Genomic DNA, 61621 nt, shown 5'->3' with positions numbered 1-61621 from the left:
ACCATTGATGACATTGCTCCTTTGTTCATGTCTTTTTTTCATAGACTAATGATAAGTGACCTAAATACCCTTTTCTTCAACTTCTAACAAAAACCACTAAATTTTCTCCTCAAGTTCATGTTCTTCAACCTTATCGAACAACTATAATTTGCTTCCTCAACAAAAAAATCTTGGCTTTGCCCTTGAATACTGGGATGAACCATCTCAATATTGAACAATTTTCAAAAGGGAAAATTAGTTAGAACGTACATTAGGGACACGCTTCTAAATGCACCTAGAGTTGTTTTTTTTTTTTTTTGTTTTTTAAAATAATATCATAATGTCACGGTTAGTAAAAAATCTTTCTTTCTTAAAGCCTCCTCACCCTTATAAATGGTCAACTCGAATTGTATCATTCTCTACAATTCATGTTCAAACATCGAGATCAACGATTTATAATCATTGATCACGATGGTTGTAAAGTATAGACCATGGCTAGATCCCGACGATTGGTGCCCGATGATTTGATTTGTCGATCTTCACAATTTGAATCATCCCTCAATCCAGGTTTGTTAAGTAATATTCCCATTTTGATTCTACAGTTACTTCCAGTTTTTTGTTCTCACTCTAAAGAACCCATTTAGGTCTTGTATGGTACTACTTTCCAAAAGAAAAGCATGGTCCACGTAGGGTTGACAACGGGTTGGGTAAGACTTCTACTGTCTCCATACCCAAATTGAAACATACACACTCATACCCGATTTCTTATCCGAATTTTAGGATAACATCCAAACCCAAAATTTTACCCAAGTTTTAAGTGGATAACCATATTTGATTTCTTAACTAATTCTTGAGTCACCCAAAATTTTAACCTCTCATCTATATATATATATATTTTTTTTTACTTTAATAACAAAAATTAAAAATTAAAAATAATATTTACATATATTTATAAATAGAATATGAAATTATACTTTTTGTTGTCAAGTAAACGGGAAAGATATGACATATATTCATATTTGACGCTACAAAAGTTTTGGGTAAATGGGTATCGGGTAATATTGCCCGAATTCTTAATCGGGTAGAAAAACCTTGTCCATATCTAATTTATTCAAGTAAGATAAGTTGGGTATTATTCGATCCATTGCCAGTCCTAAGTTCACAATCCACATGTCAGTATAGATGGGGTAGATGTGTGTCGCCCAATACCATACTTAAAGTAAGAATAATGATGAATGCACGTGGTTTTGGTACATGAATGGGCACGCGGCTGCACAGAACCGCACATTATTTTCTTGTGTACCCTGATGAAAAAGATCCTTGGTTATGTGCCCTTGCTACGTCAACTACGTACCAAAATCGCATGCATTCACCACTACTCGATAAGTAATAGATAACTATCATAGTTAAGACACTCAATAATGACAAATTACAATGGCTTTGACTTCTTAATTAGCCGATCCTTCTATGATTGAAACTACAATGATTAAATTAAGGAAAATGTTGAAGTAACTTTGAAATTGACATTTTTTCAGATGTTGCTAATGTGGATGTGTCTATATAACTATATATACTTTTCATTAAGATACGAGTGAGAAGCATATATGGTTCTGTGCACACCAATGTCTCAAATGATGTCAATTTCAATGTATTCCACCATGACTTTTAAATTAATTCAAGACCATATATATGGGGAATGTTAATGTCCAAGACTTTATGGGGACTTTAGCATATTCTCTAACATATTTTTTTTTTTAAAATATCCATACCCCTTTTGTTACTTAGTGAAAGAGACAAGAGTATATTAATTTTTTTTTTACATAATAAATACTTATTTATGTAATTATTACCTACCTCTTTCATAATAAATGTTAAGGGTATTTAATCTTTAAAATTAAATGTCTTGTTACAATAAATAATTTGGCAATCAATGTGAATAAGTATTTATTATATAAAAAACAAAATGAATAAAGGTATTATTGGAAAAATTAAGTATTGGACAATGCTAACGTCCCATGAAGTATATATAATATATATATATATATATATATATATATATATATATATATATATATATATAGATATATATATATATATATATATATATATATATATATATATATATATGCAAAAAAGTTGAAGGCAAGGGCATTCCAGGCAATTTCGGTTAGTCCCCGTGGAAGACCAATGTCAAGGGATGTATCATAACTTTGAAAAATATAGAGATGTCTCTAAGTTTCATGAAAATGTGGGGGGGCTTTTTTTTTTTTTTTTACAATTACGCCCAATGAAAAAGGATGACAAATTATTGAACCCTAATAACACCTTTTCTTCCCAAGACCCAAACCCATTTATTTGCCTTGGAACGGTCTAGTCGTCCATCGATCTCTCAGTCTCAGACAAAGGGCGCAAGGTTTTAGCTTCCTTCTTCTGTGAAAGGACCCAAGGTAACTTCTTTTTTCCTCAAATCTGTTTGTCTCATCTGGTGGTGTAGGCATTTTTTTTTAATTTTTTTTGGTTGTGTTTATAACTTGTAGTCTTCTCATGAGTATTACTGACAAAAATGTTCCTTTTTTTTTTTTTTTTCAATCTGATTTTGCAACTTTTAATCTCTTTCTTCTCTTTAATGAAATTCTACACTAATAAAAAAAAAAAAAAATTAATTCCCTTCTACACCAAACAGAACATATCTAAGTTGACAAGGTTCTCAATCCTTCCTTGTAATTGATTTTTAAATAATTGAGTTTGGTTAAGAGATTGGCTACAAATATAACATGTTTGGCTTCTTTTTCACTTGGAATTAAGTAGGCTAAAGTCATTTTGGAAGGTTTTGTGATTACTGCTTCTTTTATGGATGGAAATTAAGTTATTTGGAAGATAAATATGTTGATATAAAGAGTGCATATTTTGTTCTTAGGTTTATGGTTGACCCTATATCACACATACCTCCTTTTACTGATATAATATTCTTAAGCCAATTGCTTCAATACACTTGTAACTTGGTCTAATTTAGTATGATTATTATTGCATGGAGGTATTTTGACATAGATGGAGGATGATGCTGCCCCTCCTAGATCTCGAGTTAAGGCGACAATCTGTCTTGGTTCAGAAATTTATAATGTCAATGCGACCCATGGTGTACTTTCTGAACAGCTGGTTTTGATGAAAGAGAAGAGTATGAGTGTATTAAAGGAATACATCACCAAACACAACGTTCCTAATGATGTCCCTGATGAAGTTGGGGAATGTTCTTCCGAAGACGATGATGATGATGAAACCCCAGAGAAGCCTCCCAAGAAACGAAAATGACTTGTTTTCCTTTTTCCCGAGATGCTTTGGAACTTAAATGGGAAGATTGGTTGCCTTGTTATTAGTAATGGTTAAGTGATTAGTTTCCTGTAAGGACTTGTAAGGAAAACCTTCCTTCCAAGATAGTAACTTGTACTATGACTCAAATCGACTATTGCTAATCAAGATTTAAGGGAAAGTCATAGATCCTTATTAGTTTAATCATTTTATTTTATTATTATTATTATTTGTTTTTTTAGCAAGGGAAGCTGAAGCAACATTACTTTACTATGCTTATAACTTAGAAAAACAACTACTGCTTATCTCATAGGTCCCAACTAGGTTAATCATTATAGTTTATTATGGTTTGATTAAACACATTCCTTTTTTCAGTCCATGTGAAAGTTTTTGGACACTGAGATTCGTTTATATCAATGATTATGTTTCTCATGTTTTATTCATTGTCTTAAATTTCTAAGTAGTTTCATAGTATTTTCATCCAAGGTGAGCCTAGTATTTGTGTGTTGTGGATTGAAGATCATAATATACTCATGTTTTATGCATCCACATCCAAAATTAGAAAAAAAAAAATCCAAAATATTAAGTTCAGTGAGGCATATGAGATGGATTGTAGCTCACATGGAAGTTGTGTTGTTTCTGCTTGCTTTTTTTCTTTAAAAAAAACCATAAAATTCTTTTGTTAGTAAGTATGAGATAGATTGTAGCTATGTATTTATGATTAAATTAGTTGGTAGCCATGGTTGGGGTTGGTTTGGGTCATTTGGAACATCACATTTTTTTTTCTCTCTTTACAAACTAATTTTGGTTGTCTATAAACCTGAGCACTAATATAGGAACTTCTTGGAAGTTTGCTATCCTCATCTTTGCATATAACTATTTTCCTTTTATACAAGAAATCTAAGGCATGCATCTAGTAGAATGTGGCCATGTAGTGCACCAGGAACACGTGGTGGATATGGATTATATCTCCCCATGAATGTTTGTTGTTTTTTTAACTTTTAAAAAAAAAAAAAAAAAATCTACATTCCTAACTGGAAGTCTCCTATTTCTTCAAAATTAGCATTTTTGGTCTGTCTTGTATTATGTTATGTTTGTGTCTTGGTAGTATTTTATGGGGCAGACTACTATCTTGAGCAACTTTGTGGGGTTATTTTTTACTATTTCATAACTTTTGCTATAGGGACAATTTCAAATAAACTCATTTTAGGGTTTTGTGAGAAAGTTTCAGTTTTGGCTGGTGTAGGTGAGATAGAGTGATGGTAACCTTGTGAAAAAGGATACCATCTTCCTGTGGACATAGGGAATTTAGCCAAACCATGTAAAATTTGTGTTACTTATACCATTGTCATTATTTCTTTTGGCTAAATTTCTACATTTTGGACTATATAAAGCTAGATAAGATCCTAATCAATAGTCATCAATTTTTTGGTCATGCTTCCTTTGCCTCAACAGATGCATCTTGTGTTAAATCTATTGAAGATTCAATGGACCAAATTTTTTGTTCACTGTTTATTTTCTTGAATAGTATGGGAAGAGTTCTTTTAGAATTTTAGCATTCAATGGACTCTCCCCAGATCGATATGACATGATAGCATTTGCTCCTAGAGAGAGTGGGTTTACTTTCCAATTTCATCCAGAAGACCAAAATCTCTTTTTTTATAGTGATGCACGATATTGAAAGAGTTCAAGGGGGGTGTTGGCATACCCATTGACTAAGATATTACTTTTTATGATATAAAAGAATTGAACCCAATCCCAGTTTGGTAAAGAAAGGATATTAGCTTAGTAGAGTAGAAAGTTGGTAATATTCTTGAGGTTGCTTTGTTCTCTTTTCTCTTGGAATACCAGTTTCTGTTGGTGATTCTTTCCTCTCCACCACCTACTATGTAGTTTTACATTTTTCAATTTTTCTAGAATTTAGGTTACTTTGGCCCAAGTGAAGCCTAGTTGTATCAGTCTTATCAAGTTTTTTGGAACAAATCAGCGCTGGTGATTTCTCTCCTATTGGTGGAGATCCTCGTAAGTACGTGCTTTGACTGTGATGACACAAATTCCTCTTAGCCATGTTCTCAACCAATGACATGCATTTTTTATATTAATATTTTCAGCTTAAGAGTAAGATTAGGCATCTCACTTATATGATTGGTTTATAATGTTTCTATTCAATATTGAATGTCTTATTATTATTCATTGTTAAGTATATGAAGAACAAAGTAGTCTTGGTAAAATAAATATAAAAAAAAACTATTGGTGAAAAATGTGTTCTTCCATGTCAATTGTTCCAAGACTCTCTTTCTAAGTAAAATTGTCAATTACACTTTTTTACCAACCTATGATGACATATCTAACTGGATACATAATGGGGATTTTGAATAGTTGATGATACACATAAGTGTAACTAAGCATCCAATTAGATATGGACCACCTTAATTATACAAGAGATCATAGTTTTACCAAATTCTTGAAAATACCTACTATTGTATTCAAATATTTTTTTTTATTTTTCAAAAAGGAAAAAAAAAAATTATTTTTTACATCAGCTGACATTTATTAGAAAATGCATCTTAGAAGTTGGTATGAGTTTGGATGGTGAAGGATTTGTGTACCATAACATTGTGTAAAAGACTACATAAAGGTAATAATAGAGTACTATAAAGTCTTTGAATTCAGAGCACTACTATACTTCCAACCAACAAAGGCAAGTCCAACAACACCACATCAATTTTGAAATTTCATGACAGTTTGAATGAGGAACTTTTAACTTGGAGGTCTATATTTTATAGAATGATCAAAATGACTTTATAGATAAGAGGGGAAAAAAGGCATATTTATGTAGTATGCTTCCATGTAATATATGCAAGACCTTTCCTAATTATCAACTTCCAGTCAGTCTGGTTATCTTAAGAGGACTACTTAAGAGAGTGATATTATACCAGACTGTCATACTTGCCTCCATTTAACTATCACCAAGTTTTCAATTTTGTTCAAAATTTCCCTTTTGGAAAAGCCATACCCCATATCACCTTGTATATTTCTTCTCTCTATTCTGATTAATAAATGATCTATCATTTTCATTGGTATAAAACTTTGTCAAAAACATATCTTATTTCTCTCTTTGTTTTTTTTTTTACTAGAAGACATCATTTTCATTGGTATAAAACCTTGTCAAAAACATATCTTATTTCTCTCCCTTTCTTTTTAAAATAGAAGACCTTAGTAGTTGGTATAAATCCCTACAATGAGGTACAATCCCTAAAATTCATTTTCTATGAGCGATCAACCAACCATATATATTAATCACTCGAGCGAAACTGAAATAACTATTAATGTGAACTACTAGTAATAGAAGATTCAAGAGAAGATATTAATAATAGTCTTGCTTAAATTATTCATATCATCCACACCCAATTTTTCAACCGTCCAAATCCCATGATTATTCAAACCAACAACATAAAAGGATCATTCAAAGGCCCACTGATTCTCCCTCCGCACTTCTTCCTCTTCCTCTGGGGTGAAGTCATTCCTGATGTTAAATGTGCTGCGAATCTCCTCTGGTGTCTTACCCTTAATCATGTCAGCCACCGTTTGGCAGGTCAGGTCCAACAAACTCTTGATGTTCAAATAGTTTGCAGCCTGATAAAAATAATCCACCAAACCAATCAGTAATACGATAGAAGTAAAACTTGGATGTAGGAATACTAAATCCACAATAATAACAAGCATCTGCATAGAAACCTCGGAAACAAGACCACAAGAAAATTGTTCTTTTTTCCTCATATTTTGATAGAATTCAGCACTTGGATCCAATTAAAGGACTGCAACAGTTGCAAAAGAAAATATTTATTGGTTCATACAGTTGAAGAATGTTTAACATTACAACACTAAAAGTATGACTACATAGAGTCCAAGCCTTTAGTGAAATATGAACACCTAGTGCTCCAGATCGTTGTTGTTGTTGTTCAAGAATTATTCTTTTTTTTTTATTATTTTATCAGGGTTAATTGAAGATGGGGATACCAAGTAGTAGATTAACTGACAAATCATTTAATTTAAATCAACACCAGTGCAGTTCCACAAAAGAAAATTGCAATAATATCACACTGAGAAGTGCAAACTCTACCCTACACCCCCACCACCCAACCACAACCAACTTGCTGTATCATAGTAACCATCAAATGGTATACTTACATTCTATTTAAAGCATGCAAAAAACCTTTAGACAGCAGGGCAAGCCAAAGGCAGAGAATCTTTCTAACTGCAACATATGCTGATGCCTACCAAAATGGTGTGTTACCATCCCTCTAGAATTACAAAAGCCGGAAAGAGCTTTTTTTGTAAAAAAAAGTAAAAAAAAACCCCTAATGGATTCAACTTCCGACCTCCTGATGCATGAGATTTCTAAATTTTACCAAATTAGCAAATTCAAGAACCAAAATATATATATAAAACACATCTTTATGCCCACATAAACATATAAAACACATCTTTATGCCCACATAAACATATAAAACACATCTTTATCCCCACATAAACATATTTACCAGTCTAAGATCTATTTGGGAAGATCCAACAGTGGAAAATGCTTCCACTAAAAACCAACCTAACTACCTAAAACTACCCACTTTTTTAATCTAAAACTATCTATACTCTCTCTCAAGAAAGAAATCAGAGTCAAATGCCAAGCAACCCATCACTCTCTTTATGGAAGAGAGAGGTAAATGTTTCCATAAATCTATTATCTTTCCATTCTTCTAAAATAGATTAATGCAGTTTTTTTCTCTTAAATTTTAGTAATGTTTGGGTATGCTTTGATTGGAGAATGCCTGAACATTTATGGTATGGTTGGAGAGTGTCGGATCTTCGAGATTTTTCATGATTTCAACATTGAAAGTTTGGGGGAAAAAAAATGAATAAAATATCAGTCAATATTGAATCCAAAAAATAGTAAACTTTAAAAGAAAAAAAATACAGAACATACATAATCTCAATAAGCACTTCCAGCAACAAATTGAAGTTATAAAGACATCTTGGTTCGATGACTTTCATATGAAAAAAGCTCTAAAAATCATCCCCTTACAACATCAACAAGTAACCCTCGCTAACAATCACAATCTTCTTAAAAAGAAGATTAGATCATCTTAGATTATAATTCATGGTGTTTAACAAAATATTGTAGAAAAGAGAGAAGATTTACATTCTCTTCAAATTACAAGGACAAAAGAGTCAAGAGTATCATCGATCAAAATTAACAAATCCGTGCATGCAAAAGATGACCACCCTGGATTACAAAATTGACATCTTTAAAAAAAATTATGGTAAATTTCAACCTAAAAACCCCCCTAACTCAATTAGAACACCGACTCCAAAAGATCGGAGCACAATAATAGAAGAACCAAACCCAAACTATATATTGGAAAGAAACCCTAAAATAATCTCTCACTCAACATAAATAAATAAATAAATAAATAAATAAAAATAATTCATGAGCAAAGAAATAATACCCTTGCAATCAAGATTGAACAATTAGAGAAAAATTAACTAAACAACATGAAACCCTAAAAACAAAAATCGAAAAGAAAGGAGTCTCGTCTCACCAAGATTAGGTCAAAGAGGGTGGCTTGATCAACCTTGACAAAGTCAGCATCCCAGATCTTGAGTGGATCATCTAGGGCAAGGTTTGGAGTACGATCATCAGTCTTGGTGGTGGTGGTGGGGGTTTCAACATGTTTTTTGCAGTATTCGATGATCTTGGACAAGATCTTAGCACTTACGTTAGGTAAGGGAATCCCATCATCTGCGCAATCGTCTTCGATCATATGTTTGATGGTCTGAGATTGAAGAGCCACATTTTCCTCCACATCGAACACATCTCCTTCACAACTCCTCAAACTCACCATCTTCAACTTCTGCGACGCCATGATTGATTTCTCTCTCAAACAAAACAACTCAGCTTTTTCAAACTATCTTTTTAATCTCATCTCACTATTACTTATAATAATAATAGAATTATTACTTTCTAGAAACATCTTTTCGGAACCTGATGTGGGACTTTCCTTTTCTGTTTCTGTATTTATGATTCTTTTAAAATATATTTTTTTCTATAAATGCTTAAGTTTTTCAAACCGCCAGTGCCATCATTTACGACATTTTTTTTATTTTATATACTTATAATTTTGAATATTTAGATTTATTTCAATAATTTATAAAAAGAATAAAAAACCGAAGCTGACTTTCTAAATTTTTTGACGATTAAGTTCTAATTTTTTATTCTAATATCTTTTTTGCAATTATGATATATGCATTTTGCATATTTCATGAAGATTCATCCATTATCAAAGTTGTAAAAGCAAATAAATAAATCTGGATTGCATTTACGATATCGAGTTCATTACTTTTTTTTGATAACCGGGTATCACCACTTTTTGTCGTAGAGTTCAACATGTTTATTATCTGAGTTCAAAATGTTTATTGTTGAGTTCAATAATATTACTTTTTTTTTTTATAATCAGGTATCACCACTTTTTGCCGTAGAGTTCAACATGTTTATTGTTTGAGTTCAAAATGTTTATTGTTAAGTTCAATAATTTTTATTATTAAGTTCGACAAATTTTTAAAATTTTGAATTAAAGTTATCACAACGGATATATCCACTTGCTATCACTTTAGTTGATATAACCGCTATAACAACTCTTACAAATGTCCCCGTCAACCACTTTAGATAATTGATGAATTCAACAAGAAGAGCTATTTCAATGGATATATCAACTATATATTTGCTCTGATAACTTGAATTTGAAAATTTTAAAAATTGTCAAACTCAACATTAAAAAGTGGTGAGATCGATAATAAAAATGTTGAATTCAACAATAAAAATTGGTGAACTTGACATAGTAAATGTGATCTAGATTGTTTATTATTTTTTTGTTTTTACGACTTCATTATTGGATAAATCTTCTTGAAATAACCAATGCATATATCATAGTAGTGAAACGAATACTCAAATCGAAAGCTATGACGTAAACTTTACAAAGATTTAAAATCTCAACTTTGTTATTCATTTTTTATATATAAATCATTGGAATAAATCAATAAATGAATCTAAGTATTCATAATTGGGAGCATATCATTCTCCATTCGCTATTCATGGTAAAAAATCGTCGAAAATTATCATATTCATCATTGAAAAACCTAAGTATGTAAAAAAGACGAGAAAAATGGTAGTTTGGGTATTTCAAAAACATAATCACGAGAAATGATGTTGAGGGACCATTATGGAAAAAAAAAAAAGTTACTTCATGGACTATCAAACTATCGTCCAAACGTTAGGGATTATTTAGAATGAACAAAACCCCTTCCACAAGGTCTATTAAGAAATTTATCCATAATTGCAATTTGCGATACATTTTTATTAACAACTTTTAAGAATATTCAATTAAAAAAAAAAAAGAGAAATAATTTCTTTACTAACTCGATCTCAAATTTTACTAAGGGTCGTTGAGCTCAAATAGATTATCAAATTGGCAATCCAACACCGCAACCCTCTAGATCTGGTGGAAAAACTCAAAACAAAAAAATAAAAAATAATAAAAATTGGACTTGATCCAAGGTTTTTGAAATGGATGGCTATTGAACTCCCACCGAACTCACAAATTTAAAATTAACATTTAATGATGAAAAATTGCCCTTTTTAAGTACATAGAATTTTGTCCTTTATATCCTTGTGGCATCAGATCATGTTTTTTAAATACCCTTGATATAATTTGAAATCTTACTAAGTTTGTAAGGTTAAAGTTAATAAAAAAAGAAACCTATATAACTCAATTTATATGAAGGAGTACAAAGAGATTTTCCACTTATGTACTTAAACATATCAGTTTATCAGGAATAACAAATCAGGGCAAGCTCTTGGCAACAGGTTGAGATAAGTATAGGTACTTCGTGAGGTGATATGCACCATTGTACGTCCATAATAAACTTCATCGAAACACTTGTAGGCATTCATATAAGTTAAAGCGTTCGAATGGCAAAATAGTGATGGAGTTATTCTTTTCATGACATAGTCCCTATTGGTCAATGGACCATAGTAATCTCCATATTGGGAGAACACATTATGCATCAATGTACATAGGAAAGTAAGAGCCCAAGAGAGACATGAGATGGCCAAAATGGGAACATTGTAGTTAATGTTTGTCACATACACTAAATTTTACATGTTTACAAATTTTTATTTTTATTTTTTATAAGTGTAACATTTATTAGAGAGAGAGAGAAAGTACAAAACTGACCTAGATGACCCACCAAAGAGAAAAAAAAGTTAATTACAAAGAGACCCCATCTAAAAACAAACTCCTCAAAAAAAACACTCTTGAAATTGGGGCTCACTTTACAAAAAAAAAAAAAAACAACAATCCAATAATCTTTAACATCACTTCTTTAAAAATTCTCTCATCTCGTTTCAACCGAAGGCCCCAAGTAATGGAAAAGGAGAGAAGTCTCCACAAGGTGATACACCCTGAGAAAATTGTTAGACCCCAACTTAGGAAAAGAGACAATAAGGAATACGACATCACACAACTGATCTTAAAAAGGTTAAAAAAGTGTTGCCAACTAACACGGAGAATTTGCAATGAATGGGGATGTGATCAACTGACTTATTACTTGAGTAGCACAGGAAACAATAGTTTGAGGTTACAAAACCCCTACTAATAAAAAGATCAAGAGTGGAGATTTTACCTAGAACAGCCAACCAAGAGAAGAAACTTACCGTAGAGGGGACCCTCAAACCCCAAATAAGCGTGGAAGGAAAATTACTGAATGAATGCAAGGGGTGTGCTAGACCTGTAGCAAATGAGCGAACAATGAAGACATTTAGCATACTCATGCATTATCAATCACATTATTGGTCATAAACATGGGGTATCCTATAATCATTGGGACAACCTAAACCATAGCCCAAACATAAAAAATGTCTCAAACTATGAACCTCACTGGATTTCAAAAACCACTTGCACTTGGTCAAGTTCTAGGTAACCACAACAACCTAGTCCAGTGTTCCCTACGTATCAACCTCTTAATGCATTATTACTTGTTTTAGTTATGAAGAGAATGACAAGAAAATCATATAAATGGAAAGATTTATATGAATAAGACATGTCATTTTCCAGAAACAGAAATAAATTTTTGTATGTTTAATATTTTTTTTATATATTACAAAAATATGACCATTATAAATGTCACTTCAACAACACAAGTACCACTCACAATACATTCTAACTGACTTTTTGTACAATTCAAATGAAAGAATAAACAATGGCAAAAATACAGAACAAGATACCATATAAACTGATAGGATCCATTGACTAATAAAAAAGAAACTTTGAACCAAACAAACAATCCCTACTATTAAAATACAAAATCCAATGGTCGAGATAAAACATGTAGCTTGAGGATATATCACATATCCCAAAAATAGAACCCAAGTGTTGGATTTGGCGTTTTAATTGTCGGGATTGCATATTTGTTTATAATAGTAATATATATAGATAGATATGAATATTTTAAGAAATTTTGGTTTTTTTATTTATTTTAGCTCTAATGGTATAAAGGTAATTTAAGTATACAATCCAAGACATGAATGTTATTTAGATAGGATATTTCATAATTTTTTTAAAAAACAAATTTCGTACATACATGCTTTTAGAAAACTAATGCATTGCACATGCATGGGAGATTTTTTGTAGAGAATTTATGGCATGACCTTCACACTCTACCAAATGAGAGCATTTTTATCGATAATTTATTGCCAACGCCTATTGGGAGGCAGTCTTTGCAACAATCTATTGCAAGCATATAATGAAAAAATAATCATTTGCAATAGGATTAAAGAGGAATGTCATTTTAAACTATGCATGTAATTCAATCCATAAAACTTCCCTTATGTGGGTCTCATCTAAAAGTTACCTCATAATAAGATGTTCCCATCAATATTGTATATTCTATGAATATTACACTATCTAAGAGGTAAGATTAGAGATCTGCCCTACATATTGAATATCATATGACTTTAGAAAATAATTAGCAAAAAAGATGTGATCATGAAAAGTTCAAAATGGGAATAACAAAAGTTACAAATTAATAGAAAGAATAAAAGTATTTTGCATTGTGGGTCATCAAGCCGAGCATAACACTTCAAATAAGTTTCTAATGCTTATGCCAATCTCTAGTGAATCTCATGTTAAAAATCTACTTAATAGGAGATCTCTAGCCTGATTTTCGATTTGATATGGAGATACATCAAAATATAAGACAAAAATTTATTTGAAAATGTACCAAAAGAATGCCTTGCACACAAAATAAAAAGCTGATATGCAAATAGTCCATGAAGAAATACGTCAGTAATGGTTAAGATTACCATATTAACACATTTGACATTGCTCGAGTTCACATAAGAGATAGCCCACCATTTTTCTAAGTTAATCTCATTTGGTATTCCCTTAGGAGAGAAGGATGAGATACAAAAGCATAACTATTGGATGTGAATGCCATACAAACAAAATTCCATAACTAAAAATAGAAGAAAAGCAAAGATATGTTGAAGCAGTTGATGATTCATATGATGATGGCAATGCAAGCGAAAATGATAATAATTATAGAGGTATATACAATCAATTAGAGATGAATGTGTAGAATAGATAGCAAGTACACAAAACCAATTCTAATGAGGCAATGACTTGAAATTTTCTAAGGTTTAAATTTTAAATTTGTATTTGTGCGTAACTATATGTAAAAAAAAATCTGCCCAAATCACGAGTAAATTAACAAAAATAAGTTAGATTTTCAAATTTTTGAGTTTATATGTTCTTAAATAATTAAAAAAATAATTTCTAAGAAAATTAACCATTGCAAACGAAATAGGTTTGTTTATTAACATATGAATTTGTGCATCAAATGATTATACAAAAGATTACACTTATTATAGGTGGATATGTTGATTTATCGATGAGCGCATACACACAATTTATTATAAGCAAGTTAAAAACTAATTAATCATTATGTTCCAATTTTAATTTTTTTTCATTAGGAAATACTTATCTTTTAGTTTGTTACTTGCAATTAATAAATATTTTGTTCTAAATAGCTTTGTTTTATTTACAACGTTTGTAAATTATTATAGAAAAGTGTGAATGAAATAGCTAAACAATTTTGTTTACCTACAACAAAACAATTCCCATTAATTAAAGCTAGTTGTTACAAACCAAACGAAGTTTCTTTTAATAACTCATTTTCGCATAATATCTCCTTTCTTTTAATGAAATCCAGACAAATGATATGCAATACTTAAAAAAAATCCTAAGAGTTAGATCAAACCATCACCCTAATAAAAATTTGACAAAGGCAAAAGAGACAGTAAAGCCAACAATGAATGTTTTAAATTAAATTCAATAAATAATTGAGATAGTCAATTTTACCGATCATCCGTTACAAGAATTTTCAACGTTGGTTATCATTGAGTGAAATGGTGAACTGAACTATTCTAGATTAGGTGTAGATATTAGGCCAATATGCATGTTAGATCATTATGGAAACTAAATACAACCTAATGAAAGATCAAACCTAGCTAATGTCCAAGGGAGATGCCTTTTTTTTTTTCTCATTTTTTTGGGCGTCTTTTGTTTTATTTGATAGGGAGTCCCTGACCTCTTTGAAAATGGGACTAGTACCTACAGATACGTCATGCCACCACAAACAGGTGTATCTAGTAAAATCACAGGTGGAGATACCTGTTCAACCACTACTCTACCACTCAGGATGTTCATTTTTAATTTATAGAGTAAAATTGCAGATGAGGATACTCAATGTCATGATCCTGGAGAGCAAACCCAGGTCGCTCAACCATTGCTCCACCACTCGGGTGATTCCTTTTTATGTTATCAAGTAAAATTACAGGCATGGAATCTCATTCTCACGATCTTGGGGAGCAAAAACAGGCCGATCAACCACTGCTCCACCACACGTGTGATTTTTTTTTTTTTTTTCATCTCTTTTTCTTATTCCATTTTTATGATTTTGTATTAAGAATTTTAGAAGATATGCTTTTTTAGCCCTTATGCTTTCACACGTTTGAATTTCATGGTATCATCATTTTTCAACCCAGAGTTTACTATTAGGCAACCTTTTTCCAATGGCATATGCCAACGAAGACTTTCATATTAATGTATCAATTTGTTTTCTTTTATTTTTGAGCTTCTTTTTTTTTTTTTTTTTTTTTGAACTTGAGCTATGAATATTTTTCAATCCAAATTTGATAATTAAGCATCATTTGCAAAGGGCACATACCAATGGTGACTTTCACATTAATTATAAATAATCATTTTCACTTGATCTCCAACCGTAAGGAAATAACTGAGGAAGTTTAGTCCAAGGATACACACATAGTCACAAAGTGATGAAAACTACAACATGGCCACAATCTAATCCTTACTAGCAATAGACAAGGGTGTACTGTGATCATCAAAGACTAACTAGTTGAATCACCCTCTAATTGAAAAGTAGTAAAGAGACTAGCAATTGATATTCAAAATATCTAACTCATACTATAGTCTCAACTATTCTAGATTCTCAAAACATAAGTTCGATGAAAGGATGATTAATACATATAGGAATCCTAAAATGTTAGTCACATAAAAAAGACTTCAATTTGTATTTATTATTATTATGAAAAGAATCAATAAAACCATATTTCAAAATCTATAAGTAAACAAAAAAAATATGTATGATGAGAGAACTATATGACGAGTGAAATGAATGCAGAAAAAAAAAAAATAGAAGAGTAGATAATTTTAGTCCACCTAGGATATATAAAAAAGTTATTGATCATCATTTGATTAACAAATAGTAATTTACAACATAAATGATAGTATCAATACTATCTATAAAAAGTAAGCCAATTTTCAACCAAAATTCAATAAGCTTCTTTTTAATAAAATCCCATTTAATAAAGCTCTATCTAAATTAAGGAAAAATAAAAAAGAAGTCCACATAAAAAAATATTTATTAAATGAAGGACTACACCATAGTCTCAGTAAAAAAAAATGGGATTCCCTGGACTATTCTAAAAATTTGCACTAAGTTAGATAAAACCAATCTAGGAAGACCCAACAACTTACAAAATATGTATAAATAACACCTAAAGTGATAATCACAGATTATATCCATAAATTAAAAACACTCAAAATCATAGGTAACAAATCACAGACTGTAATTCAATGTTTTTTTTATAGATGGACATGATCAAACGGAAACAACAATATAGAGCAAAAAATCCAAATGAAATCTAAAACTAGAATTTAGGGTTTCTTGAGGAAAGTGAAACCTCCATGAAATTCAATAGAAAATTCTCAAGTGTGAATGTCACACCCCCAAATCTGAATACTCAATATTTTTTATTTATTTATTTTTTTTTTTTTTGGGCATAGATTTTGAAGGATAACACTGAGAACATATCTCAAACATAGAGTACAACAAGAGCTGCAAAATTTATGCAATTGAAATAAAAGAACAACTAGCTAAATGTTTCTCAATAAACAAATCTTCTAAGCTATTTCATCACCTCCGTCATCTCCATATATTACACCTAAAAATATATAGAAAACAATAGTGAACCAACAACTTGCAAGCTACTAACTACTCAACCTACACCAATGATGCAAAACATGATAGTACAAAGTCATTGTACAAATTATTAATAAATAAATTATTTATGTGGGTACATTAGTTAAGTTTAATTTATCATCATTGATCTAAAACTTCCTATGTGACTTGACTACACGATTAGATACACAAGATCATAGAGTCATAGAAGACGCATGATCTTCTATAACAAATAAATTACTAACATTATCTATTTAACTCTACAATTACTTAGTCCATCGAGTCAACTCAAACCGAATATTTAATCTAATCATTCTATTATTCGAGTTTCATGAATCATTAAATTCCTTGTGTGTTTATGTGTTTCACGTAAAAGAGTTACACATTAAGATTAGTATGAAATAATACTCGAAATCATATACTTACCATGATTCATAATCATTAGAATGAATAGTAATAATGTAATAAAATCACTATTTAAAGTTCTACAACATAAACATAATCCTAATTAATAAAATAAAATAAGGATTTATGTACATACAAAACAACCCCTTAATTTATTGGTAATTATACATGCAAAATAGCCACTTAATCGATTAGTACCTAACATACAAAATAACCCTTATACAATTGGGATCTAAATAAGATTAAAGAAATAAAATTAATTATAATTAATATAAGATAGTGATAATAACAAATTATGGGACTTTACAACAAACATTGAATCAAAGCCAGAATAGTGTTTGAGAGAAAACAAAACTTACCAATCAAATTTTATCAGGTTGATCATAAATTATGTTTGTTTTGTCTGGAATGAGCATTAGGAGTCCATCGAATATGATTTTATCAGATCAGCCATAAATTTATCAGTCAACAATCCAAATAGAAGAGAAAAAAATAAGAAAATCATAGTGAAATAGGAATGGATAGATTTTGAAAATTTTGATCAGAAATTTTGGGGAAAAAATTCATACCTTGTGATGTCTTCAACTAACAGACAAAGTTTTGATTTCAATTAAAAAATTCTTGAGAGGGAAAGAGAGAGGAAGAGATTCGTGGGTTTGAAATTTCTAGAGAGGGAGAGATGTCTTGAGAGGGAATGGGAGAGGAAGAGACTTGTGGATTTGTGGTTGTTATGATCTTCAGGTTAAGATTTAAAACTTCCCACTCTATTAACGCCTAGGTATTTTGTATTGGTTTAGGTCTTAACATTTGGTATCAGAGCCAACCCATATCTAGGGTTTGAGTCATGGGGAGGAGATTGTGGAGATTTAAAGAAAATGTTCCTCTATAGTATGGGATATGAAAGGGGTTCTTAAAAAATGGGGAAAAATAGGAACTCTTCTATAGTATGGGATATGGAAGGGGTTCGGAAAAAAATAAAAATAAAAAAGGACTCACTATAGTATGAGATATGGAAGGGATCCGCCATAGTAGGCCACCGTGATTAATCTGGGAAGGGACGACTTATGGAAAAAAAAGAGAATGGGATACCTGGTACGTGTAAAGAAGGCCAAGGGGCTGGGGAGCTCACATAAAGTGAGCACACGAGGGCATCGGCGGGGGTATGTTACTATCCTTAGGTTAAAACTTAAAACTTTTCACTCTATTAATGGAGCATTGGTTTGGATCTTAACAATGGTTTTAAAAGGGAAACGAAAGGTTTGAGAGCTTTGAGAGAAGGGGAAAGGGAAAAACAAAATGAGAAGCAAACTAGTTAGGGTTAAAACACATGATAATGTTCATATCGATCTATTATGCGCCTTTGCATCTAGCATTGGGTAGACCTCATAGAATAACTGTCTTAGTTCTACCGTAACTTTTGTTTCATTTCTTCTGAACAATCACAAACATTTTTTTGATTATGGATCCACTACTAGAAATTCAATGTGTAATCTCAGCATTCAATGTGTATTCCTAAATAATCTGATTTTTCAATTATTCAACCATTTCATTTTACCAAGTTCAACATTAATCAGATTAGTCAACCTTTATATGTTTCGATGCAACAACAAGATGTTATTTGAGAACTCTTGATCCGACAATTTTCACGCATAAAAGTGTTTCAACGGCTAAGATCTATCATAAAAAGAATCACCTCATACTCATCATTCATACTAGACTAATATTAAGCAAAATATGTTGTAGTTAAGGTAAAAATGGCAGTTTTAGAACTTCTCAATTAACGACAGCTTTTAACAGTCGTTTTTACAGCAATACACATGTAGTTTTTAGCCCAATTTGACGTAGTGTCCAATAAGTGATAAACTAAGAAAAAGTTGATAAAGATGGTTTGGAAACATTCAACGAAAGATAATTTTAACCTAGGAATATGTGACTTGAAGGTTCTAAATGAGCGTGTAGAAGATCAAAATGAATGTGGATATGAACACACCATCAAGAGAAGAAATTGCTTTGGATGTTGGGAAGAGAGGAACAAGACTCACTCACCCAATATAGAATCAGTGGAGTAAGGCTTTGACCATGATTTTGATGATGATGATGATAAAGGGCTATATTACTTTCAAATTCAACTATGAAAAAGCCACGTAAGATCTCAAAATCTTTTGTACATCCCAAACATATATATTCCAAAATAATGTAGGACTTTGCCTAGAAGCTAATTCTTTGCATTTCGAGTACAAGTAGTTTTACATTTCCACTCTTGATTGAGACTCCCAACTTGTTCCATCTTTTTTGACTAGCATGAAAATTTTTCATTCAAATTCGTCTAATCACATGTTTGTAAGAGACATTAGGCCATCTTTCCCCTTTTCTTTTTTTTTTTATCAATTCGCCCGATCACATGTTTGCATGGGATGAATTCTTCATAATCTCCACTAAAATGTTTATGTTTAGGATAGGTTAGGTCATCTTTCACTTTTTTTTTATCAATTAGGACAACATCATCTAAAACAATTGGAATTTGACCAGGGTCAATAGCAAATTTTAATAAATAACTAATTCAATGTAACTTTGTAACCACTCCTAACAGACAAAACCTTTGTTTCCCATAAAGGATTGCATGACATGAATTCTTCATAATCTCCAATAAATTTTTTAATCAACTATTCATCCCCAAGTTCAGTTTTTACAATGCTACTTAAGCACTTATTCCAGTTTTCGGGGCTCTTAATCACTCTCACAAAAGTGTGAATACCAACATCATTACCCCTGCACTTATTAACAAATTCTCTTTATATATCATGTTTCCTTTGCATTCCATATAATCATTAAGCAATTGTCAATTAACAAACTTCATATAAGATATGAACTTCTCAATAATTACTATACATCTTTCAACCAACCAGTCATCACCAAAAAAATTCCTTTATTACATTAAATTTCTCTTGCAAAAATGGGAATACTACAACTATTATCCATACAATCCTCCATGCACTTTTTAGGAATTTTTTTTATAAGTGTAATTTTATTGCAACTAGAAAGATTCGTCAAGGTGACCATCCTAAAAGGAAATAGCAAAAAACATGCAACTCACACGCAAAGAGTCCCATCTAACACAAGCACCACAAAATGAAACTATATTGGATCAATTCGGATTAACAAGCACCACAAACAAAAAAAAACAAAAAACAAAAATTTAAGAGAGATCAAATAATCTCACATAAGAAATCAGTATATTTAAAAATATTGGGTAAGGACTTGAAATAATGGTAGTTGAAATTAATGCAAAATCTCAAAGAAAAGAGCTAAAAGTTGGCATAATTCATCAAATAATAATCATTCGAAGGCCCATTGATTCTCCCTCTGGACTTCCATCTCTTCCTCTGGGGTGAAGTCATTCTTGATGTTAAATTTCTTGCGAATCTCCTCTGGCGTCTTTCCCTTGATCATATCAGCCACTGTCTGGCACGTCAGGTCCAACAAACTCTTAATGTCCATATAGTTTGCAGCCTGATAGAAATAAAAAAACAAACCAATCAGTAATATGATCATGTGATAATTGATAGAACTTAGACATTGTAAATTTGTAATGGGAGGAAAGAATTTTAAATCCACAACACATCACATCGTATATACTACTACCATCATGGTTTTAAAACTCGTTTTCACGTCTCAGACAAGTTTTCTGATACATTTGAGTCATCTCGTTAAACAATGAGACAAATGAACCATGGTTAATTTTAAATCTCTTCTGATACATTTAACTTGTCTATCTGTCTTGTTGGTGGATGATACCAAGACCGTATCGGAGGAGTCATCTTGGTCTCGGACGAGGTTTAAAACCATGACTACAATACATTCTTTTTAAGTAAAAAAAAAAAAACCTTTAGACAAACAACTGACTCCAAAAGGTCCAAGCACAATAATAGAAGAACCAAACCGAAACTGTATATTGGAAACCCCAATAATCTCTCACTCACCATAAATAAAAATATCATGAGTGAAGAAATTAATAAAGATTGAATCCTTCTAACAAACAAGAATATGATGAAACCTTAGAGTAGAAAGAAAAAAAAAAAAAAAAAAAGAGAGTAAGGAATCTCACTCACCAAAATTAGGTCAAAGAGAGTAGCTTGATCAACCTTGAGAAAGTCAGCATCCCAGTCCTTGAGGTCAGTCTTGATGATGGTGGGGGTTTCAACGTGTTTCTTGCAGAATTCGATCGTCTTAGCCAAGATCTTACCAGTTACGTTGGGCAATGGAATCACATCATCTGCGCAGTCATCTTCGATCATATGTTTGATAGTCTGAGATTGAAGAGCCACGTCTTGCTCCACATCGAACACCTCTCCATCACAACTCCTCAAACGCACCATCTTCTTCGACATTATCTTATCCTCCTCTCTTCAACTTCAACTTCAACTTCAACTTCAAACAACCTAATAATTTCTTCTCTCCAATCTATCTAATCGAATGAGATAATTTCTTCAGCAATACCAACTAGCACCAAATCGACGATTTTTTTTCTTTTTCAATTTCAATAATAAAGACCCTTATTTATAGAGTATAAATAAAGCAGATCTCTACTATAATAATGTCTAATTTAGTGGCTGTTTATAATACGTTTCCATATACAATTGTCCAATTTAGTGGTTGTTTATAATACGTTTCCTCATAATTCTAACTTTCTAATCGCACCCTGCCAACCGCGGGCTTTCCTTATCTTTACTTTAATATAAAAGATGAGTTCCTTTCTAAATCATCCCCAATTTTTTAGGCGTTGGCTTGATAGTACATTTTTTTTTTTGCGATTCTCACAATTCTGACGTGGAGATGCATGCATATATAACCGTAGATGATTTTTACTCGTATCGCGAGGAAACACATTTATGTGCACATCCCACGTCAGACTTGTGAGAATCGCAGTAAATATTTTTTTTTGTCATTTCAGCATTTTCCTTTTAGTAAGAGTCGTGCTGGGGTGATATAATGGACTTTCCTCTTTCTTTTTCGTTTTTTTTTTCTTTTTTTTTTTTCTTTTTTTAACAATTTAAAAATAAAAATAAAGAACAAAGTTGAGATTCTAAATTTTTTTAAGATTACAACTTAACTTTTGATTCGAGTGTCTCTTTGCAACTATGATTTATTCATTTCAGATATTTCGAAAAGATTTATTCAATATCAAAGTCGAAAAAATGAATAAATTAGATCACATTTTTTTTTTGGGGGGGGGGGGGAGTTCACCATTTTTTCCCCCCCAAAAGTGATGAATTCAATTTTTTTTTTTTTGGGAGGGAGTTTAAATAACGATATTGAATTCAAATCTTAATCATATATGTATGGTTGAAATTAGAGGACTATCATAATTTAACAATTTTTATCGTATATGGGATAAAAGGTTTGGAATAGGCTGAGTTTTTTGTGAGGATGATCTATATATGATGAGGACATCATCCTCACAAAAAATCAACCCGTTATAAAATTTCTAACCCCATTAAAAGTGGTTAGTAAATTAATGGTAAAATTTGATGGTCCATGATTCTTCAAGTTGTAAATCTCTTTTGATGAGATTAGAAGTTTTAGAATGGACTGAATTTTTTAGAAGATGATCTTCTCACCATAAAACATCCTCACAAAAAACAGCACATTCCAAATGGGGTCCTTTTTGGGGTTAAAGAGCTAGAAAAGGAAAGGCAATAAAATTGGAGGGATAGTCTTAGAAAGAAAAGAAGAAAAAAGATAATAAAGTTGAAAGTTGTCCTTAAATACATGTACGTGTGAAATTGATCTTAATCCTTTCTTGAAGATAAACATTGGGAAGACAACCATTGTGTTTTAATATACAGATATAAACTTATATATATATAAAAAAAAATACATCAAGAGTTGGGCATAAATCTTTGAAATGATGGGAGATAAACATTGGGAAGACAATCTTTAATTTTTTTTTTTTTTTGGATTGTTCGAATTCATTTTTTTTCAGAACATGTGCAAGTTTTTGGACAGTGAGGATTGTTCAAATATAATTTGTTTACATCAATAATTGGGTATCTTATGTTTTATGCATGGTTTTAAAATTTTAAGTAGTTTCATATTATTTTCATCCAAGGGGAGCCTAGCATTTGTATTTTGTACATTTGCACATTGAATGGTCGAACGAAAGGTTTTATATGGATGTGGATGCATAAAATGTGAGTACTCTACTAAAAGGTTTTATATGAGCTATATGTCCCATATACACTACCTGCATCTAGTAGAAAGTGGTCATGTACGCATTGTTGGCTAAATGGCATTGCAGTGCACATGGAACACATGCGGTAGATAGGGGCTGTATGTCCCCATGAGAGTTTTGTCACTCTCCACTGCACGTGTACCACTCCATAGTAGTAAAGTAGCATACCATGCTTCTAGTCTAGCTAACAGTTTATAGGGAAATGTTCAACACCCTACACTTTACCCTATGCTTTACCAAACGTGTTTTGTCTTACATGGGTTAGAAGTTTTGGAATGGGCTGATTTTTGGTGAGAATGATCTCTACGATTAGAAGATCATCCTCACCAAAAATCATCTCATTCCGAAATTTCTAGCCCCATGTTTACAAGTTGAAAAATCGTGGACCGTCCATTTTTTGTAAATCATTTTTGATGAAGTTATAAGTTTTGGAATGGGCTGATTTTTAGTGAGGATGATCTCCTCATGATAGAGATCATCCTCACCAAAAATCAGCCTATTCCAAAACTTTTAACCCATGTAGGACAAACACGTTTGGTAAAACATAGGGTAAAATGTAGGGTGTTGAATGGGACCTCAGTTTATATTCCCAGTTGGAATTCTCCCATTCCTTAAAATTTAGTATTTTTGGTCTGTGTTGTGTCCGTGCCTTGTATTCAGTTGGTATATGGGGCAAGACTATCATCTTGAGCAACTTTAACTTCTGCTATAGGGCCAATTTCCAATATAAATTCATAATAAAATCATTTTGTAAATTTCAATTTTGACTCATGTAGGTGAGATAGTGATGGTAATTAGTAACCCTGTTTGTCACATAAATAGTGAAAAGGATCCCATCTTCCTGTGGAAGTACGCAATTTTGCCGAACCATTTAAATTTTATGTCTTGCTCCGTTTAAATTTTAATACTTATTTGGTTGTTATCATTGTTCCTTGCGGCTAACATTCTACATTTTGGACTACAATGCTAATCTAGATCATTAATCCTTTGATTACCCTTCCTTCGGTCTATGCTCTCTTTTAGACATGATAGCATTTGCTCCTCGAGGTAGATTACTTTGGAAGGTTCTTACGATTTACAAATTTTTGTCACTGAAAATGAATCAATAGGAAAGTTTTTGACAATAAGTAGCTCAGGGACGCAATCATCCAAAAAACAACTCTTTTTTTTTCTTGATGATCCGTATAGAAGAAATAGTTCAAGGGATGTTGTTGCATTCCCATCGACAAAAATATTGCTTTTATGCTAAAGATGGATTTTCGCTTATTAGAGTAGAAAGTTAAGTAAGGGTAAATGGCCAGGAAAAATATTCTTGAGGTTGCTTTGTTCTTGGAATACAAGTTTCCATTGTTGCTTCTTTCCTCTCCACCTATTATGTAGTTTTATTTATATGTTCCAATTTTACTATAATCTAGTTTAGTGAATCAGTGCATGTAATTTCTCTCATGTTTGTGGGGATCCTCGTATGAGCCTGAGTGTGATGACACCAATTCCTCTTGCCGCATGTTTCACAACCAATGGAATGTATTTTATTTTTATTTTTTTATTATAATATTTACAGCTTAAGAGTAAGTAAGATTAGGCATCTCACTTATACGATTGGTTTATAAAGTTTATAATCGATACAGAAGTAGTTTTTTTTTAAAAAAAACTTGCCTATGAAGGTCATACCATACCATACATTTGATAAGTATATATGAAGAGAATAGATTTCGGATATAAATTGTTCCAAGACTAACTAACTAATTAAAGTTGTCAATTACTTTTTTTACCAACCTATGATGATGACATATATCTTAGTGGATACATAATGGGTATTTTGAATAGTTGGCATTATTATACTTAAGTGTAACTATAAATATCCTATAAGATATCTACCACCTTATTCATGAGATGATAGTTTTACTAAATTGTTGAAATTCCAATATTTTTTCAATTTTCAAGAAGGAAAAATCATTTTACATCCAAAATAAAATGACCTGCAATTAAATTTATAGTACATTTTAGAAGTTGGGTGGATAACAATTTTGTACAATAAAGAAGCAACATACAATATCTCTCTTGACAATGTACTAGGATTTGGGCACCACCATTCTTCCAAGTTCCAGTTGTAGGCATCAAAATTTAAACGGGTCCCATCGCTTTTTTAATTAACGAAAGTCTCTTTAATCAAAATTGGGCCCACAAATATGAATTAGGATCCATTAATTGGGATGGGTTGCATATGGTTCGGGTTTGGATTTTCGTAGACAAAACTCATGATCTAACTAAATTCAAGTAATCCACATTAAATATTGGGCCTTATACCCATAACAATAATCTATAGAATCCTTAAAATTGGATTTAGACGAATTTACCCTTTAAACAAACCAATCAAAACTCTTTAAGTTAGGGCATAATTAGAAAGTGAAATTATCTTAAATCTATAAATACCAAAGCCTCCCTCATTTGAAAGGGAATCTGGATCACTTTCTTTCAGAAAATAGAACCTCTCCCTCTATAGAAGAAGAAGCTCTCAAACCCTCCACTAGAGATAAAGCAAAGTTCTTAAAAAAAATCGAATTCTGATTAAAGAGAAAATCAAGCCTAAAACATTTTTCTAGGAGTCAAGAATCATTTTCAGTCAATAAAGCGCAAAGTCCGAAGAGAAGAAAATCTACAGAAAATCAAGCACAAACAAAGCTACCGTTAAGCCAAAAAAACTTTCTTAACCGATCAAGCACGAAGTTCGGAGAGAAGAAAGTTACAAGTCATATTTGCTTTTGTATTTGACTATTAATCAGAAGAAAACACTAAGATTTGTACTTTCATTTCATCAAAATCAATAAAATCATTTGCGATCTTATTTTATTAATCTCAAAGTAGATCTGTGAAATTTGTTATTGACACCAACTAAGATTGAGTCTCACTCACTCACCAAGACTAGGTTAAAGAGGGTGGCTTGATTAACTTTTACAAAGCCAGCATCCCAAATCTTGAGGTCATCATCATCATGAGTCTAAGTTGCAACAGTATTCGATGATCTTGGCCAAGATGTTATCGGTTATGTTGGGCAATGGGATTGGGATCTCATCGTCCTCGTCCTCAATTATATGTTTAATGGTTCCAAATTGAAAAGCCATATCCACATCAAAGAACACCATTCTGCCACTTCTCCTCAAACTCACCTTCTTCGACGACATTGATGTCTATCGTAACAACTCATTTTTTTTATTTGAAAATAAAAATACCCTTTATTTATTATTTATTAAGTACAAGTAAAGGTTTCTTTGAAGAATTCTAAGACCACCATTGTTATTTAATTTAAGGAAAAAACCATAGAACAGAAAGAGAATTCATGTAAATCCTAGTGAGAGATTTCCTAAGATTCTAATTATAGTTATATTTCCAGATAAGATAGAAAGAAAATAATCTAACAAAATAATTCTAATTCAACATGTAATCAAAGAGATAAGAAGGGAAAGAGCAAAATTCTGGTTACATAAGACAACAAATATTAGCACGATTTTAGTGAAAGAGCTTACTTATTAAATGAAGACTTTTGAAACCTATAAATAAGAAATTCCTTACATAGTAAAAGACTTTTTGACCCACTCTCTAATTCCGTCCTTTGGATTTTTTCAAACTTAATTGTTGCAATTAGGGGAGTCAATGGGTCGATTCCAATTTAGTTCCGATTCTTAAGAATCGAATGAGAAAAAAATATTTCAAATCATTATAATGAAAAAAAAAATCCTTTAAAAAAATTAACATATTATTAACTTAGTTATAATTTGTTATACTAAAGATACAAATTAAATGAATTTTTTTTCAAAAGAAAATTTAATCTTAATAAAAGTAATAAATTTTTAGAAGAGTAACTCATTTTAAGCTCCAATCGATAATTTATATGAAAATTTGAAGAATTTTATACAACATGCATTTATTTTGAAATAAAAAAAAATACCTTAAATCATCTACAATATGGAAGAAATGACAAAATAAATTGGTTTCAGGTATCCCGCGAGTACCCATTGGATAGAACCTAACGGTTCCAATTCCTATCAGTTCAGTTCCATTTTAGACTAATCAGTTCATATAAAAAGGGAATCGGAACCGAAGTTTTCAGGTCTGGTTCCGATTCAGTTTTGGATAAGTAGGTACCCATTCCCAGTCGCACTAGGTGAAAACTAAAAATTTGACAGGCTTAGAGCCATCAAAATTTTCCTATCATCCATTAATATGACAATTTCACTCTGTCGAAAAAAAAAATAACAATGAAAATTTTGACGCCTTAGTCCGTCGGATTTTATGAAATTCAACGCCTTGGTTGGTCGGATTTTATGAAATTTGCGGCCTTGGGCTATCAAATATAGGCTTTTTCACATTGTGTCAGAGGGTATTGATTTAGGAAACCTACCCAAATTTTAGACATTTTTTAGGAATCTAAAGAGATTTCTTCATCGAGATACGAGTTTGGGTGAGAGAATTTTTTTTTTTTTTGCCTACAATAGGATGATATAAGGTTTTCTTTCTAAATTCTCTTGCGAGATTACAAATTAATTAATAAAACTTTTTAAGTTCTCAAAGTACCCAAATTATTCTCTATATCACCTCTTTCACCTTATAATAAGAGATGTTGTTATATATTCCACTAATTTTTTATGATCAACGACGAACAAAAAATAATGTAGTACTCATCATTTTGAAAATTTAGGCATCTAATTATAAATTGTATATGCATTTTTTGTGAGGTATATACAATGGTGAATTCATCACTTTTTAAAATCACAAATTCAACACTTTATTTATTTAACGGCGTCTTTAATTACACACAAACTCTACGAAAAATAGTTTGTCTTGGAAAATTGAAGATTACCGGTGTTTGAGTGCAAAAAAAAAATAAATAAAACAAAACAAACAAAACAAATTAAGGGTATGTTTGGTAACACTTCCTAAAGTCTGAAGTCTGTTTTATGAAATTTGGAATCTGAAATCTAAATTCTTATTCTGAAAAAAAATTATTTGTTTATCATTTTTAAAAGCTTCTGGTTACAAATAGAATTTTAAAACATGATGGCCATTTTGACAATATTACCTTTTTGTAATTCTAAGAAATTGTTAACCGAAAAACATAACATGTTATACATAATGAAATCATCCACACATTTAATTTCAATTTCTAACAAATCAAATACCCCAAAAGTATTTTTTTTTTAAATTGAATTCATAATTGAGAAATTATATTCCAACAAGGTAATACTCAAACAATAAACAATCATTCATTTTCTAGTTCAAAAATTTAGGGTTTTAGGGTTCGTCTAAAAATATAGGATTTTCGAACACGAAACGAGAGAAAGGAGAGAGACTTTGATAACACAGTTGTAGAAGAAGAAGATGTATAGAAGTTAAAAATAAGGATTTTAGGATTCGTATAAAGAAATGATAAGTGATAGAAATTAGGATTTTGATGAGGGTATTTTAGAAATAAAAAAATCAGATTTCAGAAGTTTCATCTAGCATCCCTCCATCACTAGTTCAAAACTTCTGAATTTCGACTTTGAAGTCTGAAATCTGAACCAAAACAAACTGAAATAAAACTTCTAAAGTCTGAATTTTAAAGGTGGACCATCTCCATTCAGACTTCAAAAGTGTTACCAAACACACATTAAGAAAAACGGGAAAATTGATTTACCGCACCCACAACATTGAAATATACATTGATTCTCACATTGCTGATGTGGAGGTGCACACATAACCATAAATGGTTTTTACTCCTATCTCAATGAAAATCATCTATAGTTTCATAGATTCATTCACATCAGCGAACGATGTAAGAATGGATGTACATTTCAATGTTACTTCAACATCATCTTATATATATATAAATTGTCTAACATTTTTTTTTAAAGAAAAATTACTTAAAAGGTATAATGTTGACCAATTTGGTAAAAGCATTTAACTCAGTAATTTGAGTAATTGGTGTAATGTGGATCGAAATTGAAACATATATCAAACTGAATTGAGTTTGAACCGTGATGAACTATTATTCCTATAATGCTAGGGTCATCGGTAGGTATATTCAATAAATTTGACCAACACTATCTAAGTTGTGATCCTTTTATCTTGGATAAATAGTCGTCAACTTAAGTTAAATTGCAATCAAGAAACTTAGGCCCTGTGTGAATACACCTCTCCGCACAAGAGCAAAAGTTCAATCTCTCCCTGCAAGAGCAAAAAATCACTCTGCGGAAGAGTAGGTTCTTGAAGCTTCTTAACAAAGAGAAAAAAACCTCTTTCCGCAAGAGCAAAAACCTATCCAAATATTTGTCAGCTTCCTGAAGGTGTAGAAGTTGTCAAGAAGCTCTATCCAAACGCAGTGTTAGTTTCCTTACTTATACATCAACATAATAAAATGAAACTATATAGATATATATATAATAAAAAAACCCACAAAAATTAAGAGAGATGAAATATACTAACAAATCAGTATATTTATATGTAGATAGGGTAAGGAGTTGAAAATAATGGTATTTGAAACCCAAAATAGCAAAGAAAAAGTGGTAAAATTAATTCATCAACGGAAGGCCCATTCATTCTCTTTCCGAACTTCCTCCTCTTCCTCTGGTGTGAAGTCATTCTTGATGTTAATATCTTGCGAACCTCCTCTGGCATCATATCCTTGATCATATCAGCCACCTTCTGACACGTCAGCTCCAACAAACTCTTGATGTTCAAATAGTTTGCAGCCTGATCATCATCATCATCATACAAATTAATTAATTAATATAACTTAATTAAGACATATTATATTAGTAGTAGAAATCGAAAAGAAAGTAAAGTACTGACCGAGATTAAGTCAGAGAGGGTTGATCGATCAACGTTGACAAAGTCAACATCCCAGGACTTGAGGTTAAAATCATGATCATCATTATCTAGGTGTAGGGAAAGATCATCATGAGTCTTGTTGTTGGAGTTGGAGGAGGGGGTTTGAACGTGTTTGTTGCAGTATTCGATGATCATGGCCAAGATCTTACCGTTAACGTTGGGCAATGGAATCACATCGTTTGTACAATCATCTTCGATCATATGTTTGATGGTCTGAGATTGAAGAGCCACGTTTTCCTCCACATCGAACACCTTTCCATCACAGCTCCTCAAACTGATCATCTTCTTCGACATTACCTCTTCAACTTCAACCTAATAATTTCTTCTCTTCTCTTCTCTTCTCTTCTCCAGTCTATCTAATAAGATTATATAATTTCTTTCTTCACTACTTAAGGACCCTTTTATAAAGATCAATTCTCTAATTATGTTTCCTTGTTGAATTCTAACTTTCCAATCTCACATATCGGAACGTGTCTACGTGGCATATTTTCGTTGGACAATAAATACATTGGGCTACCTCAACGGCTTAATTAATTAATTAGGAGCCTAGGTGACTTAAACTCCAACTCAAACGTGTCACGTAGACACTATTCCTATGTTATCCTAATTAAAACTTAAATTTGATGGTCCATTATTATTATTATTTTGATAACTGGGTTAGGGGTATCAATGGGTACCCATTTAACCGAAACTGAACCAAAATCAAAATCGAAAACCCTGGTTTCGATTCACTTTTTATTGGAACCGATTAGAGCCAAGTCTAAAATAGAACCAAACTAATAGGGGCAAGAACCGATGGGTTCTATCCAAAGGGTACCCACGGATACCCATAATCGATTTATTTTGTCATTTCTTTCCATATGATAAATGATTTTAAGGTTTTTTTTTTTTTTTTTTTTCAAAATAAATGCATATTATATAAAGTTCTTCAATTATTCATATAAATTATCAATTGTAGCTTAAAATGAGTTACTCTTCTAAAAAATTATTACTTTTAGCAAAGATAAATTTTTATTTTTGAAAAAAATCATTAATTTGTATCTTTAGTATAACAGATTATACCTAAGTTAATAATTTTGTTGATAATATGTTAATTTTTTGAAAGAACATTTTTTTATAATGTTTGAAATACTTTTTTTTTTTTTCATTCGATTATTGAGAATCAGAACCAATGGGTACCCATGATTTTTGATAGTTCCGGTTTCATTTATTTTGTAACTGACCCGAAACCAATAAGAACCAGAACCCACCCATTGACACCACTAAGCCGGGTATTCTTGTAGAAAACATACCAGGCCCGTATATGAGCCTTGCCCATTTCATAGACCATGGTCTTGTCTAAGAACTAGTCTAGGGGCACGTGCAACACCTACACATCACACGCACCATGTAAGTGAGGGTGTGTCTTCACGGGTGGCCCCTAAGGAATTAATGTTTATACTAGGTATTGAACTCCCGACTTATGGACTTTTACTGCTTATCAATGCAAAATTGCCATTGAGCCAACCCATCGGTTTTGATGGTCCATTATTCTTCAACTTGTAAACCTCTTTTGATGCTGTTAGAACTTTGAAGTTCCAGAATTAACTAATTTTTCATGTGAAGGATTTTCTTAGCGCGAAAAACATCCTCACAAAAAATCACCCTGTTCTAAAACTTCTAATCCCATCAAAAGTGGTTAGAAAATTAACAGTAAAATCTGATAGTCCATGAATCTTCAACTTGTAAATCTCTTTTGATAAAATTAGAAGATTTAGAATGGGCTGAACTTTTTAAAGGATGATTTCCTCACCATAGAACATCCTCACAAAAAATTAGCACATTTCAAACGGATTCTTCTTTGAAGTTAAAAAACTAGAAAAGAAAAGACAATACAATTGAAGGGTATTGTTAGAAGAAAAACAAGAGAAATTGGAAGAATATTCTTGGAAAGGGAAGAAGAGAAAAGAATATAAAATTAAAAATTGTCCTTGAATACATGTCCAAGTAAAATTAAACTAAAACCTTTACAGAAGATAAACATTGGGAAGACAACCATTGTATTTTATTATATAAATATAAAAATTAAAAGATTAGACATTTTGAACAAGAGTTTCTCTTAAATCTTTGAAATGACGGGTCAAAATCTTAGGCGTGGTAAAAGAATTGAGAGAAAGGGCATTTTAGATACTTGAAAACTTTCTTATGCGTGTGGGCAGAGGATACTGTTCCGAAAATAAATTGCATTTAGAAAGAAAACCCTATATTAGAGTCCATGATGTAATCTTCCCAAAGATATCTCACCAAGTCCCCATCACTAACAAAATAGAGAAATGAATGAATCATCCACTCCCACTTGTATCCATAATATTCATCAATGAAAAAAGATGAAGAAAATAAAGCTCTGGAAAGGTTCATAATTCTTTGAGTAATCTTCTAATGGGAGAGACATTGTATGGTCAAAAAGACCAACTTGAACGAAACATTAGAGCTGGGATGTGGGTTGTCCCATCAATCACATACACCAGACCAGGTTGCAAGCTGAATCTCTTACCCATACTCAACTTAAGGAACGCTTCTACCTGGAAATGATCCCAAGTTAATGGACCTCCTTGGATCATCCCACCCAACCTCAAACCCCATCCTACCTCATCTTCTGGTGTATCAGAGAAAGAAACAGCCCACTGCAAACATCTGGGGCTTGAATTTTGCATCTCAATCCAACCTCCAACTCTGGTACTCTCATCAAGCTCTGAGTTCAGTATCAGAGCGATGGACCCCTCCACTACATTGTCTTCTGCATTCCCTGTGATGGGTGAAGGAGTTGTGTCTGCATATCCATTGGGGATTTTGTGACGTTTCAAACTGCCAACTGGAATCGCAAATTTACGTAGTCTTATACGTTGAGATGGTTCGTTAAGTTTTTTGTGAAGTCCCAATAGAGTGAATTCCGTTCCCTTTGATAGTTGATAGATAACTTGACCAAACGTGCTCAAGCAACGCCTTATTCCAATAGAATCAGGCTGCATTTCTACCTCAGATACAAACTTGGACAAAGAAGCAGTAATGTTTGATCTTGTCACTACTAACCCAGCGGCAGCAGCACCATGACATTGGCCCAAAATTGGTGGGCCAAAGGAACAAAATTCAGTAAGGCTTCGTTCCTGAAGAGGGAGAGAGTAATCCAGATGATCATAGTTTTGCTAGAGAAGCATACAATGAGAATGATGCTTTGCATGAAAGATATATCAACAGGTAAAGATGGTATTTAACATGGATGTGTAATACTACCGAGTTTCTACCATCAAAGTGGTGCCCATGTTCATTAATTCAGTCCGTCCAATATTTTTTTTTATAGGTATAGAAAATGAAGTTGGGTTCAAGGGTGTTTGTACCTAGGACATGGGAACAACATTCCACACGTCTTACCACTTAGCTAAGATGGCACTTCAGTCCATCCAATTAATTTGGGCCCACAAAGGTGATCTAATCTAAAAGATAACCAACACAGACGATCCTCATCCAATCATATAGAGAAGATCATCTAATGAAGTTCATGCACCATGTGTACAGTAGGACCCCAATGTATCACACAACTCCAGTGCCCATCGTTCCCCAAACAATCAAAGCAAATGATAAGGAGGCCGTTACCTGCTGCAAATTATTTGAAGCAGTTGCTACGTCTTTGCATCGAGCTCCCCATGGAATAACAACAGCGGAAAACCAATCACTAAAATTGGCCATATACATCACTTTTGTAAGTGAAAGTGGGCTCCCTGAAACATCATCAGAATGGGCTCTGCCCTTCTGACTTGCCACAAACTCTGCTACGAGAACATCTTTATGCCTGATAGTTGTTTCAAAAGTGAACCTTGAATCAATTCCCGTTCTGATTCCTGCTTTACTAAGTGTGTCACAGCTCTGTTGATCAATATTATCCACAAACAATAAAGCTCCCAGCACATCTACCTCTCCCCTTACATGGGTACTGGCTTCATTGAAAGGACTTCCCTTGGCAAATTTATTATACAAAGAAAGCATTCGCTCAACTTTGTCCTGTCTGTCCCTCAGTTTCATAAGATCTGAAAATGCTTCTCGTTGTAACCGTTTCAAGATCTCAATCTGAAAATAATATAACGGGAAGAGTTGTAAAGCTCCATCATACAGCTTGTTGCTACCTATGGGACCAGCAAACATGTCAAGATAAAAAAAATATTCAAACCCAGAGCTAAAAAAACTAAGTACCTATGGTAATAAAGTTGGTCACAGATAGGATTTTAGCTTGCAATATGTGAAATCTTCATGTCAGTATCATGCATTCAATGAGATTTCCACATTTCAACTACTAATTTTGTTTCCAAACTAGAATGTATCAATTCTCTGACATAACAACTAAATCACAATGTTGGCTCAGCACCAATTATTTATTTTTATTTTTTTTGCAAACTTTTGAAAATACCAAGCTTCAGTAGTAAATTACCTAGGGTAGTCCTACATTTCTGCTGTAGGAGACTATTGTTCTTTCTTTCTTTTTTTCAATAAATTAATGGCATAAGAAACAGGGCATATATGTGGGCCGCTGTCATACCCATTGGACCAAGTGGAACATGGTGGTAGCAATGTATTACAGTTTCGTTTAGAAAGAAATTTTCAAAGACAACAACCAGGTAAAATTTCCAACTTGTGATTAGCATCTTCAATTTGTCTAGCAAAACAGAATGTTGGTCTGTGAAGGGCACGTTTACTTTGTTGTCAATATTTTCTCAGTTTGTAGGCAAAATAAGCATTATATTCACTTGTTGATCTCATTTAAAAAAAAAACTTCAATCATGTCTGCACTTCATATATGCATAAAGTGTGCTACTCCGGGTACTAGTTCATAGAATTGGGCTACATTGACTAACATGTTTATACAAATACCACTTCGCTACAGAAACCATTCCTCTTGGCAAATGTGTTATGGATTGACTGATTTATGTTATAGAGTCATACTAGATACTACAATGTGTCATGCTTATTAGCTTTCCATGATCGATTGATTAGTTTTACATAACCCTCTCAATTTTTCAGATCAAATCCTTGTGAGATACCACTTTATCAAGAAATAATTTGGTGAAAACAACAAGGCTGGCAATGAAAGGAAACATTCCAAGTCCATCATGGAGAATTGCTACCTAGGACCTATGCATTATCGACCCCATGTAGCTCATCATGATTTCCAAATGTCCAAACTCTAGACCACTTATACTATCCGAGACCAAGATGTACGGTAACACCAGCAACAAGACAGCCGGACAAGTCAATGTATTGGACGGGATTTAAAACCCACGCTCATTTTTCACATTGTTGAACAAAACATCTCAAACATATCGGAAAACTCGTCCGAGATGAGGCGTCAAAACGAGTTTTAAAACCATGATTGGGACCACCCTATACACTAAAAATATCGAATGAGTTCTATAGAGATGAATACAACAACATGAATCTCTCCTTAGTTCTAATATATGAGTATCATAATTAATGGAAAAACAAATAAAATCCCCAGATAGATCATTTAGAAGAATCTAAAAAGCTACAAAAAATAGACTATACTTGTATTCATTTTCAGTAGTCCGATTAAAGATTCAAAACTACTATTCAAATTTTGGTGACAAAAACTCAAAAGACGGAAATTTAAAAAAAAAAAAATATTACCGGATTATGACGAACAGAATTTTCCCGTCTATGAAGCAAGTCTTTGACGAACTCTTCACTGGATTTGGCGAACCCCTTTAGTGTATTCGCCACTGAAACCACTGGCTCCATCAGAGACAAATAGAGAAAGACAGCAAACTGAAACCCTAAAACAAGTAAAAACGACGATAAAATTAGCTCAAGAGCAGGTTTCGCTTTCGCTTTCTAAAGAAAAAACGAAAGGGGTTTCATTTGAGAACTATGTTACCTGATTCGTTGGTTCGCTCGATTCGAATTCGATTTCCTGGTTCGTGGTTAGCCACTCTAGTCTAGGATGAACCCGGTTCCCGGATAGATAGAGATAATTTGTTTCTTTGGTTTTCTTTGTTCCCTAATACGCTTGCGCATCTTCTTTATCTTTACCCCATGTGCTTTATGGATAGCCAATTTGAATATTCATGGGACATGTACTCTAGTCTTGTTACTAAAAATTTATTAGTCATAAATTAAAAATGTGTAAATTAGATCAAAATAAGTTAATATAGTAATCCGAATTCTAAATATAAACAATGAAAATAATATAATAAATAATCGTGATAATATGACTATCCTATATGACAAACTCAATCGACTATCCTGACTTGATAAGTTCAAAAATCATAGATTTATGCTTCTTGAGATACACAGTTGCACCTCCCCATAAAAAAATTTATCTCAAGAGAAACGTGTTTCTTGAGGAGTGCAAATCTATGATTCTCGAACTTGTCACGTCAAGTAGTAAATCGAGTATGTCATGTGAGGTATTTAGATTATCACGACTCATAGTGTTGAGAACCAATTAAAAAATTATTCAACAATGAGGTTTCAAACAATGTTTTAAAGAAATATCGAAATGATAGTCAACCAGAAAATTTTCTCAAATAGTCAAACCCGGATTCAATTTGGTTGGAGTGATTTGTATTTATTAAATAAATAAATAAACTAAACTTTTTCGTAAATCAATGGAAAAACACAAAAGGATTAAAGATTTTGTTCAAATCGTTCTATTTTCTTCAAATCTATAAAGGTTCTCAACTTCTTAATTTTCTTGAAAAAATCAGAATAAAAATGATTTTTAGTGATAATAATTTTTTAATTTTGAATAATGATTCATTAGAATAGACAATTAGTACAATTGAACATTTGATTTTTAAACTATAGATAGTGCTTTATAAATTAATGGTTCAAACTAAACCAAACCAATATTTTCTATAAAAAAAATCAATCGTATGCAATTTCAAATAGTCATTATTGAAATACCCTTTGAAAATAAAACTAATTATTCAAATTTCACTAACACTAGGTAAGGAACGTATCCTTGCACATGCTGCCATGGTATATTTTGTTATTATTAAAGAGAATATTTAAAAATAAAATTTTAAAAAGTATTATTTCATTTTTATTATTTATTTTAAAGAGAGATTATATTGTCACACCAACTTTTGCTAACACCACCTCAATTCATATGTAAGTCACCAAAGAATTGCACACAATCTTGGCGTTCGTAAAGTTGGTATGGCAATAACAACTCTCTATTTTAAATAGATTTACCCATCAAGTGTGTGGTGAGATGGTAAGACACTAGTAGGGGCAAGCCCCTAGTCATGTGTTCGATCTTCCAAAACCTCTTGACTTACCTAGCAAAGGGATGTGTGGGTCAGACCAATGCCTAGTGGACTAGTTTGTCGGATAAAGCACAAGCCTAGATATGGTACCAAGGCCCACTGTCTACAAGGAATATCACTGTATCAAAAAAATGGTACCGACAAATTCTACTTCACCACTCTCATTATAATGGTAAATGGTGATTTTGTTTTGAAGATTAAATGGATATTTTTGTAATCTTGAAAATTAACAAACGTGATCCAAAGACATGCTATTACAATTTTCTAGGTTTTTACCAAAATGATCATGATTATGTAAAGTTTAAATGTTAAGGTGGGTCATTTTTGGAAGCTAAATTGTGATGTGTATCCAATTTCTACTTTGTCTTCTCTTATTATAATAGTAAAGATGTAATTAAAGTAGGGTTAGAGTGGCATGGTTGAATTGGCATTCGTGGATCTTACAAATAAAATATTATTATTTTGTCTTATATATATATATAATCTGACACCCCACTATGTCCCCATCACAGAATCGTAGATCATTTGCCTCGAGATACACAAGAAAATGATTTATGATTATATGTATCTCGATGCAAATGATCTACAATTTTGTAATGGGGGCTTAGTCAGTGGGATCGTTAGAAAATTATTATTTATATATAAGGTAGTGTTCTTTTGACAAAATCCTAGACAACATTCTAGACAAGTTTTGTCTTATATGACTAAAAATTTCATAATGAATTGATTTTTGGTGAGGATAATCTCTATAGTCAATAGATCATCCTCATAAAAAATCAGCAAATTCTGAAACTTCTAACACCATGAAAAGTAGTTACAAACTAACGGTAAAAATTGACGATTCATGATTCTTCATCTTATAATCTAGGGTTAGAAATTTCAGAATTGGCTGATTTTTTGTGAAGATGATCTTTATGGTTGTGAGGATGATTTTCTCACCATAGAGATCATCCTCACAAAAAAATATGCCCATTCTAAAAATTTTAGCCCATATAAAACAAAATACTTTGTCTAAAATGTTGTCTAGGATTTTGTCAAATAAATGCCACTCATATACATATATATTTTATACACATTTTTGGGTGGAATCGATAGAGGTGAGTGGGTGCACTGAGCATAAATGGTGGGTGCAAATAGAACATGCTTATCATATTTCTTTTTTAGGGTTATTTTATTTTATTTTATTTTTATGAGTCTGCTGATCTCAATCCTATCAAGCATTATTTTGTTTTTTCTCTTTCCAACGAAAATATCTATTTTTTATTCAATTCATATCATTATGATGTGAGAATAAAACTAGAATCAAATATGGTGTGAAAATAATTTCATGCTTGAACATGATTTTTGCAGATCTCATTTTGCATGAGTAGAGTTTCAGCTCCCATGCATGAAAGGTTTGCTATAAAATACCCCTTTTTATTACTATCACACCATGGGTAGATGCAATTTAATGCAATTTAAATAATACCAGCTACATCTAATGAAATGTTGGAGGAAACTAAAAACTTATTGTCTTGGTTGGTCAATGTAAACTGGTCTCCCATCTCTTATTTCCTTCTACATGAGTTATCAACATTCATATTGGTGTATTTTTTTTATTTTTTATTATGATTTTCTTCTATATTGTAATCAGGATGCTCTAATTTAGCAACACTTTCTGAATTCCACGTTTTCCAATCATGTTAATTAATAAGATTTTTATTGTTATTTTTTAGTAAAAATATTTAGAATAAATGCAATGAACCTCTTTTTGTTATTCTATACAGAAAAAACAAATTAATTAAGTTTAATACCATAACAATTCTTTCCTGATAAAAATTTTGATTTATAAAAAAAATTGAAATCAAATAAATAATTATAAATATTTAAATCCAATAAGAATAAAGCATGTCTCTTTATTTAATTTTAAACCCATTGGAAGTGGATTGCTTTCTTTTTCTTGGATTCGTTATGTTCTGAATTATTCATTTTGGTTTGAAAAAGAAAGATAATAAATTATATCAAGAATTTCTAAATTTTCATAAAAATTTAGGATTTGACTTTCTCCAAAAAAAACCTTATACCATATAATATCATTGAGAAATATAATATCATTGAGAATTGAAGATAAAAATGACTTTTGAAAGAAAAATAAATAATTATGTTCAGAATTTCACAATTTAAAAAAAAAATAGTCTCGGGTTTTTCTCAAAAACCCCAACAAAATTACTAAATACTAAAGTAAACATTATCTAAGAATCTTTAACAAAGATTACAATGTATCATTAACTAGATTCCAGTAAATTGAACTAGTAATTCATTTCTCCCCATCCTCGCTCATAGGGTTAATTAAACGCTTGCTCATTTATGAAAAGTTTCTTAATCAGTTTTTTTCCTTTATGGTTGTGCCATTTTTTGGCTATGAGTTTTTCCATGAAATCTGGAAGGTTGTGGTGTTAGATTGACAAGTCGGTAATCCATTTGAGATCAACTATCCTTACATGTCTTTGGTAACAATTCTGAAGTATATATGAATGGAGATGGTTCACCTTTAAAATTCAGACTTCAAAAACTTTATTTCTGTTTGTTTCTTTTCATATTTCATATTTTAAAACCGAAATTCAAAAGTTTTAAACTAGTGATGGGGGACGTTGGATGAAACTTTTGAAGTTTAATTTCTATTTTTAGACTTAAGATATTCCAGACTTCAGACTTTAGAAGTGTTACTAATGAAAGTATTTCTCATTCCAAATCTCTCACCCCCAAATCCTCTTATCCAAACTCAAACCCTCTCTCCCTCCCAAATTCCACGACCTACCTCTCTTTCTTTTTCTCTCTCCACCTTCTTCGATCCATCTTTCTATAACATTGTATGCTTTTAGTCCACCCACAAATGCAAACGCTTTCTAAAGCTTCTTAGGATGACATACAATAGGAATTCTGGGATTCACGAAAAAGTGAAAGATGAGAATTTTTTTTTAATGGGAGCCAGTTGAAGGTTAACTAGGCTTCCCTATTAATTAATCCAGTGATTCTGCCTAGTTTTTATGGAACCCAATGGAAGATGACCATAAATTTTCATATGCCCCACATTTATATTTAAATTTAGCTTAATCAAGTTATTTTTGGTGGTTAAAAACTCAGTACAGTAATAAATAATTCTTTTGCTGCCCAAGTTGAACTTAATAGAAATGGGATAGCATTACAAAAAAAAATAATAATAATAACAAAAATGAGGTAAATGATAGTTATACCCTTAAAATACATAATGCTCCAAAAGGGTTTGCCATTATTTTGTCCCCTCGCGAATCAAATTATATTTATTGTTGGCCTTCGTAACTTGATAAGTTTAATTCGTATAAAAACCTTCTTAAACATTGTTGGGGGTTGGGAATTAGGATAACCAGAACAAGAGTGCTGGCCCTATTATCTAGAGTAAGATCGACATGATGGTAATTCCCTACCTTATATTGCTTTGTTTATTTATCATTTTTCCTATTTATTGGACTCAACTCATTTCTTTTTTCTACTCCAACATCTCATAATCATTTTCAATAGGCGTATTTACAAAAAAGTGATCAACTTTTAACAAATTTATGCCAAAAACATGAACAATTACGAATTCAGAGGTTTTTAAAGTGACTATTCCCCATTGTTTAAAGTGACTACTTGGAAATAGTCGCTTTAAACCTGTGAAAATGTCACTTAAAAACCGTCGAATTTGTTATCATTCTGAACTTTTTTTTAACAAAAACGTGATCATTCACATTTTTGTAATTAAGATGAACAGTGAGCTGGAATCGTAAATAACTCATTTTCAACTCACAAAATGGTAATTCACCATTTTCTATATGCCCGGAAGAAACACCAATCGAAACCTTCATCTCAATCTTGAAGTTGCTCCGCAAAGCTGAGCTTTTCGGTTTGTTCCCCCTATGTGGTCCGCCTCCTTTCTCTGGACATTGGAGTCTAGTCATGAAAAATTTTAACTTTCTTTTGTTTTATCAACCCAATGATTTCGTTCTCATCCCTTCCCACTCAACTTCTCGCCAAGGTTATGGTTCAAAACATGATTTTTATCATCTTTAGCTAAGGAACCATAAGATTTCTATCCTGGTACCTCAAAAGTGTATGGTCTCCCATCCTCAACTATGATTAGGATGGGTGCACCCTTGGGTCTCACCATATTACTCCTTCCAACTCTTGAGTTGCTATTTTTCCAAGAAAAGGAGACATAATGTGGCTTTAGACTAGGGATGGCAATGGGTCCGCTCGTGTCGTGTCATGTTGTGTTCGTGTCATTTTGAGGTTAGGGTATTATGAAAATTTTCCAAACCCAAATTTGACCTATTTAATAATCGTGTTAAAAACCTTAAACCCAAACCCAACCATATCTAACCAGTTTAATTAAAATTCTAATATTTATTGGAAAAATAAGTTCAATTTCCACCACCAAAATTAAAAATCCAATTACTAAAAATAAAGTCACACAATCATAAATCAATATCTATCGATATAAATTAAGTATCACAAAACATAAACTAAGTTTTATCAACAAAAATGTATCACAACCAATTAAAGGAAAGAGAAATTAATAAATAACTAACGAAGATAAATTTTATAAGTTATTTTCTTAGTATAAACTTTGAGTTGAAAGTGGTTCATTCATATTCTTCTTTCCCTTGATAAAACATATTCATCATGCCTTCTTAATTCTTGATCTCATTCATGCAAAAGGACTCGGTTACTTGCATTCATTTCCATACATATCTCTTTCAAATTCCCTTATTTTGGATGGTTCAATTATTAGGTCCAATTCTTAGACCAATGTACTCAATCACATCAAGAGTCGATTCGGATTTGGCTTTAGGTAATTTTTTATCTGGCTCAACAAAGTCATATCTCAAGCTCTATGGTTGTTTAGGTAACATTTTTTTTTTTTCATCAAAACTGGGCCACATAAGATTTATAGAAAATAACAAAATTAGGTTGATCGGTGATTTTGTATAGGGGTGTCAATTGAACCGTCAATCGGTTAGTTAGGCCTGTCCGACAAAACAAGGGCTATGACATTCATATCAAGCCCACAAAAGTAGGGCTGGGCTTAATAGATTTCAGCCCGTTAAATTCAGGTTGGGTTAGGAATTTATAGTAATCAATCCGGCCCAGCCCGGTATTTAATCTTATAGAAATATTTATAATATATTTAATTATAAAAATATTTCTCTAATTTGAGCGAAATATATTTTAAGTGAATAAGATATTAATTTCAACGATAGTCTTCAAGCTTGCGCGCTATACAAAGAAGTTTCAGATACAGTTGAACAGAAGTTTCAGATACAGTTGAACCTAAATATATTTTAAGTGAATAAGATATTAATTTCAACGATAGTCTTCAAGCTTGCGCATATACACAGAAGTTTCAGATACAGTTGAAACTAAAACCATTAAAATGGTTTTCTTCGATCTCAACGTCCCTTACAACAACGAAGGAGTAGTAGTTGTTGAAGGATCAGAGAAACCTTTGCCCGACAGCAAAACTCGAAAGGATGCGAGATTGAAGATTGTAGTGAAGGCTATGGAACTAGGTTACAGTGGAATCGCTTACAACCGTTCGATCAAAGGCGTAATGTCTGATTCTCACAGATGCAAAATCGCTTTCTTCTCCGTCTCTTCTCTGCTTAAAGTAGCTCCAACTCTGTCCTCGTCCGTTAAGTTTCACAGAGATCTCTTAAACGTTCCTCTGAACTCTCCTTTCCGCCAGTACACCCGTTTGACAGTTTTCGTTGATAATTTGGTTCATGCCGCCGCATTGAATCCAGGAAATCCAATTTTGAAGACTTACGATTTGATCGCTGTTCGGCCATTAAATCAGACCTCATTCGATCAAGCCTGCAAAATTTCTGAGGTTTGTGGTAGATATTGTTATCGATTTACCTTGAATAATTGAAGTTTTTTTTTTTTTAATAATGATTTTGGAGTGTTGTATTCTTTTATTGGTGTAGGTAGACATAATTGCAATAGATTTCTCCGAAAAGCTACCTTTTCGATTGAAGCTTCCGATGGTCAAAGCTGCGATTGAGGTTTCTTCTTGAATTCACCTGATTATGATAGTTTATTGGATAATGTCTTACAAATGTGTAAATTAGGATCAATTATTTGAAGTGGTGTTCTTACTCTGGTGTTGATGTGCAGCGCGGAGTATATTTTGAGATCACGTACTCTCATCTTATTTCTGATGTTCAAGCAAGGAGGCAAATGGTTACAAATGCCAAGGTGAGAAAATTTATTTGCTGTAAAATAGAAAAAATTGATAACTTGATCTCAAAATATAGAGAAAATTGGGGAAATCTTTAAAGAATTGACGGCCTCAATGATTTATTCAGATGGTGGTGCTCTCCATGTTGAATTGAAAACCATCAATCATAGTTTACAAACAATGAACTTCTTCGTGTCTCCTTTGTGCTAATGAATTTTCTTGAAAGCCAAATTCATCCACTTTAGCATTGATGTGGTGCTTTTGAACCTTTTGAATCTCAGTTTTAGGTGCCAAGCAAGATCGCTTTGACTTTGTTTTCTAATTGAAGCTCGTTATTTCATCTTTAGTCACCCATGATGAACTATTTTGAACCATTGGTCTCTTTCTCATCTGATTTCATGTTTCTTTAACAATTTGGAAAAGCAATAACTATGTTTTTCATCTTCTTACATAACAAATTTGATTCAATAATTCTTCATTGTCGAATTCTTATTTTCTGCTATAATCATCTATTTGGATGTGGCGATTTTATTTTATATTTTGATGTCTTAGTTATCATCAGGAAAAGCAATAACCATGTTTTTCATCTTCTTACATAACAAATTTGATTCAATAATTCTTCATTGTCGAATTCTTATTTTCTGCTATAATCATCTATTTGGATGTGGCGATTTTATTTTATATTTTGATGTCTTAGTTATCATCAGTTAGACATCTAAAACAATAATTTTCATCAAGATCATCCCTAATTGCCTTGTTTAACTTGTTTCTTTTAAAATATGTTCTTTGAGCCTTAAAAGTGAAGTGGGTGAAGCTATTTCCATCATCTATGCCAGAATATTGTCATTATGTTGCTAAAATATGAGTAGTTGATCAAGATCTGACTAGAATCTAGAGCAAAATAAAGTAGTGGCATGCTCTATGAAAATTAAATACTTTTAGGAATTAAAGTGCCCCAAGAGCCCACTTGTTTGATAATTGAACAAAACAAAATTTGGATTTTTCTTAATTTTTAAAGAATTGTGGCTGAAGATCATAACTGAATGTGGATGCTTCTATTATTTTTTTTAGGTTACTATAATCAGAGGTTTTCTCAAGCCTAGTGAAATTGAGTTAAAATTTAGTTATTCATTTTTTATGTTGCTGAAACAGTGGAAGTAGTAGTATTTGTGCATATTAAGTATTTATAGCCATTTCAACCACGCTTCAAGTTTGTAATCTAAGTGTATTATTTGAATTTGTAGTTGCTAGTGGATTGGACACGAGGGAAAAATCTCATTTTCTCAAGTGCTGCCGCTTCTGTAAATGAAGTAAGAGGGCCATATGACGTTGCCAATTTGTCATCTTTGCTTGGACTCTCTATGGAATGCGCTAAAGCTGCTATTTCTAAGAACTGCAGGTCAGTCAACCTTTACATTTCTGAGAGCTACTATTGGCACCCCAACCTTTTCTTATTTCACCCCGATTAAAAATAAAATAATAAGTGAATGATTGAGAATAAGTAAAAATTGGGGTGCCAATAGAAGCTCTCATTTTTTTCTTCTCAATTTCTATATTTGGGTTTAGGATTTTATGAGCCTAACCATAATTGTAAACAACTACTGAAATTGTCTAAATTTGAGTGTTATAATGTTGATATTATAATTTGAGCCAAACCTTTCTAATGTTTAAAATGTGTGTTTTAATCTTTACTTGGGGTGTAAGAAGTAAAAGTTGAGGTGTCAATAGCAACTCTCTATAATACTAGCTACTGTTATTTTAAGATATTGAGGTCGAAGGTGTATTCAAGTAATATGTGATTCTTACCAGTCCATTTTGATGTGTTGAAGGTCTCTAATGGCTAGGAAAAAACAATTCTACAAGGAGTCCATCAGAGTAGACAGAATTTCATCTGCTGATAAAATGGACTCGAATGAGCCTTGGTTTGGTGATTGGCATACCGGGTGGGATAAAATTTCTAGTGGTGAAGTAGATTTGGTGTTGGATGATATTGCGAAGTTTTTCTCGGCATCCAATAAATTATCAAAAACTTCTAAAGTGATTGATTTTGCATCAATTGTGGAAGAGTCAAATAGTATGCAATTGAAGGATTGGTTGCGACCAACAGTTGATACATCATCTTTTTTATCAGTGACCAGAATTGAACAGTACGGACAACACAACAATGATGCAGTTTTACTTGTGGATGACAATCTGTTGGAGGTATCTTATGATGAGATGCAAGATGTAGCATTGGTTTCAAATAATGTGCCACCCAACGAAGCTTTAATTGAAGCGGACAAGAAAAAAAAGCAAGAAGGTTTAATTGAAACCAACAGTCCAAGACTGGACGAATGTAAATTAGGTATGCTACCAAATTGACATGTAGAGTTCGATCCTATGTACTGATGATACTTATTAATCCTTCTAGCCATCACATTTATAAAATTGGTCTTGTTTGATCATTAATCCTCTTGGTTATGTTTTTGCAGGGAAGGCTAGATATAAGCAAATGACATCTCTTCGAGTTTTCCCATTTCCTTTCAAGCCTTTGTTGAAGGCTGTACTTACTAAGAAAAAATCTCGAAAGTCAAATAGAAAGATAAACAGGGTGTAAGTAAGACGCTTGCATTATCAATTTTGATCGGCACAAGTAATCAAAATAGTTGAGAATGCCTTTTTTTTCTAATACAATTCTTTTATTCCCTTTCTTGACTTAATTCATTATTATTATTATTATTATTTTTTAGTAAGGCACAACATTACTATCAAACAGTACCCACATTGGAGAAGATGATTTAGATGTATGAAGGGTGATGATTTAAATAGTAGGATTTATAAGTTGTTCACTTGGTATCATAAATTGGTTTATCTTTCCAAAGTTCTCTGTTTATTCTGCATATTAAAGGAGATTTATCTATTCTGAATTGCAAATAATGCACATTTAAGATGAGTTGAACTTTGATTTAGTGTAATACCCTCAGTAAGAAATCTCCTGATTTATGAGGTGTGCATATTTTTTCAGTGGCTGCTTGTTTTGGACGCTTTCAATGTTTTTTTTTTCATTTTCCCCTCAATACTGTTCATTGGAGAGAAATCTCAAGCATGGTAACAGAAAATGCATTTTGCATCTTTGACGATTAAGAGAAGAGAGAGAGACGGAGAAAAAAAACCTGATTTCTTTCCAAAATCCAATAGAAAGCAAATACATGTGTAGGGCAAAAACTGAATTCTAATAGATAAGTATTTTGGGATCAACTTTTGAGTATAAAATCAAGGATTTTATTTTTATTTTTTACAAGGGATTAAAGACTACATTGAAAATCAAGGATTGAAGATGAGGTTGAAATAGATTAAAATATTTTAGATAGAGATAGAAGAGCATGAATATAAAAACAATGTTTTTGGTTAGATATTTTAGTCATTTTATCTAATCTATAAGAGAATAACAAGTTCAAGAGACACGCATAAGTTAGAAAACATAGAGGATTATACATCAGCGCAAACTATTTACACCTACTTTTTTGCTTGTCACACCCACTTAAACTGTAGAAATCAATGATGTGTAAGTATGTAAATACCCTTTTGGATTTTATTATGTTTTATTGTTTCATATAATTCGATGTTAGAAAGTACTCATTGTGTACATTGTATTTTAGGCACACTTGGGACCTTCGCAGATTCTTTTATTTATTTCGTAGTGTTTCAAATCTCATTACATATATTGTAATGGGTGTAACTAACATTTTTACCAAACATTCCATTCTTATAAAGGGATTGAAACATGTTTGTTTTCAAACAATTAAATTCTTCATTCCTTGTCGTCTTCTTCTTCTTCCCTTTTTTTGATTTCTTTTCTTTGTAGTTCCCTCGTACCTCTTACAATCAATATTTTTCAAGTTTAGCTTTCCATTCTGTATATAAAGTGATTGCACAAAACCTATTATTTATCCTAAATAGCATCAATTGAGAGTTCCTCAGAACTTTATCAAGCATTGCCAACAGTCAAAATATCAGGAGAATACCACAACCCTTCCAAAATTAATGAGAAAATGAAAATACAGAGTAATCCCTTATTTTTTTAAACCATATCTAGCTAACAACCTGTTTAAGCTCACTCTACACGTACAGCAGGAACTAACGTGTGAGTCAGGATCTTTGAGACCTACATCACCATCCCTCCATCAATGTTGAACATCTGCGAGATACTAATAAAAAAAACACTTGAGATAAGCTCCTAAGCAGGTTAAAAATAATAATCAGATACCTTGGCTCTCTGATTGCTGTGCAACTCTACAAGTTACAGGTGGCATTGGCTGGAGACGAGAAGGCCTTGCATATAAGAAAAATGAGGTGATTTTACTTATGATTTAGTATGCTGAGGCCATTATTCCAGTTATTTATGCTAATGCATTACAGGTTTTTCTGGATATTTTTGAAAGCGTCAATCTTCTTATGTCTTCAAAAGGTATGTGTTGGTCACCTACAAGCTTATTTGTGCTAACTCAATGCGTCTTTTTTTTTCACAAGTATGGTCTACTTGCATTGTTATATGCCGCCTTTGAAGGAGTGTGACATCTGCACTTAAATGTCAATGCACATAAGCAAAAAAGTTGTGACCTTGAAGCTTTCATTTTAAACAACTTGGTACTCCAAATGGTTCCCAACAGCAAAGATCCTAAAGTGGTCTTAATATGAGAAAATCTACCCTGAGATGGTCTTTATATATTTGGGTTTCCATCATCTTAAGAATCCAACTTGATTGATGACTTCTCTAAGGACTTGTAGATTCTTCTTCTCGAGTTCTTTCTCTAGTAGGAGAGGCTGCATATGCTAGATCTTGAGCTTGCCTGGTCTGCTAAGGTCGCTCTTCCAGTTGCTAGTAGTATTGCTCTTAGAGCCCATAAGTAGGCAATCTCATTGGGATCAGCACCGCTAGAAGACGATATTCTAGTCATATATCTTGGTCATGAAGGAGAATAAAAGTTGGGGTAGAACATCTCAATGGGCCTACAAAACTCTCAACTAACAAAGATGTCTCCAAAGCTATCAAGATTCTTCAACTGGCCTACTATCTTCATCAAAACTTTGTTGCCATCTCAGTGCATAGGCATCCTTCCTCATCTATGTAATGAATATCATTCATCCTTTCTGGGACCTTGAACTTATTTTGAATCTCTCACAAAAGATCCATAAAACAACACCTACTGACATCTACCCTAAAATATATGTCTCAACATGCCTCTAGTTCATAATTTATAATTATGTAATTTCCCAACCATACCATCTTTCATATTTTGACAACTATAGGTAGTGTTCTGGATTGATGTGATTGGGAAGATTCTCATTAAGTGCTTTCTTCTGGGAATGAATGGGATTATTGGGTGATAGTGATAGTACGGGGTATTAAAGTCATCTTGAACCACTGTTATTAAGTGTCTATTGATATAACTGAGGATGCTTGGTGGAAATTATGGATGACTAATTAACCATATTCTTAGCCATGTAGCACCTTGAATATGCAAGTTTAAAATGTGTTGGGGATATTGTGCTCCTATATGAGCTGCCTATGTTTCATCAATACGGACATAATGTTTTTGGGAGATGATAGGAGTACCACCATTATTACTGGAAGTAGAAATGTTGTTGATGGGAGCATTACCTTTAACTCTGCTACAGTAGGTCAGTCAGTCTCCTTATCTTTCTTTCTCTTTTTTTTTTTCCTGAAAATTAGTATTAATGACGTTATAGCGTTTGTGTATGGTTGAGATGGGAAGATATTCTTAGGAATTTTTGCCACGATATTATTTTGCAGTGATCTCAGCTGTATGTCTAGGTTAGAGAAATCTACATTCTACACTCCCAAATTAATTAGAGAGATTTACCTGGCGAACCTAACTGTTGCATTTTTAATGTCTGACATGCGTATGGAATGTCGGAATTGGTTCAGTAGGATTTGTGGACTTGGCTATATACTTCAAAATATTGTGAAAGAAGCAACATTGTTGGAAACGGTAGAACTCATAGGCTACGGTTGATGTCAGTTTATATCTTGCAATACTGAAAGAAATCACGAGAACCCCTAGAATGTTGGAATTTGATGTTTCAGGTTGTTATCCTATTTAGATGAATCCATTCAATGTTTTTATTGTATAGAAATATTTTATATTACTGGATTAGGAGTGGTATACCTTCATACTTTACTGAATCATTAGTTTTATTTTATTTTTTTATAATATATATAAATCTCAATAATGTTGCAGCATCCCAGTTTCAATCATTAATTTTTTTTTAAAGTAAACATATTAGAGAGAGAGATGTCGTTACTTCTATGATGAGAATACTAAAGTTTAATTGTTTGCATGTAAAACCTTCATTATTACATTGATCCAATGCTATCTTTCTTGAATTTGTTAATAGAAAACTAGAGACGATTTACTGCTGATTGACACCAACACTACATAGTTTGTATTCGATATGGTATATGAATCAATATTCTAAACTAATTATGCATCGTGCACTTTCTTTTTGCTAGTGAAACTGTTGAAATATCTTCCATGAATTATTACAATGCCCTTAAAAAGACCCAGCCTGCCCTTTGAATCTCTAAAATAAAACAATCTACGTTGACTTACTGATTCCATGAAATGGTTTTGCTAGTTTCTTCTTGTCCTGTCCGACCCTGCTCTGACACACAACTTTGAATGGTATTTGAATGTGATTCTATTTCTTCCTTGAATATTGAACTTCTATTTATGCCACAGAAATTTAACATTCACAAAAACTTGATGTTCATCCCTCTTTTCAGCTTGGCAGACTGTTGTCACTTCCTTGGGGACCGTATGTGCTTATATGTCAGGTCCACACAACATTAGTTACCACATATTGAAAATAGAAATCCCTTAACCCTCAAAATTTGATTCATTATAGGCATTATTGTTTCATTCTCTTAGTTAATATGTAGATTTTTAGACCTAATAATCTCGATTTTCTTGTTTCTGTCGGTGGAAGTTGTGGCTTTGTTAATGTTTTAGGGTTTCTATTGGAAGCTTGGAAAACATGGTAGTGACGTTATTGTTATAGTTACTTGAGGCTTTCTTGGTCAACCAATTGGGGAAGAATTTAGAATTTTAGAGCATTCTGATTGCACTGATCTGATTTGAAAGATCATTAGTTGTTCCTGTGTTCTTATTTGAAAAATCTCCCTGTTTTTCATTTTTTGGCTAATTAAGAAAAAGAGTATATTGATATAAAAAAAAAATGTACAAGGGGAGACCCCTATTAGTTTACAAATCTGACTTGGTTGAGTTCGAGTCTGTCACCATTCATACAACTCTTTACAATCAATGGGAGGCTATGCTCACAATCAAAGAACACAGAAGCTTTAGCATGGATTGCCATGGCTGCAAGGGAATCAGCTACCGTATTTTGCTCCCTCCAAACATGGCTAATACCCCACTCACACATTAGAAGCAATCTTCTGATTTTATGTAGAAACAACGAGTCCATTTCAATAAATTACCATTCTTGTCCTTAAGCTGCTAGCAAAGACTGACATTCAGCCAGATTGTTTGAATCAATGCCAAAGAAAAAATATGCTGCTGAAATCAATGACCATTCTCACCCCTAAGCTCAGCTCCTCCTCCAGAGTAACCTGGATTCCCCAACACGGCCCCATCCACATTTAGTTTCAAGTAACCCAAAGAGGGCTTCTACCATAAAAGCCTTAGAAGGCGTTTAGGTGGGACAGCTTTGTGGGGAAAATCCAAAGTTTGGATTTTGGCCCTTTCATCTTCAGTCGGGAGTAACTTGAATGAGATAGATCTCCTTTAACCACCTTAAACAGTTCCGTAACACTCCATCTTGACTGGAAAGAAACTCCTCAAAAATGACTTTGTTTTTAGTAATCCACATACACCAAAAAATAATGTATGGAATCATGTTCAGAATTGCATCAAACAGAGATTTCACTGGTTGATGCAATTCTCTCATGTTTCTTCCATCCGTCGGCCTTCCACAATCTACCAGATTGAGACTAAAAAATCTCCACACCTCTGATGCAAAAGAGGAAGAAAAGAATGGATGCTTAGCCAATTTTCAAGCCCCATTTCCTACGAACAGTATCTGCTTTCAAGCTAACATATATAATCTTCTAATTTGATTTGATTTTAAAAATTTTGTGGCTTTCATGGGGTTCTTTATCTTCTTTGTTTGACTTAAAACCTTTGGACAAGTGCTGGTTTACTAATTCAAAACGGATAAAGCAAGTATTCGAACATCCATGTATTCTATTATCCCTATTCAGAACTACAAAATAGAAAATTCTAACAAAAACCCAAATTCATGATATTGATCTCTATCCATGATGGGATTCCTGATTCCATAGTACTCATAATCCTCCATAGCTTGTCCTTTGACCATTGATCTGCTGTTTCCTAGCGGTTCAACTCCCTTGTCCCTCTTGACCAAGACGTCTATGACAGTTTTTTTCTAGGGAGTGATGGGTATCAAAGGTACTTTACTACTGGATGTGGAATGGGCAGATTTTCAACTTGAGATGCTAAATTAATACCCTTTTCAGGTGTGGTATGTTGAGGCTTCGCCCCTTGTCAAATCCTTTTGTGTTTGGAAATGTTGTTAGTCTTTTGATTTGTTATAGTAAATCATATACTATTAGTTCTCTTGTGGATGAGTATATGCTTTAAGTAATTTTCCCTTTGAATGAAAATACTACTTCCTCACCATTTTCTTTTGAAAAAACTTTAACTGATATATTATGTATCTTCCATACATAGTGGCGTAAATTTAATTCAATCACATTAAGTTATTTAATGTTGACTTTGTCTCTGCTGTGAGCTCGTTATGCTATGTAGATAAGAGAGTGAAGGGTGAAGAAGAATAAGGAAGAAATTGAAGTAAAGCTATTACAAGACCTCAATGTTGAGCCATACCTTCACTTATGGTTCTTGTTAAGCTCTCCAAGTATATACTTATAAAAGTGATGAAACTATTGTGGTCATATTGTAGCATCAAAGGTGAAGGAATTAATACGCACCCACAAGGATTTCAGCATCACCTCAATGTACAATATGCTGTTTATTGAAAATTGAGATAATCCATATTTGGATTGCCAGGTAAATTGTGCCATTATCATTTACGAGTATTTCACTGACGTTGAAAATTGAGATAATCCATATTTGACAACACAACTCTGCGCAATTTCATTTTCGTGGTGAGAGAACACAAGGCCCATCCCTCCACCATGTATGTCAAAAGATTTACCCAAATAAGAAGCACTCGATGTGCCATCCCGACCTTCCTCACCCCATGGACCTCTTTGCAAAATGGTTCACACTAAATACATTTTAAAAACACAAAATGGTTATTTTGTAGACTGTCATGGCCTTGTATGTGTTGAGAGTTAATTTCCTAGTCTTTGTTTTTATGAGGTAGGTGTTCTCGAATCTCGACTCTTTTCTTTCTTTTTATTAATAGATCTTATATCCATTGTCAATAGCTGAAGAAAATAAAATAAGCAGCTATTGTCCATCAACTCACTTTCCATATAGCAAAATCAGCAGGATTTCTCTTCCTCAAGTCAACCCTTTCGCCATGTCTATTATACTCCAATTTGAATCAAAAGACGGAAAAGATCGAAAACCTAATGTACATTCTTTATTTATAGCCTGCAGGATACATCAATGCAGCTATTCACGATAACACACAATAATACATAATATTAAATGAAATCCTTTTAGCAATTATCGACCATTTATAATCCTATAACACCGTAAACTAAGCTCCAAAGCATGATCTGCTTAATATTTTCCCCCCATTGTAAACCCGCTCCTGTATACTAAGTCAATTTCTCAAATAAGCTTATGAAGATCAATTTATTTAAGGTCCCCTATTAGAGAAGTCACGATCCACTAAACAAGGAAAATGCAATGTTATAATCAACTTTCAACACCATGAAAGATAAGTGATACTGGGTTGTCAAAAGTGTAAATGGTATATATGATCATTTGCACAAATATAGAGAGAAGTTTATTGATTCGCTCCCAGAATTTCTATCCAAGTCGGTTTAGTTACTGATATGTCTAGTTCTCTCTCTTAAATGTGTGAGATTGTGTCCACCTATCTGTGGATAACCCAAAGATCGTATACTACAGTATGATCCATGTGTCTCGGTTTCTCATCATCCATAGAATGCTAAAACTCACATTGAGCTCGACAATAATTAAAAATTGGTGAGGTCGACAACTTTTTTTTTGTCAAAACTCGACAATAAAAATATTGATCTCAAAAAGAAAACTTGTCAAACTTGACATGGTAAAACCCACCCATTTTTTTGTTTTTCGAGTTTTTCCAACTAAAATACATGGAAAGATCGACTTAAAACTTGACATAATGATTTGTGTAGATGATTTCAAACCAAAGTAACTATCCTTGATAGAATTTCATCCAAAAACAAATCAAAACAATTGAAAAACCCTAGCTTTATTTTTGTTATAAATCGTTGGAAAAAAAAAAGTATTTTTGTTCAAAATGAGAAGTATATCATTTTCATTCGTCATTCATGATAAAAAAAAAATCGTCGGAAATGATTGGAATCGTCATTGGAAAACCCAAGTATATGAAGAAGATGAAATATAGGTAATTTTGGTATTCTAAAAATATTATAACCTAATCTGAGGTTGAGGGACCATTAAGAAAAGAAAGTTTTACTAAATGGACAATTAAGAGAAGTCCTAAAACTTAAGGACTAATTAGAAAGAAAACCATTCTCCAGGGACCATTAAGTAAATTCTCCTTAAATTTAAGATTCTACAGAATCTGGCTAAGGCGCTGAATTATGCATTTTGAGCATGAGTAATATTAAACCAAATATTTATACACTTAGCTTCAATTATCACACTAATCTTGTACGCGGACAATGGTTTGATCATTGGTGTGTTGTAAGTAAAAGTTGGTGTGCCAATAGAATATATATAGGGTAGCGTTCAATGGCCAACTTTTTGGCAAAACATTTTTCAAAACTTCTAACCCATGTTTACAAGTTGAAAAATTGTGGACCGTCCATTTTTTGTAAACTGTTTTTGATGGGGTTAGAAGTTTTGGAATGGGCTGATTTTTGGTGATGATGATCTCCTCACCGTAGCGATCATCCTCACCAAAAATCAGCCCATTCCAAAACTTCTAACTCAAGTTTTGAAAAATGTTTTGCCAAAAAATTTGCTAAAAAGTTTGCCATTGAACGTGACCCATATATATATATATGGGTCCCGTTCAGCAACAAACATTTTGGCAAAATATTTTTCAAAACATGGGTTAAAGGTCTTGGAATGAGCTGATTTTTGGTGAGGATGATCTCTACGGTAAGAAGATCATCCTCACCAAAAATCAACCCATTCCAAGACCTCTAACCCATGTTTTGAAAAATGTTTTGCCAAAATGTTTGTTGCTGAACATTTTCCTATATATATATATATATATATATATATATATATGTATATTATTTTAAACTATTAATGAAAATTGAACACGTTATTATTTGACTCATCCGAGTTGACTCGTGAGTTGTTGACTTAATTTAACTCGACTGAGATTTTCATATGTAATCAACACTATAAAGTCCTTCCACTTGTTGGAGTTGGAGGGAAGGCGAGGCCGATCTCAAATACCGCGTTAATTAAAAAAAAAAACACAAAGAATCAAGTACATAACCTAAATAGATTTAAAGAAAAATAGAAAAAACTCTACAAACCTTAAGAAAACAAATACAAGGAATCGACATCTTTATTTTCTCCAAAATTTAATAATTAAAATAGAAAACAGTAAACCATCAAAGTGATGGAAATTCGATGAACAAAGGATCTTCTTCTTCAACAACATCATCATCACAGATAACCTCTTTTAAGAAAGCCTCAATGTCTTCATCATCAAAATCAACAACATCATCACTGCATTTTGGATCAACAATCCTCATCGAGGACTCCTCCTCAAGCTTTTGTTTCTGATCAAGCCAATTCAATACATTCTCTCTAAGCTCACTCAACTTTTTATCCAAAACCTCAAAAGTTTCTCCAAAGAATTTATCTCTTCAACCTCTATCTTATCCCACCAAAACCTACTCCTCTCTTCTTCCATCTTCCTTAGATTTAATTCCAAACCCCTAATTTGATCAAAAACTACCAATTGATCTTCTGATCTATTGTGGTTAGAATCAGAATCAGAGACTGTTGAATTGGAATTGGAATTAGATCCTCCATTATAGTAACGATTGATAACGGAATTAACAGAAGAGTGATCGAAGTAGAATGATTTTCCAGCCGGTGAGAAGACAATAACAGCAATCTGTGCGTCAAAAAGACGGCAAAACTCAGCAGCTTTTCCAAAAAGCCCTTTTCTTCTTTTGGAGAAAGTTATCTGTAATTTGCTTTGGCTTGCAATCTTCTCTATTTGAATCTTTCTCTTTCCCATTATTTCTCTCGATGCTTCATATAAAAACTTTGTTGAGTTTTGGAGAACAAAACTCAGTCAGGAAGGAAGGAAGAAGAATAGAAAAAGCAACCAAACTCAGTCAGTCAGGAAGGAAGAAGAATAGAAAAAGCAAACCAAACTCAGTCAGGAAGGAAGAAGAATAGAAAAAGCAAGAAAGAAGGAATATTCTAATTTGTGTTTCAGCTGTTCGATGCTTTATAGAGTGAGCTGGGAGCATGAGAGGTTTTTGAATCTTATTTTTGGAAGGAAAGCGAGAGAACTTGGTTTCTGTTTGTTAACATTGAAATCAACTCAACGGTGCATCTGTTTCTTCAGGAGAGAAAAAAAAAACAAAAAGAAAAAATCCAGAGTCAGTGATAATATGACTCGCCAGTGGCATACTCAATTGACTTCATGACGTGACAAGTTCGGTTACCGTAGATCTGAATGCCTCGGGATACATTTTGCACATTCCCTTAAAAAGTGTATCCCGAGACGTACAGATCTACGGTTCCCAAATTTTTCATTGTCATGGAATCGATTGAGTATGCAACCTCGTGAGTCATATTGTCAAGACTCAAAAAGAATAAATTTGCCCACAGAATTTGACTGATAGTTCTTAATGAATCTGTGATCCACCAATCACATAGCCCGCTTGTATCAATTAAAACTTTAATTTATAAAACTACCCTTTCTAGGCTTGACGTGGCACACGCTAGATGCAAAACTCTCTCTGATCGAACATTTACACGTTAAAATGACGAAAGTAACCTTTTATTTTCAACCTTTGACAGCACGAAAACAACTGTAATTAATTAGATAATAATACAACTTACAAACAGAAAACATTAATAAGAGAGATTTACCGAGCAGATTGCATTTTTATTATAAAAAAAACTCCCTTAAAATTCTGACAACTCCAAGAGAATCTTACTTTAAAAGTTTATTACCCACTAAACCTTATTTTCATTGCACACACAAAATTATTTGAAATATATATATATATATATATATATATATAGGGTCCCGTTCGCCACCCTTAGTTTTACCACACACTTTAACAAACGCGTTTTGTCTTACATGGGTTAGAAGTTTCGGAATGAGCTGATTTTTGGTGAGGATGATCTCTATGGTGAGGAGATCATCCTCACCAAAAATCAGCTCATTCCAAAACTTCTAACCCCATCAAAATTGATTTACAAAAAATGGACGGTCCACGATTTTTCAACGTGTAAACATGGGGTTAGAAGTTTCGGAATGGGCTGATTTTTGGAGAGGATGATCTTCTAATCATAGAGATCATCCTCACCAAAAATCAGCTCATTCCAAAACTTCTAACCCATGTAGGACAAAAAACGTTTGTTAAAGTGTGTGGTAAAACTTAGGGTGCTGAACATTTCCCATATATATATATGGGGGCGGTTCAAGGGCCATATGTAAAAACATATGAAAAAACAATGGTTTTTCAAATATGGGTTAGAGATTTTGGATTGAGCTGATTTTTTCCGAGGATGGTCACTATGATGAGAAGATCATCCTTACAAAAAATCAGCTCAATTAGAAACTTCTAAATCCATCAAAAGTGATTTATAAATTATTGACAAAAATTAATAAAAAAATCGACGATCCACAATCTAAATCACTTTTAATGGGGTTAGAAGTTTTAGATTTGACTGATTTATTTTTTCAGATGATCTTCCCATCATAAAGATCATTCTCACAAAAAATCAGCTCAATCCGAAATTTCTAACCCATATTTTAAAATTTTATTAATATTACATTATTTTTACATATGTTTTCTCATATGTCCCTTGAACCTGACCATATATAGATATATATATATATATATATATATGGAAATGTTCAGCACCCTAAGTTTTACCACACACTTTAACAAACATTTTTTGTCCTACATGGGTTAGAAGTTTTGGAATGGGCTGATTTTTGGTGAGGATGATCTCTATGATTAGAAGATCATCCTCCCCAAAAATCAGCCCATTCCGAAATGTTTAGCCCCATGTTTACACGTTGAAAAATCGTGGACTGTCCATTTTTTGTAAATCATTTTTGATGGGGTTAGAAGTTTTGGAATGAGCTGATTTTTGGTGAGGATGATCTCCTCACCATAGAGATCATCCTCACCAAAAATCAGCCCATTCCAAAACTTCTAACCCATGTAAGACAAAACACGTTTGTTAAAGTGTGTGGTAAAGCTTAGGGTGCTGAACGGGACCCATATATATATAGGGAAATGTTCAGCAACAAACATTTTGACAAACATTTTGGCAAAACATTTTTCAAAACATAGGTTAGAGGTTTTGGAATGAGCTGATTTTTGGTAAGAATGATCTCTACGGTGAGGAGATCATCATCACCAAAAATTAGCCCATTTCGAAACTTCTAACCCCATCAAAATTGGTTTACAAAAAATGGACGGTCCACGATTTTTCAACTTATAAACTGGGGCTAGAAGTTTTGGAATGGGCTGATTTTTGGTGAAAATGATCTCCTCACCGTAGAGATCATCCTCACCAAAAATCAGCCCATTCCAAAACCTCTAACCCATATTTTGAAAAATATTTTGCCAAAATGTTTGTTGCTAAACGGGACCCATATATATATAGGGGACGGTTCAAGGGACGTGCTGAAAACCAGCTGAGAAACAGACGGACGAGAGACGTTAGATTTGAGGGAGTGGACGGCACAGATGGCTCAACACGTCCATTCAAATAAAAGAAACGGAGTTTATTTTATTTGAAAATAACTCCCTCGTCTTTTCTTTTTTTTCTATTGTTTGTTTTTTTTTAAAAAACTAACCATCTCTATTTTTATGTTTTCTCTCTCGACAGACACGTTGCTGTTTCATAAGGTTTTCAACGAAGAAGACGAACTCAACCTTCGGCTGAAAACCCATTGTTGCACCTTTCATTAAACACTCTTCGTTTTCTCACTCAACGGACGACCCAACCTTCGTTTTCCTTCGACCCAACCCTTTGTCTCTTCGTCTCTTCTGTAAATCCAAATCTCTTCGTTTCCTTCCACGGTTCTCTCAGCTGGTTTTCGTTTTTCTCTCGACGGAAACCCAACTCTTTGTTGCCTTTGAACATTGAAACCCAACTTTTCGTTACTCTTCGTCTCTCCTCTTGACAGAAAATCAAACTCTCCTCTCGATTCAAAACCCAACCCATCGTCTCTCTTGATCAACTGAATCACAGGGAATAGGGAGAATATCATGATCTCTCTCTCAATCGAGAGAACCCAAAGCGAAGTAGGAGCAACACATTGATCTCTCTCTCGATCGATCGACGATTTTGAAGAATCCAAACGATTTTGGTACTTGCAGAGGTGACCTTCAATCCCAAATTTTTTTACATAAAAAGTATTGATTTTATCTGTGTTTTATCCATTCCTGAGTATTTTTGGCTTTGATCGTTAATGCATTTTTATAATGGGGGCGGTTCATGAGCCATATAAAAATAATGGTTTTTCAAAATATGGGTTAGAGGTTTTGGATTGAGCTGATTTTTTGCGAGGATGGTCACTATGATGAGAAGATCATCCTCACAAAAAATCAGCTCAATCTGAAACCTATAAATCCATCAAAACTGATTTACAAATTATTGGCAAAAATTCGACGGTTAACATTCTAAATCACTTTTAATGGGGTTAGAAGTTTCAGATTGGACTAAGTTTTTTTGAACCCATATCGACGGTCCACATTCTAAATCCCAAACTTCTAACCCATATTTTGAAAATTTATTAATGTTACATTGTTTTCACATATGTCCCTTGATTTGTTCCCTTTTATATTTAATGAAATATAAATATTCGACTTTTGTTTGACGATATTTAATGGGTTGAATTGTTTCTCGATATTCAACTTTTGTAATAAAATTTTTTACAAACAGAACCTTGTATACCATTGTTTCTAGATTTTCACCTAAAATTATGTTAAGTGAGGTATTTGTTAGGGGGGCGGTTCAAGTGCCATATGTAAAAACATATGAAAAAACAACAGTTTTTCAAAATATGAGTTAGAGGTTTTGGATTGAGCTGATGTTTTGCAAGGATGGTTACTATGATGAGAAGATCATCCACACAAAAAATCAGCTCAATCAGAAACCTCTAAATCCATCAAAAGTGATTGACAAAAATTGGCAAAAAATCAACGATCCACATTCTAAATCACTTTAAATGGGGTTAGAAGTTTCAGATTGGACTGATTTTTTTTTGGGATGATCTTCCCATCATAGAGATTATCCTCACAAAAAATCAGCTCAATCCGAAATTTCTAACCCATATTTTGAAAATTTATTAATGTTACATTGTTTTTACATATGTTTTCTCATATGTCCCTTGAACCTGACCCATCTATTAGTTTTACATTCTTATGGAATATCAAGCATGCTTATTTTTCTTGCCTTTACATTCGAATTAGATTAATAAATCTTGTAGGTTTTTGTTTGCTATTAGTTCCTTACAATTATCTAGAAAGATTATGCTATTCAGGAATATTTGTAAAATGATATTGCACTTTAAACATGGCCCTTTGTGCCTACATCAAATTCATCGAGATCTACTCATTGAATAAGAGCACGAGGAATTGACTATGGTGAAACCTTTTTATTTCCTTAATGTGGAGATGAATCCCAATTGATTGTGGCAGTGTGATGCATGTGCATTTAATATTCCAAAGCACATGTGAGTTTTAGGTTATATAAAAGTATAATCTTAGTCAATAGATTTTGATGTCATAACATAAGATTTTAGATGGATTATATGAGTAGAATATGGATAAAAGTGTTTTGAGATGGAATTGTTGCTGTTGTATATTGAGAATCTTCATATTTCTGAATTTGAAAATACAAGTCTTCGTCTCTTAGCAGTTAAAGAAATCCATCATGGATACTATCGGTGTTGAAAATTTGGGTGACGTGCCTATTGATGATATTGTGGGATCTTCAACAATGGAAGTAGATGGGGATAAGGATATTGAACGTCAAAGCCCAAACAAAGACGTCGAAATTTTATCACCATATGTAGGGATGATTTTTTATTCTAGTTTGGAAGCTCAAAAATATTATGAAGATTACGGACGTCGGAATGGATTTTGGATTCGTATTCGAGATACTGCGAAGTCACGAAGGGGTTCAAATGAGGTGA

The 61621-nt window shown here is 32.7% G+C and overlaps 4 protein-coding genes, 1 long non-coding RNA gene and 1 pseudogene across 12 annotated transcripts; 2 read left to right on the top strand and 4 right to left on the bottom strand.

Moving 5' to 3' along the window:
- The first annotated feature begins 2279 nt into the window (after positions 1–2279).
- On the top strand, positions 2280–3489 carry LOC147405257 (uncharacterized). The gene is made up of 2 exons (XR_015178116.1): positions 2280–2426; positions 3014–3489. It is a non-coding gene; the product is annotated as an uncharacterized LOC147405257 (long non-coding RNA).
- A 3186-nt stretch (positions 3490–6675) lies between these two features.
- On the bottom strand, positions 6676–9268 carry LOC147405256 (SKP1-like protein 1A). Its single transcript, XM_086441498.1, has 2 exons — positions 8883–9268; positions 6676–6921 (listed from the first exon to the last, which is right to left on the bottom strand). The coding sequence occupies exons 1-2, from the start codon at positions 9204–9206 to the stop codon at positions 6748–6750; spliced, it is 498 nt and encodes a 165-aa protein (XP_086297624.1). The 5' UTR covers positions 9207–9268; the 3' UTR covers positions 6676–6747.
- An 11242-nt stretch (positions 9269–20510) lies between these two features.
- LOC147405255 (SKP1-like protein 1A) lies at positions 20511–21826 on the bottom strand. Its single transcript, XM_086441497.1, has 2 exons — positions 21453–21826; positions 20511–20853 (listed from the first exon to the last, which is right to left on the bottom strand). Exons 1-2 carry the CDS (start codon positions 21729–21731, stop codon positions 20680–20682), a joined length of 453 nt encoding a protein of 150 aa, XP_086297623.1. The 5' UTR covers positions 21732–21826; the 3' UTR covers positions 20511–20679.
- An 8177-nt stretch (positions 21827–30003) lies between these two features.
- LOC147405254 (SKP1-like protein 1A) lies at positions 30004–30784 on the bottom strand (annotated as a pseudogene). Its single transcript, XR_015178114.1, has 2 exons — positions 30404–30784; positions 30004–30304 (listed from the first exon to the last, which is right to left on the bottom strand). The product of XR_015178114.1 is annotated as an SKP1-like protein 1A (transcript).
- Positions 30785–32544: 1760 nt separating this feature from the next.
- LOC147405253 (GDSL esterase/lipase) lies at positions 32545–36517 on the bottom strand. 5 transcript variants are annotated; one of them, XM_086441492.1, is made up of 4 exons: positions 36363–36517; positions 36131–36261; positions 34073–34543; positions 32545–33585 (listed from the first exon to the last, which is right to left on the bottom strand). In XM_086441492.1, the coding sequence occupies exons 2-4, from the start codon at positions 36224–36226 to the stop codon at positions 32881–32883; spliced, it is 1272 nt and encodes a 423-aa protein (XP_086297618.1). In that variant the 5' UTR covers positions 36227–36261; positions 36363–36517; the 3' UTR covers positions 32545–32880. The 5 variants fall into 5 exon arrangements, with proteins under 5 accessions (XP_086297618.1, XP_086297622.1, XP_086297619.1 ...); XM_086441496.1 differs by having other exon boundaries at positions 36116–36261; positions 36363–36379; XM_086441493.1 differs by having other exon boundaries at positions 32547–33585; positions 34073–34599; positions 36116–36207; positions 36363–36509.
- A 6507-nt stretch (positions 36518–43024) lies between these two features.
- LOC147405252 (protein GAMETOPHYTE DEFECTIVE 1-like) lies at positions 43025–52842 on the top strand. Of its 3 annotated transcripts, none has more exons than XR_015178110.1 (7): positions 43025–43645; positions 43743–43820; positions 43933–44013; positions 45241–45395; positions 45826–46340; positions 46468–48328; positions 48395–52842. XR_015178110.1 is itself a non-coding variant. In XM_086441491.1 (6 exons), the coding sequence occupies exons 1-6, from the start codon at positions 43190–43192 to the stop codon at positions 46590–46592; spliced, it is 1410 nt and encodes a 469-aa protein (XP_086297617.1). In that variant the 5' UTR covers positions 43025–43189; the 3' UTR covers positions 46593–52842. The 3 variants fall into 3 exon arrangements, 1 of the variants encoding a protein (XP_086297617.1); XR_015178112.1 differs by having other exon boundaries at positions 46468–50682; positions 50784–52842; XM_086441491.1 differs by having other exon boundaries at positions 46468–52842.
- Positions 52843–61621: the final 8779 nt, after the last annotated feature.

Source organism: Akebia trifoliata, chromosome 4 (assembly GCF_017979445.1).
Source record: "Akebia trifoliata isolate Shusen 1 chromosome 4, ASM1797944v1, whole genome shotgun sequence".
Lineage (NCBI taxonomy): Eukaryota > Viridiplantae > Streptophyta > Magnoliopsida > Ranunculales > Lardizabalaceae > Akebia > Akebia trifoliata.
This window is presented reverse-complemented; position numbering and strand designations above follow the sequence as displayed.

Coding starts and splice junctions, on each gene's coding strand:
- LOC147405256 (XM_086441498.1), bottom strand. CDS start 9,206: ATGGCGTCGCAGAAGTTGAAGATGGTGAGTTTGAGGAGTTGTGAAGGA. Junction 6,922..8,882: donor CCCTCTTTGACCTAATCTTG/GTGAGACGAGAC, acceptor TATTTTTATCAG/GCTGCAAACTATTTGAACAT.
- LOC147405252 (XM_086441491.1), top strand. CDS start 43,190: ATGGTTTTCTTCGATCTCAACGTCCCTTACAACAACGAAGGAGTAGTA. Junction 43,821..43,932: donor TGGTCAAAGCTGCGATTGAG/GTTTCTTCTTGA, acceptor GTTGATGTGCAG/CGCGGAGTATATTTTGAGAT. Junction 46,341..46,467: donor ACTGGACGAATGTAAATTAG/GTATGCTACCAA, acceptor ATGTTTTTGCAG/GGAAGGCTAGATATAAGCAA.
- LOC147405253 (XM_086441496.1), bottom strand. CDS start 36,226: ATGGAGCCAGTGGTTTCAGTGGCGAATACACTAAAGGGGTTCGCCAAA. Junction 34,544..36,115: donor ATTCTGTTCGTCATAATCCG/GTAATATTTTTT, acceptor TATTATTTTCAG/ATTGAGATCTTGAAACGGTT. Junction 33,586..34,072: donor CTTCAAATAATTTGCAGCAG/GTAACGGCCTCC, acceptor CTCCCTCTTCAG/GAACGAAGCCTTACTGAATT.
- LOC147405255 (XM_086441497.1), bottom strand. CDS start 21,731: ATGTCGAAGAAGATGGTGCGTTTGAGGAGTTGTGATGGAGAGGTGTTC. Junction 20,854..21,452: donor CTCTCTTTGACCTAATTTTG/GTGAGTGAGATT, acceptor TATTTCTATCAG/GCTGCAAACTATATGGACAT.